This window comes from Psittacula echo (genome assembly GCF_963264785.1).
Source record: "Psittacula echo genome assembly, chromosome: 3".
In the NCBI taxonomy this organism is placed as follows: Eukaryota; Metazoa; Chordata; class Aves; order Psittaciformes; family Psittacidae; genus Psittacula; species Psittacula echo.
Window position 1 is genome coordinate 23,730,951 of NC_137736.1, and position 72,089 is coordinate 23,803,039.

The 72,089-nt window shown below is 40.5% G+C and overlaps 1 protein-coding gene across 1 annotated transcript; it reads right to left on the minus strand.

Moving 5' to 3' along the window:
* Positions 1–21,007: 21,007 nt before the first annotated feature.
* On the minus strand, positions 21,008–39,140 carry LOC308218329 (protein EURL). Its single transcript, XM_080612294.1, has 5 exons — positions 39,085–39,140; positions 38,633–38,762; positions 25,645–26,178; positions 22,242–22,304; positions 21,008–21,393 (listed from the first exon to the last, which is right to left on the minus strand). Exons 2-5 carry the CDS (start codon positions 38,754–38,756, stop codon positions 21,233–21,235), a joined length of 882 nt encoding a protein of 293 aa, XP_080468420.1. The 5' UTR covers positions 38,757–38,762; positions 39,085–39,140; the 3' UTR covers positions 21,008–21,232.
* Between the last annotated feature and the right edge of the window lie 32,949 nt (positions 39,141–72,089).

Here is a 72,089-nt window from a genome sequence, read left to right on the forward strand (position 1 = left end):
GCAAACTCTTGGAGCAGATTCTCCTGGAAGGCATGCTAAGGCACATGAAAAACAAGGAGGTGGTTGGTGACAGCCAGCATGGCTTCACTAAGGGGAAATCCTGCCTGACCAATTTGGTGGCCTTCTATGATGAGGCTACGGAACTGATGGACAGGGACAGAGCAGTTGACGTCATCTACCTGCACTTGTGCAAAGTGTTCGACACTGTCCCACACGACATCCTTGTCTCTAAATTGGAGAGACATCAATTTGATGGGTGGACCACTCGGTGGATAAAGAACTGGTTGGATGGCCTCACGCAAAGAGTTGTGGTCAATGGCTCGATGTCCGGTTGGAGACCGGTAACGAGTGGTGTCCTTCAGGGATCGGTGCTGGGACTGGTCTTGTTCAACATCTTTGTCGGTGACATGGACAGTGGGATTGAGTGCACCATCAGCAAGTTTGCCAATGACACCAAGCTGTGTGGTTCGGTTGATACGCCGGAGGGAAGGGATGCCATCCAGAGGGACCTCAACACGCTTGTGAGGTGGGCTGATGCCAACCTGATGAAGTTTAACCACGACAAGTGCAGGCTCCTACACCTGGGTCGGAGCAATCCCAGGCACGGCTACAGGTTGGGCAGAGAAGAGATTCAGAGCAGCCCTGTGGAGAAGGACTTGGGGGTGTTGGTTGATGAGAAAATGAACATGAGCCGGCTTCAGTGTGCGCTCGCAGCCCAGAAAGCCAACTGTATCCTGGGCTGCATCAAAAGAAGCGTGACCAGCAGGTCGAAGGAGGTGATCCTGCCCCTCTACTCTGCTCTGCTCTCATGAGACCTCACTTGGAGTATTGTGTGCAGTTCTGGTGTCCTTAACATAAAAAGGACATGGAACTGTTGGAACAAGTGCAGAGGAGGGCCACGAGGATGATCAGGGGGCTGGAGCACCTCCCGTATGGAGACAGGCTTAGAAAGTTGGGGCTGTTCAGCCTGGAGAAGAGAAGGCTGCGTGGAGACCTCATAGCAGTCTTCCAGTATCTGAAGGGGGCCTACAAGGATGCTGGGGATTGACTCTTCATTAGGGACTGCAGTGACAGGACAAGGGGTAACGGGTTCAAACTTCAACAGGGGAAGTTTAGCTTGGATCTAAGGAAGAAATTCTTTACTGAGAGGGTGGTGAGGCACTGGAATGGGTTGCCCAGGGAGGTTGTGAATGCTCCATCCTTGGCGGTGTTCAAGGCCAGGTTGGACAGAGCCTTGGGTGACATGGTTTAGTGTGAGGTGTCCCTGCCCATGGCAGGGGGGTTGGAACTAGATGATTTAAGGTCCTTTCCAACCCTAACTATTCTATGATTCTATGTAGTTAAGGGATAGGAAAGTAGTAAATCAGAAACCTCCTAATATTCTTCTTTCAGGTGCTAAAATTTGCTTAAAATGTTAAACATGCTTATTCTTATCACAAGCAAATAATGTGCAATTGGTATTCCTATGCTAGATTTGAGTCTAAATATTCCAACCCAGACTGCCCTTGCTTTGTTAAACACTACAGGCTAACAGTAAGAAGCTGCATAGACCTTATAGTCTAAATAACAAAGACAACCAAATGCTGAGAGATGAAGGGGTAGGCAGATGGTTGTCTTTATTTTACAGAGGGGGAACCAAGCCAGAATTGGTTAAATGAGATACCACAAATTGAAAAGGTGTCCTGCAGCAGAAAGACAATCCAAATGAGGTTTCCTGTATCAAATTTCAGTGCATTCACCAGCATTCTTCCAGCAATGACAGCTGTATGAGTAAAGGAAAACAAAGTATACCTAGGCGTAAGTTGAAATGACTGGCAGAATGGTGAGTCATTAGGTAAAAAGAGGAAACTGGAAGCTGGAGGATAGGATTATAGAAAAGCTAAAAACAAAGCTTTTAATCTATGAACTTTTCCTTCATATGTATTTGAGGTATGACTGCCAAAATAAGATATTTTATTTTAGATTTATTTCCAGTAGGAGACTTTAAAAAATCCGTGGATCTTCTTTTTTTTTTTTAGCTTTACTTCATAGCTGCTGGAAAGATGTCAGTTTCCAGAGATCAAAATGTAGACAGTGAAAAATAAAGTAATCTGCCACTTTGGAATAATTTGCAGCAGCAGGCATTCCCTGTGCAAATCAAATGGTGAGTCAGTGGTTTCAAAAGAGGATTACTTTGGATTAGTTGTCTAGTGAAGCAGGCACTTTGTATAATGCAGCAGACAGCTCCAATCTGAGCCAATTAATTATTTGGATGGTGTTTTGTTGTTGTTCTGTTTGTTTTAAAGACCATTATTTTATCAAATGGATTTTCATACACTGATTAACAGCATTTTGACAGTGTTTGTGTCTAGAAGACAGATTATTACTAAGCAACTGAAAATTAATGGCCAGACTTTGAGAGAGGGAGGAGGCGTGGAGGTGTGGAGAGAAGCGGCCAAAGCTACATTTTGGTTGACAGCAGTTGCACCCAGGTTTAAATGCTGCTTTGAAAGTTCTGTCTTGAGTGTCCATTGCAGCTTACAGCTTGATTTGTGAAACAGGTAGAAGACACTGCTATCTGGCCAGGCTTCAGTCCGTCTGGTTCGCTATTTTATGTCTTTCATATTTTAGTGATGCTTGAAGAAGAGCTTTATTACCATTTTACTGATAGCGTTTTTTGCTAAATTAATCTGCCTTTCAGTTTAGTACAACTGTCATAAGTAACAAGGTGATTAGAAACACCATCTGCCCATATATAAGCAGCACTGTCCTGTTCCTGTAGTTTAATGTTTTACTCCATCATGCCTATAGCTGTGAGTTATTTATTGTGCACAATAAATCAGTGTGCTGTCTCCCTGTTGACCTAGGTGCTGGCCATTTCTTAGAGACAAAACCACTATTGACTGCATTTCCCACCTCACAAAATTGGCTTGCTGGCTCAAGAAGCACCAGCTATTGAGAACCAGTTTCAGGTGGGGGCTAAAAAGGGGTGGGAAGAGAAGTGAAAGACTCACTTGGATGTCAGGCACAAAAAGGAGGGAAATTGTACATATTCTGTGTATGAAGTGGGATCTGTTTCAGTATGCAAGAAAGGCAGTCTTTGAAGAAAAACTCAGATCTTCTGGGCAGTTTAAAATCCATGAGAAAGAAGAGCAGAAGTAGCCAGACGTTATTGTGAGGTTGGGAATAAACGCACGTTGAAGCTCTAGATCCAGGTAGCTTTATATTAAGGCGAGTCCAGATCCAGCAGCATTGGTCACCTCCTCTCTTTAGACAGTAACAGCTCCAGACCATAGTCCTGGCTGTACCCCAAACACACTGGGAAGAGGTGTGAGCAAGCTAAAACTTGAGGATTCACTGATGAAGAGTGAATTTGCACCATTGCATCTGTGTTCAGAGCAAACCTGAACAAGTGCTGAGAAGCTTTGTCCCTGCTCTAGATAAAGGTCAGCTGGTTGCTTCTGATTCAGTCCCAGACTCAGTCTGTCAGAGATTTCCTCCCCTATATAATTAGCTTGGTCTCTCCTTTGGACTCTGCAGCAGGCAAGAAGTAAGTGAGAAGAGAGGATCACAATCACTCTTGAAGCTCCTTTTGACACGGGTGAAAGGGTTGTTTCCGTGGTGCCTACTGTCCTAGGTGAGACACCAGTTTCAGCAATGAACAAAGTAGTATGAAAAGTGACAGGGAGACTTACACCTCTAAACTGCTGGGACGGAATGAGGTCACGTTTGGCAAAGTGCATTACATCAGCCAGAGAAATCTTGCTTTAAAGACTCTTGCTGGCCACACCATTCTACCCTGTATGTTCAAAACCTCCACTGAAAGCCTCTTTATCCACTGGGGCAATGACAAAGATGTTCAGGTACGTTTCTGCAGTAAGTATAAATACATATTGTCTTTTGTGCATATTTGCAAAGCAGCTCTGTGTGTTCTCATTCATCTACTGAAGGCAGCTACTGGAACATACCAGTGATCTGCCATAAAGCAAACACCAGAATCTTTTTATTAAAAGAAATATTTTTTTCAAAGACATAGAAATGCAGCCTTGCAGGAATTGATAGAAGGACCCAAACTCCTTGGTTGCTTTTGGAGTATTGTAAATCCACCTGTATTCAGAATACATTGTTACTGGGCATCATGGACAAAATTTAGAAGAATAACAAAGCAGACTGATGAGAGTTTCCTTCCTGTGACAGATTGAGAAAGAGATGACACCAGATTCTTACACAATATATTATCTTGTCTTAAAATTTCTCCAAGACATGACAAGGTGCTAAAGGCACCTGAACCTTGGCATATGCAATCATTTGTTACAATAATAAAGGTAAATCTTCCTGTCCCTGCAAATCATTCCAGCTTGCCTAGGTATCATTATAACAAAGTACCTAAGCAAATGTTTCATTTGTATGTATGAACAGTTTTACTAAAGTCACAGGTCTGAAGTTCTGCATCTGATTTTCCCAAGCATGTGTTTGTTCATTATAAAGCAAAACTGAACACAATATATACATAGAATCATAGAATCATAGAATAGTTAGGGTTGGAAAGGACCTTAAGATCATCTAGTTCCAACCCCCCTGCCATGGGCAGAGACACCTCACACTAAACCATGTCACCCAAGGCTTTGTCCAACCTGGCCTTGAACACCACCAGGAATGGAGCATTCACAACCTCCCTGGGCAACCCATTCCAGTGCCTCACCACCCTCTCAGTAAAGAATTTCTTCCTTAGATCCAATCTAAACTTCCCCTGTTTAAGTTTGAACCCGTTGCCCCTTGTCCTGTCACTACAGTCCCTAATGAATAGTCCATCCCCAGCATCCTCGTAGGCCCCCTTCAGATACTGGAAGGCTGCTATGAGGTCTCCACACAGCCTTCTCTTTTCCAGGATGAACAGCCCCAACTTTCTCAGACTGTCTTCATACGGGAGGTGCCCCAGTCCCCTGATCATCCTTGTGGCCCTCCTCTGGACTTGTTCCAACAGATCCATGTCCTTTTTATGTTGAGGACATATCTATATGTACATATATGCACATACATAGATCACTGAATAAAAGACACTGATGTATATAACAAGCTACTAGCAGTTAGATGAATTTTTGAGCATTACCCAGCTGCATTTGACTCCAGCCTCTCCTAGCTTCCATAGATGTGTGCACCAAAAAGTACAAATAGGTCAGTGAAATGAGAATGGAATTCTGTGAAATCCTTTGTTCACGAGATATGATGAATGATAAACCTGTAGTGAATACAGACTAATACCTAATGAGGAGGCGGCCATAATATGCGTATTTGCATGGCAACTGGGTTTTTTTTTTCTCAGTGTTCAATTATAACTGGGCTGTAATAGTTGAGAGACAAGTGAGTATTATATGTGTGCAAAGAAACAACACAGTCTGTGGCTTAGCTTTTGACTTAGAGATAAAAGAATTCCTTGGTATCATGTAGTTTTGATCTTGTAGATGATGTCTGGGTTTGCTGGGTTTATTGGTAGAACATATTCCCAAAAAGAAGAGGCGTAATGGTATTATGTGAAAGGATAGGGGAAAAATGAAGTCTTACCATTTATTGCTAGCTTCACTAACACTTTATTAAACATAAATCTTCTGCCAATGTGAGCAGAACTCAGAGAAATCACAGCAAATTATACAAGCACTGGCTATCTCTGTCCCTTTTCTTTCCCAGGGTGTTAACTTACTTGTAGTTATATTTCCATGTCGGAAGTGGCAAATGAATTTAGATTGATAGCTGCTTAGCAGTCAGTGATAGGTATAGAAATTTGATTTGAAAGTAAATACGTTTTCTGCTCCAAGTTTTCTCCTGTGGCTGAAAATGGAACCAGCTTATATTTTGCTATGGAAAGAAGTTGTACCTGTAAGAATAAGTAAATCATTAAAACTCAGGGTAGTTTCTTCTTCCTAAGTTCCTGGATGTCTTCGGGCTTAGTGGTATGTATGAAGCAGTCATAAAAGCCAATACATGGGAATTGTCTGACCTCACAACTTTACATCTGGTCTCCAGTTCACTACTACACTATCTTATCCTAAGTATGTGATGCTCTGTTCAAACAGGACGATGTCCTACGTTTTGTCTCCTGCAGTGCTGTCACTAGACCACCTTGGGGTTAGTTAGATACCGAGGTGACAGCACTTGGCTGTTCAATGTGCTGGAAACGGGAGGAAAAGAAAAATTCAATTACTGAAGTCTACCACTAGAGGGAGCGTTTGTCTTGCTAGCGTTAATAGGCACACCACAAAGCAGGGACACATCCCTCGTCTCGGAATGGCAGTTTTAATAAGTATTAAATTATTCTTTAGCTATCAGAAGAGAGTAAAGAATCGAAATTCACAGCACCGATAGGAACCATAAATTCTCTGTGTGTGTATGTGTGTGTACACATGAATACAAGTCATTTTAATTGCACACTTAGTCCTGTGACAACTATCAGGAAAGCTTAGAAAATGGTAAAACTGATGTCAGCTGGGGGGAAAGCTGTCATGAACTGAATGACTGGTATCTACAAAGGTCCTGGTCTGTTGCCAGTTCGTTTGATTTTAGCTTGGTCTCCTGGTATGTTCAAGAGAGCAAGCGGCATTTTGTGAAGGGTGGAACTGCACTCGGTGTTGAGCTGGCTGAGTGGGGACTTATGATGCACATTTCTTCTTTGCCATGAAATCTCAGGCATAATCTTGCTCTGAGAACATAGCTTTTGGTTTCCACCATTGACATGTGATGCAATAGCAAAATACTTCTGAAATGTATGTGATCACATCCTCCTTCAGATTTGAAATGCCCTTCTTGATCACCGGATTGTTGAAGTAGAAACCAGCTCCCATGAAATGGACACAACTTTACAGAAATGTTTTCATAAAACATCTATATTTTACGTAAATGTTTTCATTTATCTGCTTGGTAGAACTTGCAATATATTTTATCTGATGTCTTACATTGGTTGTGGCAAAGACACCAGCATTGGCTCAGCAAGAACACCAGGTGAGTGGAAACTCTGAAGCTGTTTCTGAGAAGTGTCACGACATGGTTGCAGGCTTCCCAGATTCTTTCCTAGGCATTCAGTGTTGCAAAGAGGGTACTGAGTAAAACAGACTGTAGCTGTGGTAGAGAATCTCCTCCAGCCTCATAGTTACATGAGGTGCAAAAAGGACCCCCTTGCTTTCTAAATTTCTCTGAGAGTCTAGGTGCAGCTGGATCCAGACTTAGTCCCAGACTTGGTCAGTGGTTTATGTCTAAAGGATTATGTATGCACCATCAATCCTTTATATCACCTAGCTAAGATTTTGAAGTTTAACATGCTAGTAATCACTTACTGAGAGTCTGTTGTGGTAAGCGATCTCTCAACATTGAGGTTGTAATTCGAGGTGTAACCTTGAGGGGTGTCCCTACTCAAGGCGAGATCCTGGAGTGCATCCCACTCTCCTGCTGTAGGGGAGAGCTCAATGGGACCTGGGCCGTCAACCGTTTATGGAGTAAGATGATTGACTCATAGTCCATGTTGCATATCGACTACAGGAATTTGGCTTGTGTCAGACTTTGACCAGGACTATGGTTGGAGGTGGTGGTGCAGTTTTTCGGATTAGCCCTTGGCTATTGTTGCTGGTTTCTGTCTCCCCAGAATTGAATCAGATGGGCCATCACACCCCAGAGGCATCCATTACCACCACCATTAATGGTTAACACTTGAACAGAGTTCGGAAATAAAGGTCAGGTTAGGGCTGGGGTCAGGGGGAGTAGCCAGCCACACATCTTCATGTGAGCCTCCTGAGATCTGTGTGGAAATGGATGGAAACCTTCACTGAAGCAATAATGTCCTTCGTTCTCATAAGAAAATGATTGTTATCATTCAGTTCTTTCACTTAACTGGCTCTCACCGGTCCTTCCCACATTAAAACTTCAGGAACTGCTGGGGAATAGGCATGTTCAGGCCTGTAAAGAAACACTTCCCACTTCAAGTAGAATAACTGCAGCTGCCTCTGTACTCTTCCAGAAACCATCTGGTCCTAGGAATGCCTGACCTAGGATTTCTTAGTGTCTTTTAAATACTCCTCATTACAATGTCTCAGTGTATAAAACTTTTTTTTTGGTAGAAACAGATCAAACAGCACGTTAAATAGCTGCCAAGCTGTTGCCTCCAAGTGTTGCCTCTAAGCGAGCCAAACACATGACAAAAGTCATGCAATCTAATCCTATGTACATGTAGACATCCAAGAAGCCCTGAAGAAAATGACCATATTACCAGTCACGTGGATTATTCTGGTAGGTTGCATCAAACTAACTTAATTATAGGTTGTTCTTAATGCTGTGTTCTGGGGTTTTATTTTGTGTGTGTGTGTCACTAAATAAATAACAAAAAACCACTGACAGCCAACAACTTTTGTGAAGTCTTATAAACACTAAGCTATTAATTTTGGCTTGGGATTGTATAAATAAAGTTTCAAACTTCAGAGGATCCTCCTAGATATGGGTGGCTGCACTCAAGTATCCTACTGCAAAAGCAGGCTCTAATTTGTTTTGCTTAGTCAAAACAAGATACCGTGGCAGTAGATGGATTCCAATATAGTTTTGAAAAATTTAGTTCAACAGAAATGAGCTTTCTAAATTTATTCCACCCTAGTTTTCACCCCCCAGCAAGCTCTATGCTCATGAGTGTTGCACTAGCTGCTTGCTGTAATTGCTGTGGGTTCCTTGACACCAACAAGGGCAGACACATTGCTGCACAACCTGATTAACCAGATATGTCATCAGGGCTGATCATATAAAAACCTCACCAGCTCCAAGTGAGGTTTAAGAGTTGTTGGAGTTCAAGATTGTGCTTTAGTTGAAAAGTTGTCTTAAATAATACAAGATTTGACCCTGGAAGATACTGAACACCTTTGATAATATGTGAAATTCTTGTCTTAGCCACATTCATCATTCAGATGATAATTAAATAATTAATGATAATTATAAATAGTTAATGATAATTAAAGAAATCCTTACTAAGATATAAGGGTGTGAAATAAAAAAAAAAAAAATTCATATTTTTATCAATGTTTAATGTATTTATCAGTGATTTGGACAAAAGGATCGAGTGCACCCTCAATAAGTTTGTGGACAGCACCAAGCTGGCTGGGAGTGTTGATCTGCTGGAGGGTAGGAAGGCTCTACTGAGATCTGGACAGGCTGGACTGACTGGCTGTGGTCAGTGGTATGAAGTTCAACAAGGCAAAGTGCCAGGGCCCTGCATTTGAGCCACAACAACGCCATGCAAACGCTACAGTCTTGGGCAAGAGTAGCTGGAAGGTTACACAGTGGAAAAGGACCTGGGGTGTTGGCCAGCGTGGCTGAACATGAGCCAGCTTGTGCCTGAGTGGCCCAGAAGGCTAACAGGCATCTTAGCCTGCATTAGAAACAGTGTGGCAGCAGTACCAGGGCGGTGATCATCCCCCTGCACTTGGCACTGATGAGACTGAACCTCCAATCCTGTGTTCAGTTCTGGGCTCCTAACTACGAGAGAGAGATTGAGGTGCTGGAGTGAGTCCAGAGAAGAGCAATGAAGCTGGCGAAGGGCCTGGAGCACAAGTGTGATGAGGAATGGCTGAGGGAACTTAGTCTGGAGAAAAGGAAGCTCAAGGGGGACCTTATGGCTCTCTACAACTACCTAAAAAGAGGTTGTAGTGAGGTAGGCGTCAGCCTCTTCTCCCATGTGACAAGCAATAGGATGAGAGGAAATGGCCTCGAAATGCACTAGGGGAGGTTTAGATTGAATATCAGGAAATATTTCTCCACAGAAAGGGTGGTCAGGCATTGGAAAAGGCTGCCCTGGAGGTATTTAAAAGATGTGTAGATACGATGCTTAGGGACTAGCTTTAGTGGTGGACTCAGCGGTGCTAGGTTTCTGGTTGGACTCAATGATCTAAAAGGTATTTTCCAACTTAAATTATTCTATGATTTCAAAACTTCAGCAGACTGTCTAGCTAGGTCTGTGGATGAAGTTCAGCACTTTTGCAATTGCCCTACAACCTATTCGTGTACAGGAAGCGTAAGGTGTAAGATTGGATCAGGGAATTGCCTAGGGCATGGACCCTCCCTCTGCCCAGGAGTACATGTTCCCAGCCCAGAGTCAGCCATGAGACCTTGAAGCACGCTCTTTGAAACAGCATCGACTCAAGGGTTTGTCAGACCCCATTGTGAATCAGCTTGGGGAACTTACTTGCTTGAAAAATAAGTCAGTAGAACACAGTGCCACAGGTAACACTGTCTGCCCACCTGCAAAAGTGCAGGAGGAAGAAGATGTGGAGAAGCCTGGGAAGGCACAAAGCCAGCAAAAGCACACCAACCCTGTGATTAAAATGTGCCTTGGTGCAAACAGCGTTGCACCTCTTTGTCTTCCTTCATGTAGGGTGAGCAGGGTGTGAGCTGTCAGCATGTACCTCCTCAGCGTGCCTCATGGCCCGGGCAGACACAGAGCGTCTGCTGACCACATGCACCAACATGCCAAGGTGCCTGCCCCACCTTCCTCCACCCTGCCTAGGCTTGTGTGCATCTCTGTGCGCCACCAGCACTGCAGCAAAGGCTGATGCTGGATTCCTGTCTCTTTAAAGAGCAGCTCCCAGAAGGGGCTGGCAAAAGCCACTCCATGGCAGCAGTGGGGAGATAGGGTGCTCTGGTGCTGAAGGAGAGGAGATGAGGCAGCAGGAACACCTTTGCTTGGCTCAGCTGGCCAGGAAAGTGCTTTGACAGCACAAGGTTGTCTGCTTCAAAAGCTGCTGCACCTGGAGGCTCTCAGTTTGCTGAGAGAACAGGGTATCAGTGGAGGCATCCTTGTTGGCTGAGGGCTTCTGGACGTGGGTGAGAAAGCATCCTCTATTTGATAGTGGGGAAGAAAAGCCTTGAAAACAACAGGGGCTCCAATGCTCAGGATGTCTTTTCAATTACACTGTCATCCCCCAGTGTGCCTGATCTCTCTTGATTGATTTCAGTGCTTCTTTTCCCTGCAAATAGTAACTCCTCCATCCTTTCCAACTTAACTTCGCAGAGTTCATAAGGGGAAAGTAACACACCAGATAAGCTGCTCTGCACTGCTTCCATAAGTGCCAGTGCCAGGTTGAGAGTTTACACTGGATTCTTGAAGCAGGGGAATGAAAAATCACTTTCCTCCTTTTCTATCAGTGTTTTAGACCAAGGCTTCCAGTTTCAGCATGTTTCTTAGCTGAAATCATACCACGAGGCAAAAACTGGCTTCAAAGAGCAGCACTTCAGAATGGAAGTGGCATACAGACCCGTGATGTAAAGCAGCTGACTCCTATTGTAGGGAAAATAACAGGAAGTTTTACAACTAATTTCATGCAGCATTTGTGCTGGAAGGAGAAAGGTTTCTTTGCATTCAAACTACAGAGCAACACAAGCAGATTTACCTCTCAAAGCCAGCAAAAAAGCCATACTGCTATTGGTGACCAGGCACCACTCTTGCTCGCTACTAACACGTCCAGCAAGATTGCTTTAGACTGTGGACAATGAAAAGTAGTTGCCACTGGGTCTCAGGAAATTCTAAATTTATCAGAACAAGGAATGTACTGCAGAAGACAACTTCCATTTGTCTTCCGGGCTTTCCATTTTCTAAATTGGCCTGAAGAATCCTACAGTCAACTTAAGTGACTTTTGGAAGGATTAATCCTCCCAAAAGGCTGAGAAGTAGCAAATAGTAGCATTGGTGCATAGCACACAGCTGTACATGATCTCACATATAAACAGATTAAGCCTTGCAATCAAATTCAGTATTGCCACCTCTTGTAGTTGAAGAAACAAGCACAGGTAGGTAACTGGTAATGGATTCACCTATGGCCATCCCCCAAAACTCCAGGAACACAGCTAGAAAAAGAGTCCGTATTTGAAGACAGGTTCGCAGCCTTGCTCTGACCAGCTTCTGCTCCAATGAGCCAAAAGATGATGAAATGCAGTGTAACTATGACAGGAGGTGACAATCAAAACCCTGAGTGTGTCCTCAGCCTCCTGGTAGACCGATGAAGGTCAGTAGTCATAAAATGAGTGGCTTTTATTACTTTGAAGGCCCTTCAGTATAAAGGATGTACTGCAGGGAGTCAAGTGATGTGCCACAAAGGTAATTGAGGGACTGGAGCATCTGTTCTACAAGAGAGGCTGAGAGAGCTGGGACTGTCCAGTCTTAGAAACAGCAATAAAGCACTCTCAAAAACATAGCATGTGCAGCTAAGCTGGCAACATGAGGTATTCTGGATTGCCGTGCCAGAGTTAAAGTTGGTGCAGCACAGTCTGTTCCTTTGTGGTTAGCCATGATGAGAGCCTTTGCTTAGACCATCACATGATTTTTTTTCTGTGTTTTCCTCCTCCAACTCCTCATTCCCACGATAGACAGGACTCACCCTTATTCAGCATACGACAGCACTGGTCTATGTGCTCACGAACAGAGAAACAACACGGACTGCTTGGGGGCCTGGAGTGCAGCAGCAGGCTCTATTCACCCTCACCAGCTTCCAAATCCTTTTTGGGGTAATTCCCACCCACAGTTCCCCCTCAGCCCTAGCCCAGCACCCATCATGCTAGGCTGCTCAGGGGAAGGGGTTTTGTGGGTGTGTGCCTCTCGGGCCACAGTGTCCCCACAGCATCAGGCTGTGGCCTGGGAAGTGGGATCCATCCGCTGGGTCCTCAGGAGAGCTGGATCCGAGGGCTTACACCTATACTGAGTGGTGTCGGCTGGTCTGCAAGTGCTTCAGGGACAGACATACACGAACTGACAGCCTGGGGGGGTTGTTACCAGAGCAGCAGGAAGCAGCCGCTGGTCCCAGCCCATCTCCAGCACCACCAGCTCTCTGCAGCCTCCTCAGCTTTGTAGGACAACTGCAACCAGCCTCAGCTGGTCTCTGACTCGCTTTCTTTCAACATAAGCCAGGTTAATTTTGACTTTGTTTACCACTATGAATTACGGTGGCTGTTGTTTCTATTATGGCTATGAATGGGATGGGAACAGACGTCCCTCACCCCCGTCGCTGGTGGCCAAAGGCCTGCATGGGCAGGCAGTGCCTTGGCCTCACCAGACCCAGCGCTGAGGTGGCAGGAGGTGGGGCTGACCTACATAGCTGCTGAAACCCCAAAGCACGTGTGGCTTGGGTTGAGGCAGGTCTTGGCCTGACATGGACAGCCACATGCAGAGCTGTGACCTTGCAGGCGGCAGTTGCAGCACAAGAGGTTTCTGAGCGGTGTAGGCTGGTCAGCCCTGGGCACAGAGGCAGGGTGCCTCACAAGGGCAGGAGAAGGAGTCCTTCAGCAAAGGTTTGGCACCAGGGGTGGCTGTGTGTCCTCATGCCAATGCAAAAACACACAGGAGCTTGTCAGAGCTATGACTACCAGTGTCTGGTGGTATGAGAGGACAGCCTTTGAAGCAGACACCTCGTGTTGAGGAGCATGCACCAACAGGGGAATGTTCAGCAGCCAAACCAGCAGCTGAGGCAGCATGTTACAATCAAATGAGTCTGAAAACTGTAATGCTAGGCAATGCTATTTCCTCTGCTGTCCTGGTTTCAGCTGGGATAGAGTTAATTTTTTTCCTAGTAGCTGGTGCAGCGCTGTGTTTCGGCTTTAGACTGAGATCAATACTGATAACACCCCGATGTTTCAGTTGTTGCTCAGTAGCACTTACCCTGATCGAGGACTTTTCAGTCTGTCATGCTCTGCCAGGGAGGAGGGGAAGACAGAAGGAAGCAGAGACAGGACACTTGACCCAGAGGTATTCCATACCACAGCACGTCATGCCCAGTATATAAACTGGGGGGAGTTACCCAGAAGCCCAGATCGCTGCTCAGGTTACGCTGGGTATCGGTCAGTGGGTGGTGAGCAATTTCATTGTGCCTCACTTGTGTTTGTTGTTTTATTTCCTTTCCCATTTAGTTTTATATTCTCTCCCTTGTTATTTCCCTTATCATTATTATTAGCATTAGTATTATTATATTATACTTCAGTTATTAAACTGTTCTTATCTCAACCTGTGTGTTATACATTCCTTCAATTCTCCCCATCCCACCCTGGGAAACGGGTGGATAGGGGTGAGTGCGTGGCTGAATGTTGCTGAGTTGCTGGATGGGTTTAAACCACAACATCTGTTTATATCAGCTGTGTAAAATTAAAGTTTTTTTCAAGAGATAATATGCAGCTACAAACAAGTTTTTATTAGTCTTGCCCCAGTGCCAGCTTAAAAAGGATCTGTGACCAGCACACAGGCTGAAATGTTCACAAAGCCCTATAGAAAACGGCTGAAATGTTCACAAAGCCCTATAGAAAATGGCAGTGTATGCTGAAGAATTGATGCGTTGAAGTCAAAGGTTAACATAAATAATATAAATGATGATTAAGCTGTGTGCTTTTAGCAGGGCGAAAAGCCACATTTCACATTTAGCTATGCAGTGTCTAGGATCTGCCTCTCAGAAAACAACATGAAGAATATCAAAGCTAAATTGGAAAAGGCTTGAGCTGACCTTGAACATGAAGTAACACATCCACATGGTGATTTCCTTAGCAGATCCTGCTCATGTCTTGTGGAAGATGATGCTGAACTGGTCACCTCGCTGTCACTGCTGGAACTGGTTGAAAGCACCTTGGCCAGATAAAACAATAAACATACTTGTGATTGAGATTTGCAGACATATAGGTGTTTCATTTACGCATAAATGCCAGCTACTACTGAGTATGAATTATCTGTTTTAGAAGAATATTTTTGTCATCTGATTTTTCCTGTGTGGAAAACCTTGTCTGCTAAATGATGTGCAGAGTAAGAAAATGAGTACAATACTAGAGCTAGCAAAGAGATCACATTAGCCATGATGCAGCACTGAACACTGCAATGTTGAATCTAGACATTAGGCACTTAATTTTGATCAATTCAGTTAATTAACAGAGTTGTTGTGGTTGAATAGGTCGGAGCAGAAAAAAGGAAATGGATGAAAGCACCTGGCTACTAGTTCAATTTTTCTGGCACTGAAGGACCCCATCACATTACTGGCAGCGATAGCTGGTCTGCTTTTCTTGTTGGATCAATGTCTTTGACTCATATGCCAAAACTCAGCTTCTTTTTTAAGTGTTGTGTTATTTTAACAAGTACAGAAAGAAGTGCAAGCCAGCGACCTTGGCCATTTGTCACACTGAAAGAAAACAAGTGCAATTGTTCATGAGCAACAGAGCAGGTTAGCCTTTGTGGCTGAGCTGAGGCACTTCAGCCAGCTCTGCTGGCTCTGAGCATTAGCAGGTCTCTCTAATCACCTCTCCTTGACAAACCCGAGGACAGCCTGTGGGTGCTATGAGACAGCCCAAGGACAACATCACCATCAGCCCCTCTTTGCTGGCTGGGGAGGCTGGAAGGAGCCAGTCCCATGCCTGTTGCTCACAAACCCAATTCTTAAGTTTCAGATGGAATTATCTGTCTCTAGTAGGGCAGAGTTGTATCTTAATTTGGGAGGAGGCTGGGGTGGAAAAGACCAGACTCCCTCCCACTTCTCCTTGTCTCACTGATCTCAGGGTAAAGTGTTAGTGGAGCCATCTACAAAGGCAGCTGACGGGGGCTCACTGAAGGCCAGCCTACACCTGTTGGGCATGTATGCTGAGTGCCTCCTCTGAGGTCACGATCACCTCTTAGTTACTGCAGTGAGAAATCTTATTATCTTTCATTAAAAACCTAAGCAAAAGAAAGCTAAAAGACCTTGCCTTCTGCTTTGCCTGTCCATATATTGCACCACAGTGCCTTCACAAACAAATCTCCTCTCCTTCTTAAGAGTGGATTATGCAAAAACAAGTTTTGAGAACCAAGCAGTCTGAATCGAACTGTAGTAAGGGAAAGTTTCATAAGTACATAAAGTAGTAAAATTAAGTGCTCTTTGCAGCTGGGAAAGAAATATACTTGATGACTTCAGGCCAATGGAGACGAGTTTGACCTGCCCGCTGGTTAGTGGAATAGGTGAGTGCATCTTTCCCACGACTGGATTTAGCACTTTATAATTTTCTTTTTTTTTTTTTCCAAACAATAGTTAGGATTCTGAAAAAGGATTTTTTTTTAACATGTTTTTGAAGGGGAAGGTTTTTTAAGCAGGGGGAAGAGACAGAAGATAAATCAGCAGCCACAGCAAACAGGGCTGTTACTGTTGGTATGCTCCAATCTGTCTGGAAAGAGGAGTACGGAAGAAATACTGTGCTGTGTCACAGCAACAGCCCATTTGTCCCCGTAGTGTGACTCCAACAGCAGCAAGACGGGAGGCTGTTCAGCTTGTTCACGGAAGCCTGGCTTCCCGCACTCCTCCACTCCCTTTCCTGCTAACACAGCATCTGCCCCCTGGTGCTCAGTGGTGCCAGAGGGCACAGCCCTGCATGTTGCCTTTTGCTCCGCATCGCTGGCAGCAGTTAATTATCAAAAGATTGTTACAAATTGTCTTCTATTTGGGTGATAGAGCTTTTGGACAAAGAATATGGTCTAGATTGTTCTGAACAGCAGCTGCATCAGCATTACGGGTAAGGATGCTACTGCTTATCAATGACTTAGAAGGCCACAGCGTGTTGAGGGGAGATACATTATGTGTTCCAAAATTAATTGCAAATTCACACTGTATTATTCCTTCACCTATATTTGCAGTGAAAGATCATCTATCCTTAAATAAAGTCACCTGTACAAAAGCCTCGTTGAAGATTAACTATACAAAGACTTTAAAGCAAAGGCACTTCAAACAAACCTCTAGTTAGACAGGAGCATTTTTTAAGAAATGCAGCCTGCATAAACGTGTATTCAGGATCACATTTTAAAACGATCTTGAGAAAGAAGTTCCTTGTTGTTTATTTCAATGCACAGGTCTAAACACAACAACATGCAATCTGTGATCTTTTCATTTTGAAGTCTGGCTGCCTTGGATTTTGAATTCTCATTAATGTATCTACTGGAAGCCACAAATCGCTACCTCTCCTCTCCCAAGTCCCCTAATATTGACTTCCCACAGTATTTTTTAGTTTCAGCAGATTAGCAAAAATCATTGAAAAGGTGAAAACCGCAAAATTATTTTTGATAAGTTCATCTTTTTTTAGGCGGATTAAGGAAGTCTCATCATTTAAAGCTGGCATTTGGCTTCACAGAGTTTTTTTTTTGTGCTGTATCAGGAAGAAAAACATTTTAAAGAGGAATTACTGGAACTGTTGTGCTCAGGAACCTGTGCTGAACTAGCATTACTATAAAAAAAAGAGAAGCTAGGCTATCCTTGGTTAATAAACCCAATCTTTAGCCATGTTTCATCACTTTTGGGATGCAATGATTTATGCTTTGTAACATACACTTATATCTGCTTTACATGTACGTGCTATGTACAGCCCTTGAGGGCTGCTGAACTGCACTCACACACCAAATCCAGTGATGCTGTCAACACCAGTGACTGGTTGCCAGCTGCGGGCTCAACACCCCTCATTTCTTCCCAACTTCTTACCTTTTTATGCTTATGCTTTACTCTTGAATTCTTGAGCTACCAACAAATTGCTCTGTCAACAATCATATTTTGACCTGCGATTTCACCCTTCCTCTTTCTCTCAGCGCTGTCTCACCATTTCCAAAACCCAAGGAGGGGTTAAGTAGCTGTGCCTCGGACGTGGGGAAGGCTGGCAGCTGAATGGTGAGGTGCTAAGAGATGAAGGCACAAGCAGGTTACCAAGAGCGCAAGCTGGGTGTTGGGGGGCGGGGGGGGGAAGGGGGGGGAGCGGCAAAGAGGACATTTTCAGGTATTACAGGTACTGAGAAGTTAATTGATTTATTTTTTTGTTGCTGTTTATGCTAACAGAAGAACAATGGCATCTCAGGGTTATCATCGCAACTCAGGAGTGCACACTACAGTGAGCAGAGGAGGATACTAGTGCAGGCAAGGACGTGGCTGCCTTAGAAAGGGCCTATGGAAAAGAATTAACTATGTAACTACACCTTCAACTGGCAAATTAATTTGTTCTCAGTAACTGAGGAAAAAACAGTCCTTTAAATAAACATTCAAGCAGATGGTAGGCAAACAAGTGATTGCAAGACATTTCCTGCAAGTTTCAGGACTTTATGGCAATGGAAACTGTATGGGATACAAACTAAATGGAGGCAAAACCCCAATGACGCTCTGCCTTTCATTTCACTGTGAGATTCCCCGCTGACTTCAGTTATTGTTACACTACCAAAACCCAATAGTAACTTAATGGCATCTTTGTTTTTTCCACCCTACTGCAGAATTTAATCTACCTTGAGCTACAGCCACAGGCGCTCCTACTTCCCTTCATTCCAACACACCATCTGAACATCCTTATGAAATAATTTGTTAAAAATTTGAACTTTTAAAAACTCACACTACATAATAAAAATGTACTTAAAAACTCAAATAGGTTTACTTGCAGATATTATGAATTTAAACCCTTTCTTTCTTTAGACAGAAGCATCATGACTTTAAGATGCTTTAGAGCCCCTGCTATGGTGTGAAAATTTAACATTATGACCCAACTGACTTTAATAGCTTCCACACTATGCCTACAGTCAGTTTCCTTATTTTGTTTCAAGTTATACATCACTAATTTTATATCCACTAAAAAAACAGAAACAAGATTTTATTCATTCTTAAACCAAAAATCCTGTGGAAAAAATTAATAAAGTAAGCAACCTGCTAATCCGAAAACGATATTAACAGACTGCTTTATTACATTTCCACCAAAATTAAATCTCAATATTTAAATATGCATAAATCAATCTAAATCTCCAAATTGCGAAACAAATTTAACTGCCCATGCAACCTGCTGTGCATTTGCCACATGTAGTTAGCATTTACAACATTGACATAAACAGTTGCATTATCTAGAAAGTGTTACACAGCTGAAATATTTCTAATAAAAACTCCCAACCAACAATAACAAAAAAAAACCAAAACGACAAAAAAACCAAAAAACAAAACCACAAAAAAACCCCCACTATCTTGTTCCTAGATTTTTGTTTCATTAAAAAGCAGCAACATGCACCTACCTATTTGCTGGAAGTGCCTGTGGGCCTGGAAACCAGCTCTTGCATTATCATTCAGGGGTGCTAACAGAAATCCCCTGCCCAACATGAGATCCCAAGCTAGGGAAAAGGGAGAGGAATATTTTTGTAATGCAGTAACCAAGCTGCTGCTAAAAAAGGAAGAATCTGCATGAAAATAATAGATTAAGCTCTGAAATAGATCTGACTTTGCTGTATGCTCTTTTATACCCATATGGATCCAATTTTGATCAAGCAAGATTTCTCCTTGTGAATTTAATTACTAATTCAGCCTTAGATGTGGCTGTGTTCTCACTGTTAGCATCTCCAAGCACAGCACTACAATGTAACAAAAGGCCTCAGGATTCAGTTTAGGTGAATGTTTTTACAGGCAAAATGTTCCTTTGTTTAAAAAAACCTGTCACAATTTTGCCCAAATTTTCTGTTTAATTCCCTCAAAAGTGAATAGCAAGTGTTAAGTATAGCTTAGTTCTCCTCACTCCCAGTGCAGTGAAGTGACATTAAGGCCCTCATCAATCTGATCAGGTGTGTGGGGAACTACACACCCAACCTCACTTAGACTGTACGGTGGTCTTTTCATAGATAGGAGTAACAATAGTACTTCTGTCACCTTACACTTGCACTTATCTTAGTACTGTACTAATAAGGTTTACAGACAGACTTGCACATGGAGATTAACTCATCTTCTGACAACTATAATTAGGGATGAGCTAGTGTACACTTACTTAGAGACCTGCTTGCATATGCGGGCAATGATGCTGGTTTTTTCCCCCTCCTGAACCACAAAATACCCAGACACAGACAAGTTCAAGCCCCCGCTCATGCATACTCTCAAGCTGTTCTAAACTTCTTTCAGGGCCCTTCCAGAAATACATTATAGAAAAAACACTAACATTAATCAACCTGTCCTGTGTAGTCCACATACTGCTACAGGGAGGGCAATCAATAAACATAGGCTGAACTTCAGCTTAAGTCTCAGTTCAATTTTAAAGTCAAATCTAAACCTCCCTCCATGCTAGTCATTCCTTCAGGTCAGCTATATAAACTACTCCCTGTTAAAACTGAACATGATAAAAACAGAAAGCACAAAGACATTAACTTTTGGCAGAGGGAACTTTCTCCTCCCATCCCTGACTCTTTCAGTGCAACTCAGGAACTTTTAGTTACACAAATGCAGATCTACAGTCTCTGGCAAACATTAACAAAGATTTATCAGCAAAGAAAAAGCAGAGGCTGCTCTATTTTGCAATGTAACAACACTGTTTGCATTTTAAAATTAAAAACACTAACACAATCTGAACCAACATTATAAAAAAAGCAAAACAAGGTAATGTAGTATTAAAAATTTATTTAGTTTCATCAAAGTAATCTTTCAGCATTGAAAATTTCACACATATAAAACAACTTCAACTTCTATGAATTAAAACCAAAGTATGGACTTTTTTCTTTTTTTCATTTTAAAGGAAGTGCTGTGCTTTTCTTTTTAAATGTCTCTCATGAACCAAATTCTCCAGTTATAAAGCTGATAAAAATAAGTGATGCACCACCACTTCTTTTTCTTTAACATGAAATTAGTCTCTTTGGGAAGCAAGTATTTTTAAAATTGTATCATGAAGGATACAGACCTGAAAAAGGATAAACAATCATACACAAGGCATAAACATTACACAGAGTAATTCAGACATTTTATAAAGAGATCTGGAAAAGTACCTAAAATAGTGATATTTATTTAGTATAAAATTTCAATAATAAAATATTGCTTATAATAAATAAGAAAACATGAGTTTCATTAACACTGTTCTCCCATTAAAGCTCTCCTGGATGTAACATGATCAGACCTGATCAAATCTCCAATTTTTGTTTTTCCTCTCTATGAAGGAGGCAGCTTTACAGGCTCAGGCCATTCTTTGTTAGGAACAATTTCATTATCAATGGAACACAGAATTCATTTCAAGGCTCATGCATAGTTATGGGCAAGAAAAAAAAATCCCAAAGTGTGAATAAACCTTATTACAATAGATTTCAATACCTAAAATATTTGCCTTGTTAAAACCGAAGTGTAATAAGACTCCTCATGGACTATGAATGCAAAGAGAAAGCTGCCCAAGTTTCCTGAAAAGCTTTCAAATATCTGTGCAGCTGTACTTAATGGTTATCAAAGCTGTTAGGTAAAGTTAGCTCTATAGGGAGATACAAGCGTACCCCCTTTCAAATAGGGACATTTGATTTCATCCCTGCTCGCCCCATCTGTAGACATGGCAGCTTGGAGTAGTTCTTCAGCAGTTGCTCAATAGCAATATGACGGACGTTGAGCTCTGAGGCCAGAGAGTCCTTTTCTTGGACTTGCTGTGTCAGCTCTTCAAATACATCTGCAAGAACACATTAGGTTAACACACTTGATCCCTCTACTTCCATAGACTTAAGGTGCAGTGCTGAACATTACTGTAAAAGAGGCACAGACATTTAGCTGAAAATTAAGTGGATTCTGATTGTATCAGAAATAGTGTGGCCAGCAGGATAATCACCACCCTGTACTCAGCACTGGTGAGGCCACACCCCAAATACTGTGCTCAGTTTTGGGCCCCTCACCACAAAAAAAGACACCAAGGTGCTGGAGCGGGTTCAGAGAAGGGCAATGAAGCTGCTGAAGGGTGAGTACATCTTACGAGGAATTGCTGAGGGAACTGGAGAAACAGAGAACAAGGGGAGACCTTATTCCTCTCTACAACTACCTGAAAGGAGGTTGTAGTGAGCGGGGTGTCAGTCTTCTCCCAAGTAACAAGTGACAGGACAAGAGGAAATGGCCTCCAGTTGCATCAGGGGAGGTTTAGATTGGCTATTAAGAAAAATTTCTTTACTAAAAGGATTTTCAAGCATTGGGAACAGGCTGCCCAAGGGAAGCGGCTGAGTCACCATCCCTAGAGGTAACGGAGAGTGGATGTGGCACTTAAAGACATGTTTTAATAGTGGACTTGTCAATGTTAGGTTAATATTTGGACTTGATGCTCTCAAAGGCCCTTTCCAACCTAAATGATTCTCTGATTCCTGTCAAAACCTTTACCTAGAATTTTCTTGTTTTACATAGAAATGTGATATATAAAGACTTCTCTTCAAAACTTAAATTGTGATGGCTTTCCTTTCAGTTATTTTTTAAAACAGATTTTCCATATTAGAAAGCAACACAAACCCAAACCAAAAAGCACTGACAAATTCTCACCCTGGATTTGCTTCAGCAGTTTTTCATTAAGTTGTTTTAACTCTCCAGGAGTCATCGCAGTCACTGTAACAATGAAATTTGTTATTACTAATACTAAAGTAACATAAGCATCCTTATGCAAACTTCCATTTTCTCAAATTGTCATCATTTGCATGCTAATAATCAACAGATGTGTGGCAGCAAGTCAGAGGCAACATTATTTATCAGTCATTTGTGGATAATTTGCCAATTCTTTTTTTTATGTTGTCACAGATAAGAATTTACTCCATAGGAAAGCTCCCTTTTCAATGTCAAAAAGCTGGAAACTCAAACCCTCAGAACTCCAGAATTAGTTGCTTTTAAATTGCTCAACAGTTTTAAATACTTTACCTTCCTCTGACTGCAAAATGCAGTTTCCACAGTGTAACCCCTGCCAAGTACCCCCGTTTAATTGTGGGCAAGTGGACAATTCTGAGGTAATTCCTGCTACATTTGCAAGCCTACAGGAAACAGCTTCCAGACAGAATTTTCAGCACACAAGCTGTTTCGGTTATCAAGCTTTGTGCTTTCTGCATATAAAAATAACATATACAGTTTCTACTGAGTACCCCACTGAAACCATGAATAAAAATCTTAGTTTGAGACAAAGACCAGCATATAAAACCAGGTTGACTTCTCACTTTGTGTTGTGTTCCTAGTGAGAACTAGAAGATCCTCTGTGTCATTGAAATGCCCTTCTGTACCTCAGGTTGTGTACATTGATCAGCCTCATAGAAAATATGTATTAAACCTCATAGGACAGAATTGTGAAAGTGTTCTATGCTGACCTCAATCAACAGCAGCAAGTGGGGAAGCGCTGGCTTTCTTCCCAGAAATCTCTCAACCCAGCAGTGGTGGATACAGGTTGGTGCCATGCCTGATGCTGAAATGCCCTTGGCAGCATGGTGAAAAGTAGCAGTCCTGATCACCACTGGGGGATAAAGGGCACTGGAACAAAAGCACAAAGCTCTCACTGCATACTTGAGAAAAACCTACGCTGAGATGATGCGGCTTTTGTTCAGAGATTTCTCAGTACAATAAGTTTCTATATTGTACATTTAAAGCATAAGCTCTGAAAAGAATGGTTTTTACCTACCCACGAGACTCTATGATTATCCTAAGCCTTCCTTTTCAAACTGTCTCAGCTCCTGCAGTTGTCGGATACTAACTTTCTGTCAGTAATGCCAAACCAAACAAGTTAGCAACAGCTGAGATAGCCTACCTGTTACTCAAGACATACGGTCACTCAATAGCAGAACAGATCCACCTTTCTCCTCCAACAGTCAGGTACAGTGGTGCTCCTTCCTATCTTTGGCTAGCAAACTGAAGATTGCTTTCTCATATCTTTCAACCCTTCATGCTTCATAAAAGCCCTGACTGGATTTCATACAGTAATTCACAGCTTTATAAAAAGGTCAAGATTCCCTCACACTTTTTTAGACCCAGTGGTAGGATGTTACTTTCCATCTTTTCATTATTTTCATCATCATTTCATCAACTGTAGCAGATAGGCGGGTTCATGCATTTCATGTATGTGTGTGTTTATCAGGACAGGACTGTTTCATGTGACACAATTCTGATACAAAAGGGAAAGGGAGAAGGAACAGAACACCTAATTTAAATGATAAAACATTATCCAATCCATAACTGAGGTAAATTATAAAGGAATGCTGATCAAGCTATTTACAGTTACACTAAGAATATTTTTTCTTAGTGTAAGAAAAACATTTACAGTGGAGGTAACTGAAATAAAAGGTACTGAATTCTAGCAGGAAGTCTGACAAAAGATTTCTCTAAAATACAAACTTTTATATAACTACAGTTTCCAAATAAATGCCCTTTAAAGTTAAATACTGCAAAAAGATTAAAAAAATACTTATAATACAAAGCAAAAATGCCTCAAAAGTGCATTATGCAGTCATAACTGAAGGAAAAAAAAAAAATCTGTTATCCTGCTTAAAATGGCTTTATGTTCTCCTGCCCAAAACTCAGATTGGAAAGAGAAATTCCAAGTCACTAACTTCAGTTAGATAACCCCACAAAACAGGTCAAGCTTTCGTAATTCCTCTGTTTAGTGCTGTCCTGATTTATGTAATCCCAATTTATGACTCCAGAGGACAGGTGGCCAAACAGCACAGCATATCTGTTTTGATTTATGGCTTGAAGACTACTTATTCACTACAATGCAATATGAAACATCATACAGCAGTTAAATAAAATCCTTTTATAAAGAATGAGAAATGACTGAACTTTGCAAGGACAGGTTTCTTAACAAATGGGAGCCTAAAGAAACTGACTCCAACTTTTTACAGTATCTCTTCTCACTCTGTCATCTGACATTCTGAATTCCATTATTATCACTGTTTTACACCACCTAATTTTCCACTGAGTATTCTACCAGCTTGTCTTCTTTCTCGGGTCTTTCGAAATTCAGAAACCTTCTCCATTTATTTTCCTCATCTACAAAAATAAAAGTAAATGTATTCCAGTTTGGGACCAGGCTGTTCTAATAGCAGGATGGTAACTGCAGAGATTTCTAGGAACTCAGTCCAAACACATTTCATGTAGGCTGGCTCCAGAGATTACTACAATACCCTAGGTATTTCTAAAGACTTATTCTAGCAATCATCTTCTTAAACAATAGGAAAACTTACTCTTCCACTGCTTTCAATATCACCACAGTCACCAGAAGATGTGTCAGGTCTACTGCTACAGCCTTTAAGAGGACATGGTGCATAAGGGCCTTCCCACTTTCTCATTCTCAGAGAATGTAAAAGAACAATGTAGCAAGATGCACAAGGTAACTCTGCTTCTATTAAGAATGTTTAGTTTATGTTGTTCCACAAGTTTGCCCTGCTACCTTACCTCTAATCTCCCCTGTCACTTAGGGCAGCTCTCTGCAAAGTGTAACTCAAGGCACCACGCATGTTCACTAAGACACTTATTTTCGGGAGCTTAGTAATCACAAATGAGGCTGTGCAACTGCCAGGATTGACTCATTGGAATGATTGTAATCAACTGTAACTTTTTTGTGTAAATTAGGTGTCTTGTACCACATTGGGGTATAACTGACAGGAAAATTACTAGCCCAAATAACAATGAAACCCAACAAATTAAAGAATTAAAAAAAAACCCCAGCCAAATCCAAAAGCCCACCACTCCCTTCTAAGAAGAGACCTCAACAAAAAAAGCCCCCACACCAACCAAACCATCTGTGCTATTTGCTTAGCCACATAGCCTTTTCTCTTTCGACAGATTTTACAGTAACTCCAAATTGTTAAAAGCTGTATTACAGGATGTGAATGCCCTATGGGGACATTAAATAGACAAGAGGTATTTCGAAGAACGCTCTTGCAAGCTAGGCTGTATGTAAATATATACTTACGTTCTTCCCTGCTGTATTGAGGATGCCTTCTACGAACACTGGTAAGAGAATCACCTTCAGCTTTTTCAGCTTTCTGAACTTGGCTGTGATTAGACCACAAAACACTGCTGCAACAGAAGGTAGCATCTCTTCCTTGTAACACACCAAGTCCGAAATCAGTGGATTCTCTTTCTTCCAAAAGAGTTTGTGAGCAGCTCGAGATGCCTCCAAAATTCCCATCTATCCATTTTGCAGAGTACCTGGGTACTGGGGAGTCGAACTGTGGGAGTAATTTTCTATCAGTCTGATGTCTGAAGTTAAAAAGCTGGTGTTGGCGTGTTTTTGAGCTTTCAGAATCAGAGTCTAAATCCTTGTTTTGTGCATACTGTATAATCCAGTTAATTTTTTTGCTCAAGATATTTTTTACTTCTGCATATGGACTTTTAGTGAGCTTTGATCGTGGACAATCCTGATTTGCTATTAAGTGGAATTTTTCAAAGCAGTCTCTGTGCCCCCTTAAAGATCTTGTATGTAGAAGATCTGACTTTGGTACTCCTGTAAAGACACAACAGAAAAAAGTTCAGTTACTGTATATTCGATTGTTCAAAATCTTTACTCACCAGCAACCAAGAAAACAAAAACCTTAAGTCACGCTTTCCTATTAACAGTCTAATTGCTGAAGCAAACAAGGATATGTGATACTCTAAAATTTGAGAAATCCCAGCCAGTCTTGGGTTCTTAGCATAGAAAGTATTTTGCACACAATAATCTTTAGCTCAGGACTTGCAGATTACCTGCATGTGCCTCCTGGATAATTGCACAGATGAAGCAAACTGCTAACTCTGTACATAACTGCATTACCCCTATACACAAGTGCATAAGCTGTAAAAGTAATTCCAGCTATATATCAGAATGTTCTATAGAACAATTCTGAAGGCATTTCAAGACCAGTCATTCATGCTCCCATCTTCTATGGATAATGTTACCAGCCATCTGCCAACAAACACTGCAGTGAGCAGGCCTGTGTCATCCAAGTGGTCAATCATAATTCAGACTTCAGACTTAGTTTGTTGTTTTGTATTGCTACAAGCCTGCAGCCTACCTGGAGAACCAAGTTCTATTGCTGTCAACACCTGCCCACATTAAACTGTCCTGAAATTAGTTTCATCTTTGCTGGTTTTCATTGGTATAAAATTGATCTTCTCCATAGTGGCTATTATAAGGCTGATTTGGATTCACGCTGAAAGCACTGCTGATAATACAGGGGTATTTTAGCTATTGCTGAGCAGTGCTTACACAGAGCCAAGGCCTCTTCCTCTTCTCATCCCAGTCCACCAGCATGCAGGCTGGGGTTGCACAAGGAGCTGTGAGGGGACACAGCCAGGACAGCTGATCCCAATTGACCAAAGGGATATCCCATATGGCATCATACTCAGCACATAAAAGCAGGGAGAAGAAGAAGGAAGTGGAGATGTTCAGACTAATGCATTTGTCTTCCCAAGTCACCATTACACTTGATAAAGCCCTGCTGTCCTGGAGATGGCTGAACACCTGCCTGCCCTTGGGAAGTGGTGAGTGAATTTGCTTTGCTTGCATGGCTTTTGCTTTACCTATTAAACTGTCTTTATCTCAACTCATGAGTTTTCTCATTTTTACTCTTCTGATTCTTTCCCCCATCACAATATGGGGGGAGCGAGTGAGCAGCTGCGCAGGGCTTAGTTGTTGGCTGAGGTTAAACCATGACATCATACAAGATGGATGTTTATTCTCCTCTTTGCTTGTCCTCCTTCAAAGACTATTCAAATAGCTACAGCATGTAACTTACTCAAACCTTAAAGTAATTGATAGTGATTGACATATTAAAAAGGAACACAATCTGTGAAGATCTACAGTTGGTGCGTGAACACAGATGGTATGAGAAATAACTAGTTTGGAAAGTTAGTACCGCAGTACAAAATTACTTTCTGCAACTTCAGTGGCTATTTATTTTAATTCAGATTCACCTATGCAGTAGATTCAGTACAGAAGTCCAGAATATTGAACAGTTCAACACTTATCCCAATGCCCAGTATACTACTTGGGAAATTGCCAATATAATGAAAAACAATTCTGTCAAAGAAGTTCTTCACTGCAAATAACAAACAGTATACTTGTGAATCACTGGTTAAAAGTGCTCAATGCTTACTAAAGCCAGAACATTTAAATCAACATGTAACAACATAATTTGATCTTTGAAACTAGGCAACATGAACCAAGCTGCAGCCATTGTACTTTTTAGCACAGAAGGAAGTATATAAAGTTATTAAAATAATAAAAAAACCCCTCCAAACAAGAAATGCAGCACATAACAAAATCTGATAATAGAGACCTTAATGAGCAGAAAACTACGTTGCAACAATTCTCACTTATACCTGATTTACCCTTTTAAATTCCTGCAGCAAACTTTAAGCACTCTACCCAAAAAAAGCTTAAAAAAAAATAATTCTACAAAATCCTAAGGTATTGTCAAAACTAAGCTACAAAGGTAAAATTCTTAGCATAAAACTAGTGAAAACAAATCCAAACACTTCATTTTGGTTCTCTCACTTGCTGGTAACTGTTGGGGAGTAACTGTTCAAAGTTGTGGAGTTCAAACATTGAGAGTAGCCATTATAAATTTTTGATTTTCCAGTCTTTGGGCAGGGTTGAAATTCACAAGCATTATTATTCCAGTTGTGTTCGTAACAGCGTACACAATTTACAGGGCAAAATGAGAAAAAGAGTGGAAAATGAAAGAGGACAGCAGTGGAACTTGTTTTGTTCTTAGCAGCAGGGGAGAAACGTAAGGTCATGACACTCCTTCTGTCCATGAACCAAGTATTGGAACAAACAAAAACCACATCCTAACCAGAGCCACCTTTGAAGAAGCCAAGTTCTGGAGCAAAGACAGATGTTGTCTTCATGGTATAGAGTCAACATTCTTTGTCTACACATAAAAGTATCTTTCAACCCCTTTCAGCAAAAAGACATTCACTAGTTTTCCTAAAGCTCTATGTGATCTGCCTACTTGCAAGGCTATTTTTCCTTCTCTATCTTTAGAGATATAAAGAAAATTTCAAACATTTCTAGTGAAAACAAAGAAAGACAAGTCATTTGTTTTCATGACTTATCAGCACAATTTAAATATACCAAGTCTGCTAAACTCAATAGAACAAGCATGATGGAAACCCTTAAATTTTTAAGCCATCAAGGAAGAGCAAACACTGTCAATTGACAACCCTCAATCAATCTTTTGTACTAAGGTGACAATTAGTCCTTTCCTATATAGAGAACATGAATAACATCAGTCACTAACCTTCTGGAAGAGCTGAGCATTCACAACAGCTGCTGTGCAAGCACAAACCAGTAATGACGTAGCAGTATTACAGCAAGTAAGAGTATGTTTCTTTTAACACAAATGCTTCTGTTATGGGCAATACCATTAGCTTTATAACACAGAAAACATGCCATTTCTTTTTTGTAAAACTTCTGCTCCACTCAGATTAGTTCATATTTTTCCCTTCATCACAGTTGGAGGGAAAAAAAAAAAAAAAAAAAGAATCTACCAGCTGGTAAACTGGCATGGATCAAACAGATGATGTAAGACGATGACTCGGTTTTAGAAGACATTTTATTCAACACTATACACAAAGAAATGAATAAAGCAAGGTAAGGCTTCTGTACATTAAAAGAAGTAATATCATAATTTTGGTAAACAGCTATGGTCAGTTCTGGGGATTTTCACAGGGTTTCAGTTCTGTCTCAAAGTTCCTGTTTGCTAATATTCACCTCAACCTTTTTTTTTTTTTTGCTGATTCTTCAAGTCAGCAAAACACAACCATCAACATTTTTCTTCTGCATTTGTACGTACATGCACACTTGTCCTTTGCTAAGAACAGGATTGCAGACTAAGCCCAAGTATGTCCTATCCTTCACATTTATTTCTTTCAGAGGAAGGAAAAAAATCTCAAAAGCAAAAAGCCCACAACCATTAGGAGCAGGAATGTTTTATTTGTAGTGAGGAAAAAAAAAAAAAATCCACCAAAGTTCAGTAACATCTAGAAGACCATACCTAACTAACTTAAGAGAGCAGATGCCAGGGATCATGCCTCAAGTGAACAAGATTCACAGGATGATGCCAAACATCAAGACAAATCACAAAACAATGTAGGTAAGTGTTTACCATCCATTAAATTTGCTTCTGATTCTGGTAATCCACGTGCTGTAAATGAAATATGAATGGTATCACTTTATTCAGCAGTATCTTTGTATACTGAGCTGTTTTAAAGAACAGAGTTGCTTTTTTAAGAGCTTAGTATTTAGACAAAAATAAAATAAAAATTGAATATTTAAATTTGTAAGCTATACAAGGCAGAAACTCTTCTAAATATAATGGTACAGTTCTTACCATAATGAGTCCTAATCCACTCTTGCAAAATAATACTGTAAATGAATGAATAGCAATCAGGCACTTTATAAAGCAGTACATATTTTTGTAACTTCTAGTTATTCTTAAGTGCAAAGTAGCAGAGAGCAGGAGAATATATACCATATAAACAGGCATGTAAATCACATCTCAAAAAAGTACATCTGATTTTAAACTGTTTGTACTTGAAAGTAAGTAAGTTTTGATCATACTAAAGTTGTGGGGTCTATTTTGAAGGGAAGAAGTCTACAAAGACTTTATTTCTGCCTTTGCCACTGATTCACCTTTTGAAGATTATAATAATAATAAATTTAATTCAAAAGTATGCTCTTGAATACCAAGACTACTTCATATCCCTTCATAAATGCTTTCATAAACAAACAAAAAAAAGTGATTATTAGCTTACTTGTTTATTTTCCATAGTGGATTTTTTCCCCATTTGTTTGTTGTTCTTTTTTAAAAACCTTCTGATTTGATCTTTCAGCTCCATCAGCTGGAAATAACATTAAAGCCTGTGTTCCCTTCTTAGCAATTTACAATGCAATGCTGGAAACGAATTGTTTTTGCAATGGTGAATAAACTTAGCTTAAGCAGCTGAAGAGGAAAAAGTCCCCAGAATTCAAGATGGAATGAACTAAAATTAACGAGAATACTTCTAAACACATGAATAGTCAATTATAAGTTTGTACCACAACATCAGTTAATTAAAGCCTCTTTATAAAATTTACAAGTACTTATGGGCAAGATACATATGTATACACCTGACCATAGAGAAAGGAAAAGCTGCCTTCTTAGTATAATGCTGGCATACAGAGTTTCCTTCAATGTGTAAAATAATGGGGTTATTACAGACAGTCAAAGAGCGAAAGCACTTCATAACACAAATTTGTATAGTACTGGCAGCATGGGTGAAATCATCAGTTTAAGTCACAACACTCAGAAAAGGTACACCTCTAGTTTTAGCTAGTTGTGGAGACTGCCTTCATAGCCAGTAAGGGAACACTTCTCAGGCACCATTTACCTCATCTTGAATAGTTAACTCTTGAAGGATTTGTGACAGGCACCTATGCTTTTTCCTTTAATCATATAAGTAAGCATGAACCCTTGTGAAGGATGCTAGTCTATGGCTGCCTACTTTAAGAGCCCTGGCTTTCACGACACAGTCTGAAATGTTCCAGCTGCTTCTCTCAGCTGTCCAACCTGCACACATACAGCATAGTTCAGTATAAACAGGGATGTTTAGCCAGCTCTTGAAACAGCTTCTGAACATCTGCTAGTGCCTACAAGGAGCTAGAAAGATCAAATAAGCTCACATTTAGCTTACCTGGTGTACAGGGCTAAGAGCTGCAGCAGACAGGGAAATGCTTCACAAGAGATTAAGTGTTCATGTCTATCTATTTTAAACCAGTGCTGCATATTAGTCTGCTTATTAAGAGTGCTGAAAGAGAGGGGTTCTTATAAGAGAAAAGCAGATCCCAAGACATGTTCAAAACACGTTAAATAAAAATGGCCCATGATGACCTAAGACAGCAAGTCATCCACACGTCTAAATGACAAGGGGTAGGGAAAAGAGATATTCTTTTGTCCTACAATTCTGCCAGCACTGAAAAATGGGATCATACCAGACTTACGTCTCCAGTGCATCTGCCTGACACGACATAAAACCAACTGATATTTTTAAGTGTATGCATGCAATTTCATTTGAGAGTTAAATCTTACGATTCATTAGACTGGCTAGAAGGAAAATACCAGTGCCATTCATTAGCTTCCAAACCAGACACCTGATAAAAACAGATCTTGTTAGTAAATTAAAGTTCTTGCCTCACTTTCATATGATAAAGTCAGTGCATTCCATGCACCAAGTATGTATACAAATCATCTCCCACTCCATTTCTATTAGCTCATTTGTATTTTAGCACACACCAAAGACACACTATATAAGACAGAACAGAGATCAAATTAACCCTTTAACATTTTCAAAATTCACGTTCCCTATAAACTACTATTTAAGAAGAGGGTTTACTACTGTATTAGACAAAGCAATACATTCTGATGAAAACATTACTACAAGAACTACTATGTTAAAGATGTCTCACACTCCTTAAGAAAAATCAATTAACCTGACCTAGAAAAGAGCAGGAGCCACGGGACAGGATTTCTGTATTCTGGATTATGCCATAAGCAACATAACTGCTCAATTTACTTTTCTGCATGTACAAACCTCCAAATTTACACAGAAGGAATAAAAAAAGTACTTTTAGAACTAGCCACATAGCTCTACTATTGCTCAGTGGCACTTAGGAGATTAAGAACAGGATATCCAGCTGTGTTTGGACTTAAATTTGTAGTCAAGAGGTTTACTGGAAACAGCATCTAGTTCCACAAGTCCATTCAAGTCTGCAGAAATGAGTCACTCCTCTGGACTGCAAACACTACCTTGAAACAAGTTCTCATCTGTCTAGCCTAAAGGGCAATGATGAAATATTTTAGCTTTTGTTCCCAGAATAATATATTTTATTGGTTATTATTTCATTAACACTGAGGAGAAAAAAAAAATGTGTATATTTTGGAACAGAATGAAATTTAAACAGCAGTTTCCAAACCTTTCAGCTACACCTTATAACCCATTTTATTTCAGTGAGATATTCTTCTGTCGAGTGTAAGAAAAAAAGTGAAATTTGAGTGTTTACAGCTTAAAAAAATAAAAAGAAAAAAGGGAGGGTGGTGGTGATTAGTTGTTAGGTGAACATGAAGAACAGCAAATGAGGATATTAAACAAGATTTTACAGACCTTAACATGAAAAAAACCATGTAACAAGGCTGATTTGTTCATAGGATTTTTGTCTCAAGCTTGAGACTGGGATACCCCAACCTGATGTTGAAATTGACTCAAATGCTATGAGTCTGTCAGCACTTTAAGACCATGAAAATGTAAGTATCTTAACATAAATCACAGGAATAAATGTCCAGTACTTACAACATCTCTTCTCTTGTATTACAAGACCTGTAGTTCAACTCTAAACATAAATGGAAGCAAGTCAGTTTGTTTCTCAGCTTGCATTCTCCACGATGGTATTGCAGTTAGCACCAGATAAGCAAAAGAATTAATAAAATCCAATCAGATTTCTCCCCTTCTATTATGTTTTTTTTTTTTTTCTTCATTACAAACCCTTGAATCTCAGGAAACTCAGATTTTTAAATAATTCTGCATCAAGACATACTAGCATAAAACCAGGTGAAGACATATAAACTGTCGATGACATAACAAAGCTAAACCGTAATTACTACATACTTTCATCTTTGAAACCTTCAGAGATAAGTCCCATGTCTGAACAAACACATTTAAGTTCCTCAAGCTGGGATTTTCACAGGCATTGCCCAGAGGATCACAAAGCGTGCATTAACAAAGGACATCTGCATTGCATAATGCATTCCCATGTCAAGAGATCTAAACAACTCTAAGCAGCACCACAGGCAGCACAACTGAAGCAGGGTCTAGAAGGTTACATCCTCCTACTACCAGAATTAGAGTACAACCTAGGTATCTCTGTATAGCACCGCATTCTTACATGGAAACTCTACAACGGCAGTTTCAAAGTAGCTTGTAGAGACACTATATTCAGGCAGAGGGTTTTGTTTTGTTGCTATATAGACATACAGACACCTTTCATACATACACACGCTTATATGCTCATGTATTTTCCCTGTACCCTCCAGCTGTAACTGCAGATCTGTTGTTAGTATTATGTATTTGCTACCAGAGTTCAGTTAATTATTTTCACATATATAATGAAATTAAAAAGGAGAGACTTGTCTCAAACTAACATACCACATGTGATTTCCCGACTTATGCAATCTAGTTACATGTGAATTTAAAGCGTTTCCTGTTTCAATCCAGATTACTACTGTGACACCTACTCAGAAAAACAAAACAGCACACAATAATCTTGTATGTTCACTTTGCCTGCACAAGGCAAACAAAAACCAACAACAAACTCCAGCAGACCCACACCCACCAGGATATTCTAAACTCCACCTAGAACTTTAAAATCACTGTACAGAATCAGCTCAAATTGCTCAAAACATTAGTTTAGTATTTCATATGTAAATACTTTGCATATTTTAAACTTTAAGAGTCACTGTTGCAGAGTTTGAGGATTCTGGGTCGAGAGAAACGCAACACAATAAAGAATCACAACTAATTTATTAATACAGTGAAAATATAGAGGTAACAAAATACAGTAAAAGATATTTCTGATGTTTGGTTATCTTACCAACCCCAAAGATCATGTAACAATGATCAGGAAACGAGCTCCGAGAAACATCACTGCAGCGCGAAGTGGCAGGCTCAACCTTAGCAGGCATCCTCATAGAGGCAACATTGACCTGGGTGGTATGAGGTTCTGCCTCGCCCGCATCCCATGAGGCTTGGGCTTTTATACTAGCAAAAATGCACACTCCTTCTGATGCAGGTGGCCACCCTACAGAGGAAGAAGTGGCCAGCTATACCTAGAAAGGTCTCCCAGGGTCAGGATTTTTCTGGGGATGAGACAAAGTGGGACCTTCCACGGAGGAGCCACAGCGGGACTTTCCAGGGAGGTGCCACCATGCACAAACAATAGTTTTCTATTTTTGTGTGCTTCTCCACGGACCATTATCTAGCATCACTGACACAGTCACATTAGGATTCTGCTTTGCTAAAATCACCTGATAATGATCCTTCAGACACAAAAGCTAGTTTTCACAATAAAAGTACTTATATGGCACTTAATTCACTCAACTTCACAGAGCATGAATCCTCAAACTAAGTGAGCTGAAAGAGCAAGTGCAACAGGGACAAAAATACTGTCAAGACACCACCCCCCTCTTGCCCTGTTCAGACTGAAGATTAGCACTACTGAATTCTCCTAACAACATTACTCTTTTACCTGTTCAACAAAGGTTGATGACACGTAATAGGAGAAAGTTTAAACCTGCATCTTTCCCTTCTGTTTATTCTGTATGTCCATTTTCTCTTTTCTTCTTCATTACTACTCTTTCAGTCAACTTCAGAGAAACAGACCCTATAATCTATATCCATCACTCCTGAATAGATTCACCACTCAAACTAGTGCTTTCAGTGACTAAAATTCTCCTATTGCAAAAATATGGTGTCCTGATTTCTGATTAAAAAAAAACCCCACCAAACAAAAAAAATAAAAGGAGTTATGATGCAGTAACTAACTTCCTCATTCAGAAACTCAGCAGTTATTTAATTAAGGCAGACCATAGATTAAGCTTTCTGTACAGCAGTCTTCTTTGTAAAGGATTAAGAATAACTTCATTTTTTTTTTCCTCAATTATTTATCATTATCAAGCTAATGTTCAAACATAATAACAGTTACAAAAAAACACCCCAAGGTCAGGAAGGTAAAGATAGACATATCACAACAGAGATCCAGGAAAAAGTCTGTTAAGTCATTAGAGATGGGGATGGTATCCGATTCACTCTTTTCCAATTACTCATCTTGGCCAACCAAGATGATCAACAGCATTACCATCTACACACAAGCAAACTTGTACAGCTGTTGAACTCAGAGGTATCAGAGTTCACAAAAAGATTCACCGACACTGAGCTGTAATGTTAAGTACAGCTAAGTAAATTTCTTTCTGTAGTGTTTTGTTTATGCACATTTGAGAAAGGCTGTTTCAGAGGGGGTTCAGGTGGTTAAGCCTTGGGCTAAATCGGCTTCAAGTGTGTGGATTTATCACAGATAGCTTTAAGCAATAAGAAGGGAAACCGATTCTATCTCATGAGATTTGTTAAAGCATTCGAATATGACACCCTTTTAAAAAAGGAAACTGGGACACCTTCTTCCAGAATTTCATACATTCACTCACAGAATCATAAAGGTCCTTTCCTACAAATCTAACACTGCCACCATCACCTGCAAATGTATCTGCAACGCTCTCTTCCATCCTGACCCACCTCCTAGTGAGGACTGGATGGTCTGGAAAGATGGAAGCAGCACTACACATTCTCCTTAAGTCAGACAGCCCTTAACACATGGAAGTTAACAGGGTGCTGCAAACAGTGGGAGTGCTTAAGCATCCTGCAAGATGCTGAGGTGTGGCTAATAGCCTGCCTGCTATTTCCTACTTCACTGAGGAGTTACACATGCATATAAACCAACACTAAGAATGAGCAAGCCTTAAGCACTATTCTAGCAGTTGCATGATTATCTTTTTAGGGTAGTGTATTTTGCTTCCTGAATTACTTAAATTTATGTATGTATTTAAACTTCTTGGATTTTTAAACACAATATTAGACAAAAAGGAAAACTATTAATGAGGAACACTTCTTTGTAATCGTGAGTTAGCACATCTACAGAGTTGATGCAACTTACAGCTGACTGTTCAATGTGTAGCTGTAACACATTTGAACTTCATTAAAATATAAGCAAGACGTCAATATGAACATACCCAGTCTAACATTCTGAGTTAGTGAATTATCCATTTCATTCCCTACCAAGGGCTGCCAAAAGATTGTTATATCATATATATATAAATCACAGCTTTTGTCACAGGAAAATACATGAATGCAGTAGATATGTCAAAAGTAGGAAGAGTGTGACTGCAGATACAGTAAAGGGCTGGCTCATGCAGTGGTTCAGCTGAAAAGTCTTATAATGATTCTTTATAAAGTCACTTATGCAGCCTCTGTCACATTCAAGTTGCCTCTCCCTATAAGCAGCAACAGTACCACTTTTCAAAGTGGTACACAGAAGACAGGATCAGAAACTGAGGCGTTTTGATGCTGTAATAATTAAAGGTATTAATGCTTTTACTATGCAAAATAAAAATTAAGACTGTAACAATTCATGTAATTTCAGGTGAGCTTTCATCATTATTCTGTATAAGCAGCCTTCTTCTAAAATTAACCAAAAATTTAGAAGATTATGCAAAGTAGTCTGCTGCAGAGATTTAAGTCTTTACTATTATCAAGGCTACTTCAGAATTCTAGAAAAAACCCCAACTGTTCCAGCTAAAATGAATGCTTATTTTGTAAAGCAGTAACTTTGACAAATCCACAGCTTATCTCAAAAAACAGAGGACAGAAAACATCCAGCATTTTTTTTAATGCATTGTTTTATCTGTTTCAACACTTTCAAAACAAAACTAGATTCTGAATGTAACCAAAGTACTTAATTGTCATTATGTCAATATGGGCTTTTTTCCTCATTTTAAAGCCTAGAAACATCTTCACTCCACATGGAGAACAGTAAGCCTATTTTAAAGCAGTAAGAAAACTCAAGAGGTTAGACAGTTGCTCCGAGTTTTATCAGAAAGCATGTCTCTTCTAAACAAAAACATACAGCATGCAAATTGCTACTGAAGTATGAAAGCATTGTTCAGATTAAAACATATTGCTTCTAGTAGCAACAAAGACCTTAAAGTCAGGTACATAACAGAAACTGTATGGAATACATATCCTTACAGCCCCCTATATTTGAGTCAGTTTTATGCTTCTAGCGTTCGGAATAAGCAACAAAAAACTGACTGAGTACAGTGCTTATCTCTCTTGGTACTTTTCACCCAGATAGAATTAAGACTTTCTGTGTACCCTCATATATATCAGAGACAGAAAGAATCTTACCATCTGTCATGAAAAAATGGGATTATTCATAGAACTGTGTTAAGATCTTCATATTCAATTGCCCTCTACCAATACAGATAACTCCAGGCAGTCACATGCACGTACAATTGCCAAATACTACTTTATATAAATGGAACAAACTACTTTGTTTTGCCAAACTCAAGCAACAATATTCATACTTTTTAAAATTTTGTTATTTGATTTTTAAAAGAGCAATAAGTAATCCCCTGTTCATTCATGACCAACATTTGATTCATATATGAAGAACAGCAACAAGATGAGCAAGATCTTCAGCAGAAGAAGGTCTGAAATTCTAAAAATACCATACTGGAGGCCAAAATGGTAGCACAAGATTAGTTTGTTAAAGGACGGACAAAATTCTTATAATTTGCAAACTTTTAAGAAGCTTTGACAATGAACCCAGCTTTATCAGACGAAATGGATTGTCACCTTATGAAAGCAAAACGAAAGAATCCTCTCATTATTTGAAGTAAAACATTAATCTTAAAAACCAAAACAAAACCCAACCTATTATGCTTTAAAATTTGCAACTGAAGTAAGTTTTACACAAAGTCCCCTCTAACTACTGAGCAAAAACCCTGAATAAAGGCAGAACATTAACTCCTTCCAATCTGAATTAACATCAGAGGTCTAATACCAGAAGAGGAAATTAATGCCAGGACATTTCAGAAGCTACTTGAAGAGGGGTATATCTTTACATCTAGAGCAGCTAGGGCACCCACCTTTACTGGAAATGAGCTATTTAGGAACTTAAACTAGTTTGGCCAGCAAGAAAACTTTATAAATATACACCTTTCCAAACCTAAGCCTTTATGAGAGCCTTCAGAGAAAAGGTCGGTTTGCGTCCAGCTCTAAGCCAAACAGTGTAAGTATGAAGTTCGCACAGGACGACTCCTGTAAAGCGTTACCTTCGATGTTCAGCTCGAAACAAACGTGGCAAAAGGAGAGCGTTTCCTTCTCGGTCCCCAGCTTGCAGACGCTGCAGACGTTGTCATCGTCTAAGTCGATGCTCACAAACTGCTCTTCGTTCATAGTGTCCTGTGGGGGAACGGGACACGACAAGGGACGGGACCGTTATTTCAACCACCACCCGGGCGAAGAATCGGTCGCCCCACGCCTGACGGCGCCTCACGCCGCCCGGCCCACCCAAAGCGGGCGGAACGAGGGAGGCAGCGTCCCGGGAAAGTTTCTTCCTCAGAGAGAGGGGGCGGCGAGGCCGTACAGCGGGACGGCAGGGACCGAGCCATCCCTCCGTTTCACCGCCCGCGCACCCTTTTCCTTTCCCTCTCCGGAGGCTGAGCTGGGCTGCCCTGTCCCCTCCCGTCTCGCTCCCTCCCAGCCCCTTCCTCAAGTTCCTCACCGCGCTTACCGCCGCGCGGTCCAGTCCGGCCTGGTCCGACTCCGTGCTACCACCTACCCCAGCGCTCCCCACGACTATTGTTTAACCGCCAGCGCCGTCACCACCAGAGCTCGGCGCCAGGCACCGCCCGCCGCTTCCGGCCGAGACCACGGCTCCTGCGAGACGGGGAGTATGGGGATGTAGCGGCTCCTGGAACCGCACTCTCTCTCACCTCAGCGGCTGGCATCGCCTCAGAGCAGCGTAGTGAAGAACGGCGAGGCGGAAGGAACGAGCGGCTGCGCCTCCTCACACCTCCGCGATACCACAGAAACCGGGAGCTCCCCTGCTCCCCAGCAGCAGTTGGGTTCTCCCAGGGAGAGAGGGGGCCGGGGCGGTGAAGGGAAGTCCGTCTAGAGCGGCTGTAGCTTGGGCCCAGCACCTCAGGGGAGAGTGCTGCCAGCTCGTCCCGCCTGTCGCCGCGGCTGGGCTGGTACTGTTAAACGTGGGGCTGGTCGTGTGTGGCTCGGGGCTTGGTTGTGCAGTTACCCAGCGCACACTTACACATCAAGTTGGGTAGGAGTGTCTGATCGGCTGGAGGGTAGGGAGCCTCTGCAGAGAGATCTGGGAAGGCTGGCTGGATGGTCCAAACCGATGTATGAGGTATGAGGTTCAAAAAGGCAAAGTGCTGAGTCCTGTTTTGGGCCACGACCGGCAACGCTACAGGCCTGAGGACGAGTGGCTGGAAATCTGCTCAGTGGAAAAGGACCTGGGGGTGGTGATTGACAGCCGCTGAACATGAGCCAGCTTGTACCCAGGCAGCCAAGAAGGCCAACTGCATTCCTGGCTTGTATCAGAAATAGTGTGGCAGCAGGGTCAGGGCAGTGATTGTCCCTCTGTACTCAGCACTGGTGAAACCTCACCTCCAATACTGTGTTCAGTTGTGGGACCCTCAACCACAAGAGAGATATCGAGGTGCTGGAGCAGATCCAGAGAAGGGCAGTGAAGCTGGGGAAGGGTCTGGAGCACATGTCTTATGAGGAACAACTGAGGGAACTGGGGTTGTTTAGCCTGAAGAGAAGGAGACTGACGAGAGACCTTGTCATTATCCCTACTTGGAAGGAGGTTGTAGTGAGGTCTCTTCTCCCAAGTAACAAGTGATAGAACAAGAGGTAGCTGCCTCAAGCTGCGCCAGGGGAGGTTGAGATTGGATATTATAAAAGATTTTTTCGCTGAAAGGGTTGTCAAGCACTGGAACAGGCTGCCCAGGGAAGTGGTGGAATCAGCATTCCTGGAAATGTTCAAAAAACGTGTGGATGAGGCCCTTAATGATACAGTTTAGTGGTGGACTTGGCAGTCCCCAGTTGGATTTAATCTTAAAGGTCTTTTCCAACCTAGTTGATTCTATGTTCTATGGTTCTATGATCATTAGCTGGTAATGTATCATAAGAGCAGGCTGGGGACATGTTGGTTGGGCTTTGTTAGCAGTGAAACAAAAGTATGCATAGGAATGGAGGCTGGGGCGAGTTTGCTGAGGAGCAGGGAGGAAACAAAGTCATGTTCTGGTGCCTTGAGTGTGTGCAGAACATGTGCTGGATGGTGACTTCGTCCTTTCATGTCTCAGGCTGGGGTTACGCTAACCTGAGCTTTCTAGGAAATAAAAATTTCTCCTCAGGGGTTGTTATTTTTCACTTCATGAGCCTATAGAGGAGGGAAAGGAAAAAGTTGCTGTTGAAGAGGGTTAAAAACTGAAGTCCCAGGTATACATATTTGGTGTGGTGGAAAATATCAAGTACAGTCTGTAAGTGCGGTCTGAATGGAAAGCAGAACCACGCCAGGCAGGTCTGTGCTTGCACTAGGTCATGAAGCCACAGCTGGTAGGTCAGATCGTCCTGAAAATTTCCACAGCTGATGGAAATTGCGCACAAGACATTCCTGCGTGTCAAAGTAGGATTATTTATGAAAGAACTAAGTAATCTTCCAGAATCTTCTTCATTAAAAAGACATATTTCTCTAGTTTTTATTTTTCTTTCACTATATTGGGGCATTTTCTTCAATGTTGTCAAAAAGAAAGAAAAAAGATACTGTGCAAGAGCGCCAGCCCTCACAGCTCTTAAGTAGCGAGCCACCTTTAGATCTGCTTCTGTTAGAGGATGATGGAACATATTTAATCTCACAGCTTCCTGAAATCTTCCTCAAATTGTTTCTCCCACGGCTGAGACCGGATTTGGGAGAGGGGTTTCATTTCCTTGTCCCCTCACCATCTGCTTTTTTTAGGTACATGAAGAGTGGCAAAGAAGCAGCCCCTAACTTCATTGCAAAAGCAGTAGTAAGGCACAAAAAAGGACATCAGCTCTGGAGTAGAGGATTTAGAAACAGAAGGGAAAGACAGGACAGATGATGGTAGAGAATTATGAAGGTGATACACATTGGAGTGTTCTCTGATGTAGATTTAAAGGCTATTGAGTCTCAACAGCCCATCACTACAGTGCAGCAGCTGTGAAATCCAATGGCAAAAGGGTCATGAAGCTTGTTAGTAAACGACATGTGTGAGACAGTATGGTTTTCACTGTCCAAGCTGCTTTTCTTGTAAAAAAAAATTGCTCTAAAATATAGAGGTCATTGCAATAGAAATAGTAAAAGAGAACGAATGTGTCAGCAATGAAGTTATGAAAAAAACCTAGCAAATGCCAAGATGAAGATTGTCCATGCAATTTTATCTTTGTCCATGGTGTGGTTTATATACATGCACATACCCGGCCACCCTAGCCTCTGTTACTCTGTGCGCTTTTATTTTGTCTTGTTTGTATACATACATATTTCCTCCCAAGACCCGTAGTTCAGCACTGCACCTTATTCTAGCTAACAGACTAGTTACACTGGAAAATGATTTTAGTAGCAAACAAATCTGTCTTTCTATGTTTCTTTTTACTTACTGAGTTTGCATTTTCGTTGTAGGGAGGCTTTGGCAGTAATCACGTTTTAACAATTCCCACTGCTTCACCTTCCCCCCGCTGCTTAGTTGAGTTCCCACACTATTTTCTCACTGTGTTTCAGTGTTTGTGAGATAACACAAGGGACTGGATTTAAAGGAAGGAAAATTAATTCTATCTCAATTTGATTCACTCTTCTGCTTCACAGTGCAGCCCTAGAAGCACTGGTGGGAAGGCAGCTGAAGGGAAAATGCATAGATGAAAATGAGTACTCTGGCCCCCCTATCATGAAATCATGGCTTGAGCTTTATTAGAATTTTCACTCCCAACAGCTAAAAATTAGAAATTAAATCTTGTGTCAGTGTTTTACAGATGTACTTTGTTCCAATTTCCTGAGTGAAGATTTACGAGTTCTAAATCTAAAAGACATTTTTACTGGAAAAGATAGTGTTAAACCAGAGCCCAGCCAGAGGCATGGTTGCTTGGGCATTATCAAATACGCTGCAGCAAATCCCCAGTGGAGATAATAAATAGCATTGGCACTGCTGAAATGAAAGTATCTGTGTAGGTTTCCATGTGTGTATTGAAAGAGACTCAGGAAAGGAGAAAAGTTTATAAAGAATTTGAACTTGAAACTCAGAGTCTAGCTGAGGTAGGTCTGCACCCCCCACCCCCCTCCAAACATCTAAAATGTAACATTTCGAAATCAGCCTGACTTCTCTTCCTTCTCTGCTCTCTTCATTCTGCTCTCCCCTGGGCTTTCTCTTCTGTAGGTCAGGCGACTGGGGCTTTTCCAGGCACTCTGGCAGATCATCATGTTCTCCAGGCAGTTCTGTATCTGTAGCCAATAAACACATACATTTTCTCCAACTTTTTTTTTTTTCCCTGTGGTTTTTTCCTAGTTTGTTGTTGCTGTCTTTGTTTACAGGTCTCTTGTTTCTGTGCTCTCTAACTTTTCCTAGTTTATTTAATCTTTCACCCCTGGAAGACTCAACAAATATAAACAGGAATACTTTGCAATACTCCTCTATTTTTGTGACCTGTTACCTCTTCTTATTCTACCAGTCCTCTTTCGACTCAGTGTGCAACCTTTACTATAACGCAGTATTTTAAGCCTTTGTTAACTAGACTTAGTCCCCTTAGTGTGTGGTATAAAATCTAATTGAAGACAGGTAGTTCCTCTTTCCTACTCCCTGCCATTTCCTTTGTGTTGAATCTGCTGATTTTATGGCTGCTGCAAGGTAAAATGAGTCACTGAGGTGATCCAAAAAAATCCCCAATCCCCCCAAACCTAAAAAAACCTCTCAAAACTTTTCTTGATTGGCTCTTTGAGATGACTATATGTTCAGCAATATTATTGCTACATTACGTGTAAGGGGTTTTAAGGTGGGAATGTGACTGAACTTCCAGCAGGCTGAAATTGCATCAAACTCAATATAACATCACCAGTTTTATCTCTTGCTCCTAGTTCTTCTGCTAATTTATCCAGGCCTTCTGCTGTATCTTCCCTCCAGGCAACAATCCATGATCCTTTTCTTGGCAACTGAAGTATTCCCTGCTTCTACTGATTTTTTTCCCCCTGTTATTTTAATTTTTGTTGAGTTTTATGCTGAAAAGTAACCAACATCAGTCAGATTCCTGCCCAGTTCACTGCAGGGTTGCCCAGACATTCATTGTGATAGAGCAGAGGTTATATCAAGATGGCAGGAGAGTAAAGAGCAGTAGTAGAGTCTATTTGGTTTTCTTCTTCTTTCTCTTATACCTTCTTGCACTCACTGACTTGCATGCCTTCATTAATCTCTGGAAATTTACTTTTGTTCTTTAGTCATGACAGAAGGAGATGTAGGGCTGTTCAGTAAATTCAGCACTGAACTTGAAAAGATGCTGCTGAAGAAACTTTTAAAAGCTAACCATGATACCAGTGGTCTAATTCACAGATGTCGTCTCAGTAAACCAGGTAGAAAAGGAGAGGTTGCTCGTTTGTTAAGTTTTTTGGCTTCATGATTGGCTCTTGAAATTAAATATCCAGCTAGTGTGACAAATTATTCTTTGGAAATTCATGTCCTATATTTTCTGTGGTTAGAAAACCAAATCTGAGTGTGTGTACATCTATGACGCCACAAAATGGAGGAAGCTGAGCCAACCTAAAATTATGCCTGAGTCATAGCGTGCGAGGGTGGAGCAACAACGATTTGTGCCATGTAAATAAAAGCTTATAGCAGGTTGCTGGCTGTGGTGGATCAAAGACATGATAAATCAGTATGTGGGTATTAAAACAAATTGTGAGTGGGAGACAGAGGAGTGGGGTGAGTTCTCTGCCTTCACATTCTGGGAAAAGACTTCCTAGTAACTAATTTATTCTGAATTTCTATTCAGAACACCACACAAAATTTCTTAATCCTAACAAGATCTCATCAAAGAGTCATAGAATGGTTTGGATTGAAAGGGACCTTAAAGCTCGTCCAGTTCCAGACCCCCTGCCATGGGCAGGGACAGCTTCCACTACACCAGGTTGCTCAAAGCCCATCTAGTCTGGCCTTGAACACTGCCAGGAATGGGAAATGATGATTAATTATAATGATGAAATAGCACTTAATTTCTAAGTGATGTTTATGCATTCCTTTTTCATCCATAGATTTAAATATCCCTTACAATTCCTCTTGCTTCTTTAATGAGCTATTTAAAGCTCTTTACACTTCTTTAAAGGTTTACTGATGTGTTGTCTACTGCCACAGCCTTGCTTCTGTCAGCCTCATTTTCCTCCTTGATCGTCACAACAATCTACAAAGTTGTGGATATCAACAATTCACTGAAAGTGCTGACCGAACCTGAGCATGCCTTCCTCCTGCCCAAATCTTAGCCCTTCTGTTCCACCCTTGACCTCTCAGTATTGTCTGACAATACAAGTCATTACATTGTTTCTAAAATCAAGACTTCATATTGACTTTTGTTTTTGTCCGATGAGCCTTCTAAATCTTGGCTGTTTCTCTTAATTAAGTGCCTGATTCTTGTTAATCATCTTTTATTCAGGATCTGTAATACATCCCCCCGAAGTCCTCACTGCTGTGTGCCCTGTCTCTAGTTCCCTTATCCAGAACTTGGCATTGACTTACATATATAATCAATCATCTGGTGATTCATGACTTGCCATCTCTATTGCTGGCCTGTCTTTCCACACCCAGTTAAAATCAGTACCTTTTTGCCACCTCCTTGAGGTGGCAAGTATAAGCCACCACAGCTTACACTTAGCACAGTACATTCAGACTATGTTTTTTCTCTCACAAACCTTTCTCCCTCATTTTACAATGAAGGCCACACTGCCCTTTCAGGCATTTACGTCTTTAACTTGAATACCACTTCCAGCTCTCTGGATCCATAAGAGAAGACTGTGTCTATAATATCTTGTTTCTTTCTACATGTCAGTTAGAAGATTTATCTTTGTTGGCTGTCTCAGCGTCTTGTCACTTCACACCTCAGCTATTGCCACCTTCACTCTCTGACTCCTGCGACTTAGTGTTCTCCAAAAGCTTGTTCAGAATTGCACTGTGAGGATTATCTTCCTTGCTGACATAATGTCTATGTCTCTCTTCTGGCTTTCAGTTTTATCAGCATGAAAGGCAAGCTCATTGTCCACTTCAAAGTTTCTGATCAATTGACTCTGAACTGAATCAGCTTTATTGTTGCTTTGAGCATCAGCCCACATGTACTCTGTCAGTAATACTAGTCTTTACTGTCTCAGTAGTGTATTTCTCACGCTATCACCTTTGGCCTTTTAACAAAACACCTCCTCCTTTGCTGGAAGTTCCTCTCAAATTTTAAAGGAATTTGTTCATGCAGTTATCTCACCCGGGACTTATTTCTGCATTGTTGCTAGAGATTTTGCAGAGGCCTGAGCATGTAAAATGCAGTCATTGTGTCTATACCCTTCATTCTCTTCACCAGTGCTGTTTATCCAGTTGTTCTACTCCTTGTATTTTTGCAACCTATAAACTCTAGTCTTCCTTTTATTACAAACCCTTACTCAATTGTTATGAAAACCTTATAGCTCTCAAAACTGTGGTCTGTTGAAAACCATCTTAAGTAGTCTGCAGTCTCACAATGCTTGAATAAAAGTTTCATTAACATTTTGGCTAATCAGTATATAATATTATGTAGGAAATTTTGGGAAGGCCAGAGTGCTACAGGCTCCCCAGATGTGAGCACAGAAAGCCCGATTTTTTATAAGGAGAATTTTTGTTATAATAGGACAACAGCAACACAGTGTTATGAAACCTACATGTATACCTACGGCATTATGAAACTTCTGTGGCCTTTAGTGGCTTTTCACATGTTGAAATATCAACTTGAAAAGTATAAACCAAGATAGTAACCTATCTGAGAAAGCAGAAAGGTGTATATCACTATCTATAATACAGAGTAAGGTACGGCTTCTGAAGTTTGTTTCAGTATTTTAGCAAATGCTCTATACTTGCCTAGAAAACTGATAGCATTAATTGTACTGTTAGAATATAGAGTATGCTGTCCTCATACTAGTCTGCTGTAGCAACAAACACAAGGAGAACAGCATCTTCATGGTATTGTCCTCCTGGTTTTGCTTTTTTTTTTAATTCTGAAACTGCTCTTTAACAGCAAATCAGAAGCAGCTGATCCATTATGTGGTTCCTTCCACCGATTATTTCTTAAAGTACAGTAGACCAAAAAAAAAAAAAAAAGAAAAAGACCCCCAGACATATCAACTACCTATGTAAAATTGTACAACTTTAAAACATTTAGTGAAACTTAGGAAAAATGAGAACCACTTTCTGTTTTGAATGTCATCATTTGAATTACTTCTCTTCTTTATTCTGATGATAATAATTTTCCAAGTGGTAGGATGCATCTCTGACAGTAGTGCTTGCCTCAAGAAACATACACCTGATTGAAGTGCCTGAATTGTTCAGTGTGATGCTAATTCCAATTACTCCTGCGCAGAATTGTCCTCTTTGGAAACTCATTTATGCAGTGATATTGTTTGCTGTAACTCCTGCCTATTGTTGCTGTCACCATTTATGTGTTTATACACACACACATTTGAAAGTTAGTGCTTCAATGCCAATGTTCTTACAGAAGGAAGCAGTGCTTTGCAGCAATATGAATTTGCACTAGAGCAGATGGTGAACCTACCATGATACTCGCTTCACTGAGGTTCTCGGTTATAAAGGCTTTTTGTCTATATATACGTAGAGAGACTTTCACTGTAGCATGGCTGTTAAGATGCCTTTGTCCAGGTTATTGGCTTAGTACTGCCTTCCAACTCTGGTGGGTACATTTTAGTGCATTTGCACTAACTGTAGACTCAGTAGCTACTTACATGAGCAGGAGAAAGAGTTAGTGCCATACCACAGTGTTAGAGAAGACCTCAGCCTGGGTGCCTAAACATAAGAGAAGATGAAAAGTGAGGGAGGAAAACCCCATCAAGAATTTGTGCAGTAAATGTGGGCTGTCAATTTTAGAATCATGTGGGCATGACATACTCTGCAACATTTCTAATCACACACACACTCAGAGACCAGCTGAAGTAGTTAGCACCTCAGGAGGTAGTCTGGTGAAACCTCTGCCCAGAACAGGGTCAGTGAGAACAGGTTCCTCAAGGCTGTGTCCAGCTGGGTTCTGAATATCACCAGGGTTAGACACTCCACAGCATCTCTGGACATCCTGTGCTGGTGTTCAACCGCCCTCACAGTAAGCAGGTTTTCATTATATTTCAGTGGAATTTCCTGTGTTTCACTTAGTACCGTTGCCTCTTGTCACTGGATACCACTGTGAAAAGACTGGCTTCCTCTTCTTTATTCCTCCCATTAGGTATTTGTATACATGGATAAGATCCCTCTGAGCCTTCTCTGCTCTGAACAGTGCCAGCTCTCTCAGAGTCTCCCTGTAGGATGGATGCCTTCAATCATTGTGGCACTCCACTGAACTGTCTCCAGTGATTCTGAGCCCAGTTCTGAACCACTCCAGGTGTGTCTCACCAGGGCTGAACAGAGGGGAATGATAGCGTCCCTTGACCTGCTGCTGGCAGCACTGTCTAATCCATCTCAGGAGACTGTTGGCCTTCTTTACCTCAAGGGCACGTTGCTGGATTATGTTCCACTTCTTGCCCACCAGAAACCTCAGCTCCTTTTCTACAAAGCTGCTTTCCAGCCAGTTGACTGCCAGCTTGCACTGATGCATGGGGTTATTCCTCCTGAGGTGTAGACTCTGTACTTCTCTCTGTTGAATTTCATGAGGTTCCTCTCACCCATTTCTCCACTCTGCTGAGGACCACCTGAAGGGCAGCACAACCCTCTTGTGTCTCAGCCACACCTCCTGGTTTTGTGCCAACTGTAAAGTGACAGAAGATGCACTCTGTCCCATTACCCAGGTATAGTCCATATTTAATCAGTTTCTCTATGAGAATACTGTCAGAGGCAATATTGAAAGCCTTGTTAAAGTCAAAATAAAGAAGAGCATGGCTTTTCCCTCATCCACTGAACTTGTTATTTTATTGAAGAAGGCTCTCATGTTGGTAAGGTATGACCAGCCTGTAGTTGTCTTCATGCTCCTTTTGTCCCTTCTTGAGGATGGGGTAATGTTTGCTTTCTTCCAGTCCTCAGAAACCTCTTCTGTTTGCCACAGCCTTTCAAACATTATTGAGAGTGGCCTCATGGTGACATTGGCCAGCTCCATTAGCAGTCCTGGGTGGATCCCATCAGGTTACAGGGCCTTGGGTATATCCAGGTTGTTTATAAGCTCCCTAACCTGATTCTCTTCTGCTGAGGGTTAAGTTTTCCTTGCTCCAGACTTTTCCACCTGGAATTGGTGGGATGGACCTGGGATTCCTGCAGTCTGGTAGTCAAAGGCATTGCATGCTGTGGCCTTTTCCATGTCCTTTTTCATCAGAATCCCTGCCAGTGGGCCCATATTTTCCCTGGTCTTTTTGCTGCTGTTGTACCTATAGAAGTTCTTCTTGTTGCCCTTCACATCACTCATCAGATTGTTGGGTTTCCTAACCCCATCCCTGAATGTTTTAGATTTATGACTATCTTACTGATTCAACTTATCAGCCTCTGGAAAATGCTAGCAGTGCCCCATGCAGCTGCTGAATATATGTGTTGTCTCTATTAAACTTAATGAGAAGCAAACGCTGTGTTTAGTTGCGACTTTTTACTTGATTAAAATTAAAATGACACATCACTCCATCTACAGGCTGAGCCTTAATCTCCAGTGTCAGTTAGTATTAGGTTCACTATTGACAGTGGCCTAGTTTCCATTGATGGAATTCATTAAAAGTTTTAGTCCACAAGTCAGGAAGAAGTAGTGGCTGACAGTTCTGAACTGAAATGAGAGGAAAAAAAAAAATCAAACCCAACCTGTTTTGTTAATCCATCCATGTACATGAAAACAGCACAGCAGGATTAGGGAACTAATCCCATTTCAAATCAGATGCCTGCTGGTTCTATTTAATGAGCATTATGTCAGTTTCTTTTTTAACCCTAAAATGTCTTAATATTTAAAACAGCATTCTGATATATTCTTTTTTTCCGTTGTACTTTTGATCTCTTCAGGTAAGGTACTTGCTTCTATAACTGGACCAAAGACAGACTGCTAACTACCATTTTTACTGCCAAACTGCATGCCAAACTTCATTCATATGGAAATATCCAGAAAAAGGAATTAGCACAGAGTTCTCTGAGCATTGGTATTAATGAAATTTCCTACAGGTTTGTACCTTGTGAATAAACTCTGGTGTGTCGGAAGGAAGAAAGTCATGTGGCAGATAGATTGTCTTAGGGCTGAGATATTCAAAACATCGCTCTTCACACATCTCTAGCACTCAGTAAATGTTTTGTACTCTCACACTGCACTCATTTCCTGTGTAGGGACACTGTTAAAATCTCTCTGGCCTATACGCCCACTTTCATTAAATTTGCAAAAAACTGTTGAGACTTTTGTCTCTCTGCCAAATATGGCTGAAATTGAAGGAAGAGCTAAAAACTACTAACAGAGGTTAAGGAAGATGACTTAGACAGATGCATTCTTTGAACAGACCACCGTATCTATTCACAAACACATGGTAAGGCACTCTGATTTGGTGGTCCCCAGAAGGTAATGGGGAAATCATGTGTGCTCTGGAAACTTTCCCTGAAAAACTCTGGCTCTCTTGGTAATAGGTGATTATTGGTTTTTTTTAGTCACATAACAATTGTGCAATATAATAGAAATAAAATTTTGTATATTACAGATACGACATGGCAAATTCATGCTTTTCTAATTGCGAAATGTAAACAAAAGATGACTGTGAAATTAGAATGAAAATAAAAACAGAAAGTGAAAGAAGAAAAGTAGATCTAGAGTAAAGTAAAAGTTGTGTTATTTAGTAAATTAGTTTTGGGGTTTTTTTTTTTAATTTCAGTAAAACACTGATGAGAAAATTACTCACTGGGTCAGGAATCTGATCTAATTTATCTAAGTTCAGTGACCACACATTGAGCATCTGCAGTTGAGAACCTCTGCATGGTTCATGCATAGGTTTAAGGACAGAGGAAAACTTTGGGTAATTAACTTGTCATTATATTGTCTTAATAATATAAGAATATCTTAATTTACATAAAATAATTAGATATGATTATACAATCTCATTATAAATAAGGTAAATTCGCCCATGCTGTACTGGCTGCAAGTTTATCTGCTACTTGGTCTTCAGACTGTTGCTTCTAATCTATCATGTGCCCGTGGGAAGCCTAAGATTACATCTGTCTTGCACCTCGGATTTTTCTGATATTGTGACTTCAACTATTGCTCAGTTGTTTTACTCACTCTTATAAGCTATAGCACTATTTTCATGCTATCGCTGGTGGTTACCATACCATACTTCCAATGTTATATTAAATACTAAGGGCTACTAAAGCCACTAGAACTCATAGATTACCAGATGGCGTAAGTCTCACTTTGTTTAGAAGAGAAAATTTGAAAAACAAAGCTAATTTCATATGTCTGCTTAACCACTTAACAAGCTTAATATGCTTGTATACCAAGTGATTTTGGAAGATAATGCATTAAAGCACAGACTAGAATATGGAGAACATCATTGGCGAAATATCAGCTATAGGTCATTCCCATTGTTTGTGACAGTTCAGTTCTCTGTAGCATCTTCAGTGCCAAGAAAGATGTTTGCAGTAGTCCAGTCTGACATGCATAGCCCAGGCTGGGAAATGAAATCTAGAGGTTCTTAGGCATATGTATTGTGTTGTTGCTGCAGCTGTGGGCTTTAGAAAGGCATGTATTTTTACTAAGATGTCCATTTCCCCATTATTATAGAGAAATATCACTTAGTAAACAGGCCAATGATTAATGATTATCACTGTTAACAACATGCAATTTATTTCTGACCTAAAATACCTATTTTTAGCTTCTGGATATTGTTGGGTGGATTCAGTGTATCAGAAATTATGATAAGTTCACTTATTTGTGCATGGAACCCAAGCAAACGACTTAAACTAAAAAACCCCCATGACTTTAAGAGTGTTCAAATCTTGCTTGTCTAATCATCATAACATACTTTCTGTCTTATGAACATTAACAAAAACCTGATAAATAGTATGCAATCTACAAAAATGAGTATTAACAATACTGGAGAGGTGTTTTTCATTACCCTGTGCCAAAGACCCTGTCAGCACAATAAGTGAGTGCCCAATATACCATTTTAATTTGGCAATGTTTACATCCCTTGATATCAATACTTGCACAGAGTCCAGGATAATGAAAAATTATGTTTACATGATCTAATTCTATTGATTATTGGTATTAGCTTGATATTAGTCTGATAGCTATATATTGATATGGGGGAAATAGAAATATATTTATGTAAAGAGAATTATTTAATGTAGTTTATTTTGTAATGTGTAAAGCAAGTAATATTAATATATATGTAAAATTGTTATATTTATGTATCAGCAGTCATCAAAGATCAGTTTTCTAAAACAGAACTGTATCACCATAGATGTATCAAATGAAAAAACTTATTATGGAGAATAGGAGCATTTGTTGTTAAACAAAGTCACATATAAAGATATATTTCAGTAAAAAAAAGCTATACTCTATGGACTACAGCAACCAAAAAGGTAGACACACCACTGCGATAGCACAGTAGTGCTGACCTACTTGAGCAAGCTGTACAGTAACTAGCATGCAGCTCTGGCTCTTTTTCAGTAAAACGGTATGTGACCTCCCAGATCAACATCTAATTTGAAACATAAAATGACCAGATGTATCTTTTGGCAGCATAGTTATTAACTTGTTAACTTTATCTGCAACCCTCAAGGCTACCTCTTACATCACAGTGATGAAGCATCAAGTAATTGAAAGTCAATTTTGTGCCAGCCAAGGACACTGGCTGCAAAAAACAAACACAAATGTGTCTGGAGAGAAGACATTTTCATTATTTCTTTCTCTAGCTCCCTTACGCTACCTGCCCACTTGCTCTTGCGCTGATGATTTTTTGTTTTTTTGAAGGGAAAGGTAACAAAAGTTTGATGAAATCTTGAGGAGTGTGAGAAAAATCTGAATGAAACTTCTCTTACTTTTCAGTGCAGGCTTACTTAGATGCTGTTTATATTCAGAAGACATACAGGATTCAGACCTCTGGCCAGATGCTCTGGCAGGTTTTAATATTTCTGGGTAGAGCTTAAAAAATCTAGTTCACTCATTCATTGTCCTTCCTGATATATTTATCTAGGGCATATTTTTGTATAAGCTATAAAAAAACCCAGCAGAAAAAGATTGTTGACCTGCAGATTTTCTGGATCTTTAGCATTTAGCAATATATTTCATAAGGAGAATCAAATTATTACTGGGTGTAGAAGAAGCCAAGGTACTGTGTTTTTCTTCTAAATTGCTGTAAGTTTTGCCCATAGTGGGATCCTGAATGCAGCTGTTCCTGACTGCTCACACTGGGAAAAACACCCAAAAGACATTAATGCCTAAATCTGGGGTGAACCACCTGACTGAATAGAGGTAGGAGGAACCAAAATTATTAGAACATAGTTGGAAGGACTAGTAAGATACAGCTAGAAGAAAGTGAAAATCACAGTCCACTATTGGGAAGAGACTTCTGTTGTGAATATCTGAAATTTGGTGCTGCCAGATACCCGTTCAGCCCACTCACATAAACCCTCATGAATTCAGTGGAAAGATTCCTATTCATTTCAGTGGGTTTTGGCCCAAAGGGCAGCAGTTTATTCAGCTGTTATCCTCAGTTTTTCACGTGTTCTCTCACTTGGATATATGGAAACTTCCTCTTTCTTGCTGCAGATCACCTGGGTTCTCAATTGGTGTGTTAATACAGAAAGTTTGGCCAAAGGCAGAAAATGAAAATGTTTTATTGTACAGAATGGAAGGAATAGTGATATTCAAGGCTGCTTTATAACTGTAGCAGTCACAATCCTGGATTCATGTGTCATGTCAACTTTGGAATGCTCCAGATCTTCCATATCTCAGTAGTGTGACTCTGGCTCATCTTTGCAATTCAGAGTATGAGTGAGGCTTGTGGGTATTTTAACTTTAGGCATTTTCTATCTAGTAACTATGCTTTATCTCTTTGTTTTCTTTAGGCTTGTTACAGAACTTGTCGTTTCATGATCAAGCTCAGCAAGTGTAGAGTTAACATAAAGGGGAGCCTGCCTGACTTGCATGCTGATGTTAATGAAACTGTGAGTTGTGTCATATTAGCCTCATTTGCTTCCCATATGCTTACTCTCATTTTCCCCTCAGAAGCTGGAATTCCACTTTTCATCTTCATTTGTATGCCCAAAATGCAGCCAGCTTAATTACCAATTATTACCGTACTCATTTAAAAGCTAAATCAACTGGAAACAACAGTAAAAAGTGTCTCCCTTGAGGAGAACTAAAGACTTTGTGTTAATTTTCTTCACATATTTTGATTAGTATAAAGCACTGTGTAACTTACAAGTTAATGTCCCCAACTGATGTTAATTTTAAATCAAGATGACACGTGGATACTCGTGGGATGACGGTCAGAGCAACCTGCCTTCTCTTCCTCCTTCAACTCTGACCTGCCGCACAGAATTGTTTCTCCCTGGGAAACGATAATGAAGCACTATAGCACCCAGCTCTGCCAGCAGCTTTTTATTTATGTCCACCTTTTCTTGCTTTATTTTTTAACTGCCTGGCCTGTGCTATTTCCCTGAGTTTCTAAGTCCCTTGTGATTTTCTTCTAAATGCAGTTTCTTCCATCTAAGGAAATGAGAACTCTGTAAAATTCCAGGTAGGTTTCATGGGACCCTGTCAAACAATGGAAGGCGTAATAGCTGTTGGGCCTGATATACTAGTGATTGCCACAAAAAACATCCTTCCAGTCAATACTGTAAAACTGTCAGACACTCTTTAGCTCCTGAGTGAATTTACCATTCCTAGTGACAATCTCCATTACTGCAATAAAGGCCAGAGTAACTATAAGAAAAGAAAACTAGATTTGGAGACCTGCCATTTTTATTTATGTAACATTTACGTGGTGTAATTTATCAACTATTTGGAACATGCCACCCTCTCTTTATGGGAGAAACAAGACTTGCTTTCCAGCTGTTTTTTTTGCTAAACAAAAAGTTGAAGGTTTTGAATTTATTTTTTTTTTCCTAAAAATAACCGAAGTCAACTAACAGAAAATACAACAGATACTTGTAAATGAGTTAAATAATTGCACAGTGATGAACTTGATGCATTTATATTGCCTGTAGCTCAAGTGTGAGCAGAACCTAAGACTGAATGTGGTGGTTGTGTGCCCCACACATGCATGGCAGCCAATAGTCTCCCTACAGTGCCACCCTTACCCATTTCTCATCTTCTTTTGAGAATGAAAGGCTGCAACTCTGCTTCCATCCTGGGAAGCAGAAAGCATTCACAGCAGAAAGCATTTGCAGCTCCCTTGTCTCATATGGTTCATAAAGATTTAGCCTCTGACTTAGTGAAGAAGTCCTGTTTACACTTCCCCTTTCATACACCTAGAAATTGCTAAATGCAACCTTCTAATAAGATTAAATTACTCTGTATTAAACAGTCTCTAGTGTGTCCATCTTTGATTATTGGACCTGTAAGTGTTTTATGGACCACCTGTCTGGTTGTGATGGATAATATTCTGATCTTAGTAAAATAATCAATAGTTTTGCTATTATTCCAGGCAGAACTAGGATTTTGCCCATATGTCTCTTTTCCTATTAATTATGCTGTTCTTTCTGTAAAAGTATGAAGGTAAGCTTTTATTCTCTTCAGCTTGTAATAGGAAGGCATGAAGGGATATAATTGCTCCTTTTTAAGTACAGTGAACAGATAAATGAGATGGAAAAGGCTCAAACACTGAAGAACAATGGTTATATAAAAACAAATGTATATAAACTGGCACAGTAAATTTTGTCTTGAAACCAAGTAGAATGTTTCTAGTAATCAGAAAAAATATCACTTAAAGCAGTGTGATGAGAAACCTAGATGGGAGTTTCACAAGTTTATGGATGAGGTGGTATAAATATCTGAGAGATCAGGGTGTTGGATTCAGTGACTGAAGTTTTCCATTCTTCTCTTATTTCTGAAGTCCTTTGTCCTTAACATAGTCATGTCATTCATATGCACACACACAAAAGGAGATGAAGTTGCGGTGCAGGCAATGTATGTTTCACTTTCATCAGTTTTAATTTTTCACATTTCAGCCTCCCTTTCCTCACACCACCCAACATTTTTATTTAACTCCCAGTTCCTGGGATGTGTATGATATTGTTGCTTCATTAAGCTAAAGGACAGGCTCACAAATCCTAGTGAAGAGCATGAGTGCACTGGACCAGTTGAAAAACCGTTAGGCAAGAAAATTTTCAACTTTGGAGGTACATAGACTGGGGTTTTTCTAAGATCTACGTAGTGGGTTTAAATACTGGTTTTGAGGGAATTTCTGCTCTGGCAACTACCAAGGAACCTCATTCTTGTGAGAAGCTGGTGCTTTTGGAAGCAGTGTGGAGAAATTCACCTCTTACATTGCACTGAGATGGTGGCATGGTTCACTAGCCATTTTCTGGTCTTCTATTTTCAGCATAGAGGAGGAAGCACTGTGAGCTGCGTCATGAATTTAAGCACACAGTGTTTCAGTATGCTTCAAAATAACACATTTCAGGGGTTTTGCAGCAACGCTGGCGTTACTCTCACCTCTACCTCACTCTGCAACATAGGCATGGATCATCTTAATGACTAGTGACTTCTATGAGCTTCCTACTTCATGGTGCTCAGCACCTTGTACGAGGATTGAATTCTGAAAGCGGAGTGGCAGGTGTGTCCCTGAGTTTAGCTGCTCTATTTATAGTGTTTTCCTGTAACTGTAATCCTGCAATTATCATTCATGCTGTCTTCCTGCAGTTCTGCATGGCACCAGGCTGGTGACATAATAAACATCCTTTTATGAGCATGGCCTTCTTGGAAAAATAAAAATTAATTGCCTAAACAACATCACATGTAATTAATCAAAACTTAGGAGGCAGGAACTTTAATGCTTACAACATCAGGAAATTCTGAGCTGACTTTTAATATAGCAATACATTTCATTTATTACTTTTTACTTCTAAGTCATAAATTTACATCAAATTGCCAGTGAAAATTATGTACAAATTCAGTAACACAGATTTTCTGAATAAAAATAAGAGCACAGGAGAAGTAGTTATTGCATTTCAAAATCGGCCATTAACTTACAGTTAACTGTCAGCCGCTGGTAGGGTAAGTTACAAGAGCAGATGAACCAACATGATCATTTATTGTTTTCTGAAGCTGATGAAGCACAGACTGTGCTAAATGATGTAGAGACAAGGAACTGGATCAGGAGACAAGAAACCCCAAATCATATTTTAATTCATGTTTTGCGCACAAGAAGCCTTATCAATGATTTGTCTTGTGATACATATTTACAGATGAAAGGCTTGTTGACCCGCTGTCAACAGGCTTAGCCATGCACCCTGCTTTAGTTCTGCATCAGACACAAGTGATTGAGGGAAAGCCAGCAGAAAAGAGTTAGCTGAGCTCAAAATAGGAAATCTGCACGGACCATATCCTTGCTCTTTGAGGAACCTTTACAACACCACAGCAGTGTGAAAAAGCCATTAATGAAACTGAAAATTGGATTTATTTTTTCAAATCATATTTGCTGCTTAATGAGAATGATATTTTATTGATTTGGACTAAGGTGACATTTTGAAGACTTTCTTCACAGCAGAGGTGCAGAATCATAATCTGTTGTTTTTAGATAAAAGCTTAGATTTTGGAGCAGACTTTATCCAAGGGAATAAAGACAGCAGCTAATTTTACTGCAGCTAAATTAGAGAAAATGCAAGGCTTTGCCTTTTAAAACAGAGGATCACTCCATTTTTCCCCTGTAGTGATGACATAACATTTACATTTCCATGGATAATGAACTAGATCTTGCCAGCAGACCAGCCAGCCCCACAGGGGACTCATTCCCAAAGCTTAAGCGTTATTTTTCTTTCCATCTGCTCCACATGGAGCTTGAGGTAAGCTATTCTTAACGTGTTATGAGGAACACCATTTCTGGAAAGCAAACACACTCTTCATTTTCTTCTTTAAACAAGAAGGATCTTATTACTACCAGTCATGGCTTCTTTGCTGCAATTACCATTACTGCTTTTAATTGGTAATTCACTAGTTTTGGAGATGAGGTTTTAGAGCCCATAAAACCACAGGGAGCCAACTCTCAGTCTAAATGGACCTTCTGAGGATATGGGAAGCCTCCACAATGTTGCTCACATCTCACAGAAGACATGAAATGCAGTGTCTTAATTTTAAATGTGTTTCACAGTCAACTGTTCTTCCCATAATTATGTTTATTTCCTATTAGTCCTTAAGTACATTCCAGGTAGGAAATGAAATTAATGCCAAAGAAATATGCAGCTTCTTTCTGCCAGGAATCTCTCCCAGATCCTTCCTTTGCCCTATTCTACCTAAAGTGTTTACACAGCTGTTATAGTCTTTATGAGGATTAGCATAAAAATCCATATTAAGGGCCATAGAACTGTCTTCCAATTATGGAAATGGGATCAGTAGGAAATTAATAGTATGCAGTTGCAATGCCCTCCTGATTCAAAGGTGTCTTCAAGGGTTGAGCCTCTGGGGGCCTTTTTGCCTGTGTCATCTCTTCTTTTTTAGTGTATACCTGGCAGTACCAAAGGTGCTGTACTGTGACCTGTGTCAAAGCGAAGATCCTGTTTCCTGATGTGAAGCAGCAACCAGCCAGTGAGGGCAGTGGGTCAGCAGGAGAAAGGCTAAAAGCAGCTCAGGTAATGACAGCTTGAGTTGCCAGCCAGTTATGCCTTAGATGTCTCTGTGTGAACAAGAGCCAGTCTCACTGCCTCAGTCTGATAGAAGGTGAGTTTATGGGTTCCAGTGCACTGGAAGAGGAAGGTTGGTTGCTGTTTCCACTGACTCCCTGCACCCAAGACATGCTTACAGCATAATCATCAAATATGCAAGCTCTTATGTACTAGAGTATTTCCCTGTGTTTCAAAACACCTCTAGGTGTACCTAAGCCTCCACAGCCTTCTCTGGGCTGCTGTAGCCTGACAGTCCTAAAGCAAACCAGAGACACCTCTCAGCTTTTCCTGCTGTCTCTTCCCTGGGCGTCCTGCATCACTATATACAGTGGACCTTTTGCCAGACTTGGACATAACCCATGTGGTCTGAGCTATACATGAACATGTGAAGAAATCAGATCTAGAAGGTTAGCCTGAGTGGTGTGAGTGAGGGTGGTCCAGTAAGACCTGCAGTTCCCAGGGGAAGTCTTTGGTGCTGAGTGGCTCCTCTGGGAAACCAGAGAGCAGCACCTGCAGGTGACACCAAAGGTTCCTTCACTGGGCATCTGCAAACCCTAAATGTAAGGAGAAGTAAGGAGAAAGGCTGCAGTGACTTTTCTTCCTGCTCCACATCTCATTACCATGCCCCTGAGACCTCTGTTAGACGCTGCTTTCCCTTTTGTACTCAGGCTAGCTTCCTACCTGTGCCAGCCTCTTTTTCCACTGAAAATCACAGGCAAATAAAAAAATATTTTTGACTATGGTAAAGAAAACAGGCAATTCACAAAGGAAATTAACTACTTCCCTTTCTCCATGTTATCTTAGTTTTCTAAAGAATGATTTGAACTGCAGCCCAGTAACCTGGTAAAAACACTGTTGCTAGTAACTGGCCATAGGATTTTGTACTGATTTTGCAAGACCTCAGGACAAAGTGTGACTCTTGCATTTTTAATTGTATTACATTATCATCATCATCATCATCAAGTAACTTCTGAACCCACTGAGACCAAAATGGAGAAGTCTTGAAGTCTCAAATTTATCATGCCCCTAGTAGCTTTGTGAAAACCAGTGCTCAAACAGAAGAGACCTTAATTCTACCACTAAGGAAAATGCAAGAGAACAGTGTTGTTACCTGTTTGCTTTGGGAGGAGTCAGTGCACTGCTGCAGCACACATTATTCCCTGCCCAGCAGACTGGCACAGGGAAATGGAAAGAAATGGGGGAGGCGCTGGGATTGTTTAAAGAAAAAGAGCATATTTCTGTAAGAAACCTAGTTTAATGGTATCAATATTAATATTAATATTTAATTTAATATTTAATTTTCTTAAGTTTAATAATATTGCGTACAGAAGCGCTATTCTCCTGACACTTTGGACATTACATTTTGTTACATTAAGTCATCTAACTTAAGGAATAAAATCGTGTAATTTCAATGGAATTTCAGTTCAAGCCTTAGGTTTGCAGGAAGCTTAAAGATACTTTTATTTACAAAATCTACTACATGGATTTAATTTTATGTAACCCCTGCTGTTTTGTTTTTGTGGTGGTTTTTTGGTTTTTTTTTTCAAACCAAGCACCATTGAATGTAACAGAGTCACTGACTTTTATTCTTTGATTTCATGGCATAATCTTTTTTCTTTTTTTTTTTTTAAGATTTATATTTTATGAGGACTAATGGTGGTGGAAAAGGGGCATTTCATTAGTAAATCTGAAACTATATTTCAGCAAGGATGCTATAGAAGAGAATATCCTTTCAAGTGCAGCTTAATGTCCCAGTTACTTTAATTTTTGTAATTACTTTTTCTCTTTTGAAATTGAAGTAGATTAATTGCAATTTCCTCTCACTGTAACAGTGGGAAGAGAAAAGAAAATCATATTGAGGATAAATTCTCTTCACACAGCTGCAGCATGATCCCATAGCCCAAAAGTCTGAGGGCAGGATTTTTCTCTGGCATTGGAAATAGCATTAGAATTGTTTGTAATATTATGCCAGTGCAGAAATGAAAGCCACTTATCAGATCATTTAGGTCTTAGAGCTGATGAGAAGCCTTCTGCAGGACCATAGAAGTAGTCCATAATCTCCTACAAGGACAGGATAATGAATCCTGCCTATCCAATGAGTTCGACAGCAGCAGGCCTAGGCCCAGGATCCGTTGGCAGGGAGAAATACTAAATTGATTTCTGTACTTATGTCAAACAGCCTTATTAGATTCCAGTGGGGATAATTTTTCATTCAAGCAAAGATCTTGGCATAAGCATTCAATGAATGAAAACACAATGATGTATACATGGACTTTATTAATTTGTTTATTTCAAATCACCAGAAGATGAATCTGTTTTCACTTGTTCTGATGCAAGGATGCCACCATTACAAAAGTGATGCAAACAAAAGCAGAGCTTGATCCAAACTATCTATAAAATTATTTTGTGGTGTATAGTACATTTATAGCATTACGGTTCTTGGGTTGAACACTGCTCCCTTGCTGTTGGCATAACTAGATAGATTACTTCTGCACTGTGAGTTACCTCCTACTATACTGCAGCTGATGGTAATTAGTCTGGAGATCAACACGAGACCTCTGTAAAAAGGAGTAACTATTTTACTCCTAACAGCAAAAGCCAAGTGCTTTTTCTCCAATATCAGATCTCATAAGAGGAGATATGTTAATGGCATCCAGGAATGGTGAAAAGCTGTGACAAAACTAGGTGTTAAGGGAGCACCTCTTTGTGCCCAATTTACTTAAAAAAAAGATAAATCTTTTTGATTCTTTGTATTATTATTATTGTTGTTATTGTTGCTGTTATTATTACTACTATGACTACTTCAAGCAACTTAAAAGCTAGAAACATAAAAGTGCATCTTAATGTACAAGACATAGTAGTGCAACATGTAACCTTGAGGGCACCTGGTCTCTCCCAGAGAAATTGCAGTCCTGAGCTGGATGCCTAGGATTCCTCTGTGATGCATGAGAAGAATTACATACCCGAAATTATACCGATGCATACAGAGCAGGAAGCAGCCACAGGAAACACTGAAAAACAAGTGGGTTGCTCATCTTGGCCTTAAACTCTTTATTCTGTGTTTCGCAGGTCTGATTCTTCAAGTTCTCTTCAAGCCTCTATGAAGAAGAGACTACTATATAAAGTCCATGTAAGATGTACAGTAACTTTCTTTTATTTAGTAGCTCAATATTTAAAATTGTCAACAAGATAACAGAAAACCTAGAATAATTTTCTTCTTCTGCCTAAGAGATTGTAAATCTGTGTCTCACATCTTGTGGTCTTAACCATCAGAACAATTCAGAAGGGATGACCCTTACTGCCTGTCCTTGGAAAGACATCAATTTGTAGGAAATTGTAATAGATGTATTTGTCCTAATAGAAGGGGACAGTTTGGTATCAGAACGCTTCCCTGCATGGAAAAAAAAGACCTGGATTTCTGTCAATATCCTATGTGATATCTATTTAATATACACTATATAAACTGCAATTGAAATTCCCATTCTACTCAGTGCTTGTTAGGGCACACCTGGAATAGTGTGTTCAGGTTTTGGTCCCTGCCATACAAAAACTATGTGGACAGGCTGGAGGGCATCCAGAAAAGGGCCACAAAGGTGATCAAAGGACTGGGAATCCTGCAGTATGAGAAAAGGCTGGGAAAGCTGGGTTTGTTCAGCCTCGAGAAAAGAAAGCTTAGGGGAGACATCATCACCATGTTCCAGTATTTAAAGAGTGGCTATAAAGAAGAGGGATTTTCAAGAAGTCACATGGAAAAGCAGAAGGGTTAAGGAAACAAGTTACTCTTGGGGAGATTCTGATTGGACACAGAGGAAGATTTTTCCCAGTGAAAGCAATCAGCCATTGGTGGATTCCCTTATGTAGGACACTTTAAAGATTTGTCTGGACAGGGTGCTAGGACACCTAGTCCAGTTCATGCTTTGCTAAGAAAGACTGGAGCAGATGAACCTTGAGGTCCCTTCCAAGCTGGTATTCTGTGATTGTAAGATTCAATAAAACTGTGCATGAAACTGACAAGGTAGGCATGCTGTGAGATCATCACTTTACATTTGGCTGTGCAGTTGAGGGAAGGAGTGAAAACGCGGGTCACTGACTCACATTTAGGCTGGGATGCTTATTTGGCCATATTGTCAAACCTCAGGCACTGCGGGCATGGGTATGGTTTAGGTGCCTTTGGAACTAGGTGTCCTGGTGCTCCAAAAGGCTATTGAGCACAGAATGTAACCTTTTTTATACGTAATATTTCACTTAGGTGCCAACAAACCTACTTACATCATCTCTTGAACCACAGTTGATGTTCCAATTTCTTCAGCATCTTCAACTGAAGTGTCAAATCCTGGCTTGCTGAATTACAAATTCCCTTGGTATTAATGGGGCTAAGAATTTACCTCTAATGCAGAAAGAATAAGGACTAGAGACTAAGACAGAATGACCATCAATTCATGGGACAAGAGCATCAGTGAAGACAGACGAGGCCATTCCTTTTCATCTTTCAGATCAGCTAAATTATGAAATGTATCCCTCTGTAAGTTAGCTCCTTGAATATATCCATGGGCTTCATAATTTCTGCTTAAACCATACCAGATATTCTTCTGACTTCTAGTCATATTATCAAAGTCCAGACAAAAATAGCAAATAAAATATTCAAAATAAAACAATATTGAGAAATGCAGCAAACTTGATCAAGACAATTACTTAACGGCTTAATTTGTACATGGACAGAATGAGTAGGTCAGAATGCTTTACACTGTACAGTAAATGTGAGAAGGCTGAACAAAGGCATACTGTGTTAATAAAGGATGGCATATAGGATATACAAAGGATACAGATATTTCCCTTCCCCTAAGATAAAACATGATAGTTTAAAATTAGCAAGCTGATTACACACACATACACTTGTCGTGTGGAACTGTTTGCGAAAAGACATAATAATGTTCAGGCTCTTACACAAGTAATTTAAAAACAAGAGAACAGACCAAAAGGTTTGTATTTTAAAAGCAATGAAAAAATCCACAGGTTGCATTAAAGGAGATGAAAAAAACAAACACACCTCAAACTCCTGTGTGTGGGACATACAGACTCATACACACATAGTCATGCACAAGTAATCACTAAATGCCTGACGGTCAGAAGAAGCCCTTGCTAAAGAGGTTACTGATAACTGTCCACCACAGAAATTCCTCTGAGGTTTCTGGTGCCAGGTAGTGCCAAAGACAGGGTGTTGGACCAGAAGGACCCTATGTTTGATGTGTTATGGCAGCTCCTGCATACTTGGAGCTAAGCACTGGCATGGTGACGTGAAAGGCACATGGGGACTTTAGTTGTCTGTTTTCACAAAAGTACCAGCTTTTAGATATGTCAAAGCATGCACTCAAGACTGGACAGTGTTTGATATCCTTGAGAGCTCATTAAAAGGGCTCAGTACTTTTCGAGTTAAGCCTTTTGTATTTTCCACTGACAATGCAGCTTCAAATGCTGCTGTCTAAGGTGAGAAATATCAATTCAAGCATAGCAAATATGTGCTCTCCTCTTGCTTGGCAGTGATTTTGGGATCCATAAATCATTACAAGTGAGAAAAAAACCAGCTTAACATGTCTATTGCTGCTTTGCTTCTAGTACATGGGCAAACTTCTTAAAGATCATGTTACCTATTTGAGTTGGTCAAGGATATTAGGACAAATCTATTACTATAAGGTGACTGAACCCAGGGGTGAATAACGTAGATGTTTAGATGTGAAATGCCCAACAATGATTGCTAGAGTGAAATTTCTGTTTTAATATCTACAAAATTAATTATGGGCAATGTTCATGATCCTAAGAAAAAAACTCTGTCATTTCAGTGCCTTTATGTCAATTTAGTACAAATAGCAAGGGGAGCTGAGATGGTGACGCTGCATATCACAGCTTTTTTTTTCTGACAGCTTCTCAAAGTCAAATCCTATCACTGGATTATTTAACAAAATCAATTCCAAATGCTGGAAGGACAAGAAAGTGTTTTGCCATAAAAGGGATGTGTGCAATGAGGCAGAGTGAGGGATTGGCATATTATTTCAGTGAAAATAAAGCCTACAACCACCATATTGTCCTGTAGGATGGCTTCAGGCACCACATGTTAAGCAATTTGCAGTGAGAAACTAACTAAAGATGTCATTTTGTTTCAGAACCCTTCTACCAGGTCTGCACTGTCAGCCCAAGCTAAAGGCCAAATCAGTTTTCTGCTGTGACCAGAGAAATCCCTGAATAGATGGAAATGTTTTTCATGTATTGGAGTGCCAGTGATGAGGAGGTGGTTCAAGGTGTAGCTGAAATATTAAGGGACTAGACTCATATGAACATACTTGGACATCCAATATTTTGAAATACATGCTGAGGTCTCTGCTGTGCTGACCACACTTCAGAACAGGGCTGGTAAGGGCTTTTTAAAGCCCATATACCCATGGTATATGACAGAAAGACCTGTAAGAAACAAGTAAGTCCCTCCTGTTTAAGCAGATGAATCATTATGGCTTCTGACTTTTCTGAAGCTCAGCAACCAAACAGAAGCTCATATTTTTGCAGCAGTATAGCTCTCTTTTGTGGAGTGGTCTTACTTCCATTGCAATTCACATATTTGTTTGGATAACATGGAAGGATATATAATCCATAGACCTTTCTAACTTGATTAGATAGATGATTTGATAGCACGCTGAAATATTCATAATGTGGATATGGTTCTAAAAAGCCATCAGTATTCCTTTAAGTATAAATTGCTTTGCCACAATTTACTGACAAAAATGGGGGGCACCAACTGTAAGAAGTTGAGCTAGGCTGAGCTATGGCATGATGTTTAATTTCTGACTGAACAGAATCAGTAAAGCGAATATTCTTTCATTAAAAATACCACATAAACCCAAAGTAATTAGATGCAAATAAAAATTGTAGTCTAAGCCATTTGAACAATCTCCTTCCAGTGTAATTTTCCTTGAAAAGCATATATGTATAATTGAGGATATTTTATAATCCAGAGTGGATTAAACTTTTTGTCTCAGCATATCATAATGTCTCAAATTCTTCTTTTATGTTAGAACAATGGTATGAATAGGAATTATTAATGCACATTTATTAAAATAAACCTAAACATTGGTGGCCACAGGATCTCACAGCCTTTGCAAAGTACGGTTAACTGGGTATTACTGACAATCATCATCTATAATGGCAATCTTTAGGAATCTCATATTAATTGTAATTTTCAGTGGGGAGGGCACTTTTCACTGGTTGAAGCTTTCTTTAAAGAACATTTAATTTTTCTACCACTTTTAAATTGTCTCTCCAGAAAATATTAACTGCTGGATTGGAACAGACTGAGCTAATGTATTTTGGACTGGTAGACAGTTTTCAATGATCCATTTTATGTGACCTGATAAAATGCCTCATGAAAGAGAGGCCTGGGTTCTGGTGCTTTTAGGATTTAGGTGTGGTATGGTCTTAACTATGTTGGTTGCATTGCTTTTCTTGTTGAAACAGTATGGAATTCAAACTCAGAATATCTATTCCATATGGAAGACTATGACTCCATGCACTCAAACTGGGATGTGCTCAAAAGGAGAAACTGTCAGACCAAGACGGAATAAAACATTTCAACATTATAAAATTCAGTTTTCTCAAGAAGTTATTTTCAGGAAAAAAGACTGATGCTTTGACTCCTCATGCTGATTTGAAAATCTGAAAAAGAAGATTTTTAAATGAAATTTGCCTCACAATGTAAATTGGAAATTTGAACAGCTCATTGCAATATCACAGTTTCCCCCCTGTACTCAGCACTGGTGAGGCTGCTCCTAGAATACTGTGTTCCATTCTGGGCCCCTCACTGTAAGAAAGACATTGAGTTACTGGAACGAGTCCAGACAAGGGCAACAAAGCTGGAGAATATGTCTTATGAGGAATGGCTGAGGGAACTGGGGTTTTTAGTCTGGAGAAGAGAGTGCTCAGGGGGCACTTTACCACTCTTCTGAAAGGAGGTTGTAGTGAGGTGGGGATCGGTCTCTTATCCCAAGTAACAAATGACAGAGGTGATGAGAGGTGGTGGCCTCAAGCTGCCTCAGAGGAGCTTTAGACTGGATATTAGGAAAAATTTCTTCACAGAGAGGGTGCTCAGGCATTGGAACAGGCTGCCCAGGGAAGTGATGGAATCACCATCCCTGGAAGTGTTCAAAAACTGTGTAGATGAGGCCCTCAGTGACATGGTTTAGTGGTGGACTTGGCAGTCCTGGGTATGGTTGGACTTAAGGCCTTTTCCAAGCTAGTTGATTCTATGATTCTAAGTCTAAATATGTATCAGATGAGATTTTAAACTTCTTGCTGCCATCCTGTGGATGAAATGGACAATTACTTCAGTAACAACGTGGAAAAAACCTGCAAACAAACAAAAAGAAACCTAAACTGGAGAAATAACTGCCTTAGTAGAAGGTAAATTCCAGATAAATTAATAAGATTGTTTGTCTTGGGACACAAAGGCATATTCTACTCCTCAAGAAAACTGTTGAAATTGGGCAAATCAGATTTAATCTCTGCCACACTTCTTGTGTAACGTAGACAACAGTTGGCTGTGAAGGGAAAATTAATGAAGTGCATTAAAATCCTTAAAAGAAAGACAGATGTGCAAATCATTTTTATATAGCACATCCATGCTAGACCAAGCTTGTGATCAACCAGCCGTTTCCAGGACGACAGAAAACATGGGACTTAATCTAAACAGCCCCTCAAAACTGCTATCATACAGAGTTGGGCTACCATACAGGATGCTGAATAATTTTCAGTTCTCCTTTCCATCCTGTCACCATAGTGGAGGATGGATGTGTTGATTAGAAAGCCGTTTTGAACCTTAGATCTGGGGAATTCCTGGATTTAGAGCTCCTGTCAAATTCCTTTGTCATGAGAAGATGAAGAGAAATGACACAAGAAGTTATGCCTTAAATTAACAACAAAGGGAAACAGAGGCAAAACCAAACCCGAAAGTCTTTACCACAGGCAGCTAACCTATCTGTGAAAAACAATACCTGCGTTCTCTTTTTATCTCTTAACCACTTAATATCCCTTTCCTGTGACAACCTCAGTTCTACTTGTGACCCCACTAGGTCCCAAGTTCTGCCAGCAAACCTGCTCCAGCATGGGCTCCTCTCTTCACAGATCCACAGGTCCTGCTAGGGGTCTGCTCCAGTGCAGACTTCCCACAGGGTCACAGCATCCTTCAGGCATCCACCAGCCCTGGCATGTTAATTAAATACAGCCAATTGAGCATAATGAATTCATTGTTTAGCATCTAATATGATCAATACTTCTTCAACTGAATCATTGGTGCTATCAATAGCAAGAATTTCATTCTTCATTTGATGAATTTTGAGCCTTTTAAGCCCACACTGGTTGTGTTCATTCAGTACTGAATCATAATAAGATTGTGGCTTTACTAATAAAATAACAATGTTGAAAGGCAAAATAAAATATTACTTTAAAGACACAATAATGACTCCTGAATCCTGCAATATTAAAGTGATTTTGATGACTCTGTTAGTCCTCATCTGTGCTTTGCAAGATGTGTTCTGCCCTTTGCTGATTGTATGTTTAAGAAGGCTAGTTACTTCACTGCAGTAAGAGAACACACTTTATTTAAGTAGTACTTTGGCACTATAGCAACTCACTTCTGCAAATTTAAGTTAATTTAACACATTCAGTTTACTCAGCCAACAGAATAATTTGAGAAATACCTTAAAATTATATATTAATGACCAATAAGTAAGCTTGGTACACACTGGTTGCTTATCCAGATGCCTTTGGCATAGAAACAGCTCAAGAACAAGATTTTCTTGCTCTGTTACTAGTGAAACTGTATGTCAGCCAGGGCAGGAAAAGCTTTCCATACTATTTCAGATCTCGTATTTCTCCAGAAACAGGAAACACAAACATAGAAGACCAAAAGAAATAGAAAGTAAACTTTTTTGAGATTCTAGAAATGTTGTGACATGATTCTTACCTAAGCGGAAGTCATTCAAATGTTAGAGGTATAAAGGTGTGGAGGTTCCCAGAGTTAAAATCAGATTAAGTATTTTGGGATGAGATGTCTACACTACAATCAGTTTCTGGTGTCTTTATAGATCAGGTGCCCGTGGAAGACCTGGGCATTTTTGTTCTTTTGAATAAAATTTGCAGAAAGAGGCAACATCAGACTGGACTGATGGGTTGAGGCCAGTTGTATTTGTTTCAACAAGAATAAGTGCCAAGACCCTGCACTTGAGCCACAACCACACTGTTTAATGCTACAGGCTTGGGGAAGAGTGTCTGGAAAGCTGCTCAGTGGAAAAGGACCTGGGGGTACTGACTGGTGGCTGCTGAACATGAGCCAGGTTGTGCCCAGGCAGCCAAGAAGGCCAACAGCATCCTGGCCTGTATCAGCAATAGTGTGTCCAGCAGGGCCAGGGCAGTGATCATCCCCCTATACTCAGCACTGGTGTGGCCATACCTTGAATCCTGTGCTCAGTTCTGGGTCCCTCACTACAAGAGATATAGTGAGGTGCTGGAGAGGGTGTAGAGAAGGGCAACAAAACTGGTGAAGGGTCTGGAGAACAAGCCTTATTCAGAGCAGCTGAGGAAACTGGGGTTGTTTAATCTGGAGAAAAGAAGAATGAGGTGGAGACCTCATCATTCTCCACAACTGCCTGAAAGGAGGTTGCAGTGAAGTGGCTGTCAGTCTCTTCTCTGAAGTAACAAGCAATAGGATGAGAGGAAATGGCCTCGAGTTGCACCAGGGGAAGTTTAGATTAGGAGTTTGGAAAAATTTCTCCATGAAAAGGGTTTTCAAGCCCAGGGAAGTGGTAGAGTCACCATTCCTGGAGGCATTGAAAAGTCATGTAGAGGGGGCACTTAGGGACATGGATTAGTGGTGGGCTTGGCCCTGCCGTATTAATAGTTGGACTTGATGATCTTAGGCATCTTTTCCAACTTAAATGATTCTAGGATTCCATGATTCTATCATTAAAATATGCTGTTCAGGTAATCAGAGGTGTGAAAGCAAACCACATAGCTCTGGGTTTGTTATCAATGAGATCAAGAGACCTTGAATGTTTCTGAGATAGGAAAACATTAAAACATTGTTTGGTGTGGGTTTTGTTTTTTCTTTGCTTGTTCGCTTTGTGTAGGGTTTGTTTTTGTTTTTGTTTTTGTTTGTTTGTTTTGTTTTGTTGTTTGAATTTTGTTCCTTTTTGGGGAAGCTGTTTTTTCAGAGGCCACAACGCCGAGGCCGAGAACCCGTCCCGGTGTCCCTCACGCCGCTCGCTCCCTACCGGACGGGAGTGGCCGCCGTTGCCGGCGAGGCGGGCGCTCGCCCGCCGGGGGGCAGCAGGGCTGCACGGATAGCTGCAGCACCACCAGCCGCCGACCAAGGCGGAAAAACGCTCCTTTAGGCTCCCGGTGTATGGGAAAGTGTGAGCCAGGCCCCGCTTTATAAAGTCTGCTGGGTGCACATAACTTCTGTGCGCAGAGCGGCAGTGCGGTGTGCGGGTGCGGTAGTCCTGGCTACCGAGAGACTCAAAGGAGGCAGTCTGTTTATGTTGATTTGCATTCATAAATTTTTTGGATATGGGGTTTCTCAGGCATAAAGCCGACACCTTTCTGCAAAATCTGCTGTCTAGCTGGTTTTCAAAGGACACCTTTGGGGGAAACTATCCCCAAGTGTCACTTATATGGTTACAATTAAAAAGAAGAGCAAATTGAAAACATGTAAAACCTTGTGCTTCAGCAATTAAACTAATATTGAATCAGCAGGAACCGTGATGATAGACACACATGTGTATAAAGTCACAAGTACTGACCTACTTTGTGATTCTTGGTTTTCTCCAAAATGCCTGACATTGATAACAGTCAGGAATTGAATTCTGAATCAGACCGATGTGCCATCTGGTCCGCTGGGGCAAACTCAGCACTCCTGATCCCAGGCCCATTTTATAAACTGATTCATGATGTTGCTGTAGCTTACAGAAGAAGTGAATCAGCCCATAGGAGTCAGTGTGAGACAGCCTGGGGTTTCTAGACAGTGTTATACCTGTGCCAGTTAAAGGAAGGACTTCCCTAGAGCATGGGTCATATTCTGGTGTGCTGAGATTGCTCCTGCCTGGACAGGAATGGGTTTCTTTCCTCTGTTAGCATTCACTCTCTCCACTTTGAACTACCAGGTCATTCTTGCTAGAGCTTTATTCACTTCCAACAGTAAAATGCTGGGCTTTGGGACAAAAATTGTATTTGAAAAATGACACACAGCTCCCCTCAACTCCTTCTTTTTTTTTTTTTTTTTTTTTTCCCTTAAGTGCACATACGTTGGACAATATTTCATGTTATTGCCACATTTAATATGTTTACCAGGAAAAAAAATCCTGAGCTTTTCCAGCAAGTACATTTCACATGCTTTCGTTTATCAAATAGTGCTCCTGGCTGCTCCCCCCTCAGACTCTGATGCTGGAAATCATCTACGGATCTGACTGTAGCCCTTCAAGTGAACTTCTTCAGTACATTAACACATCTAGCTAAACAAAGTTGAAATGCTTAACTTGCACAAGATTATCAAATAGGAATTAAGTACCTAAAATGCCTTTGAGGATCTAGCTTGTAAGGTGTATCTGTGCAGAATTTAAGAGCCTTGCACAGATCAGCAAACTGGTAATGATCAAGCTAATCTTGAAACAGGAAACTAGTTAGTTCATTAGACTTATTACTTGCTCTAATGGATGCAATTAATTAGCTTGCAAGCCAGACTGATCCATCTGGTTGTCTTTGTGCAGGGCACACCCTGTGGAAGTACCATTGCAAGTAGATGTCATCTCAGATCTCATCTCTGCTCTCCATTGTGTTACGTAGATGGATCCTTGATTCCAGGCTTTAAGGATCCTGCTTTAGCCTCAATGATTTACAGTTCTACTCCACTTATAAGAAAGACTTCAGCCATTACAGCATTGTTCTCTTTCTTTCTTTATGAAACAGCCTTTCTAGGTAGGTAATTGGAAATCATCTAATGGAATCAATCAGTCAGATGAGAGAGACATGGCAGAAAGGGAGAAGACCTGCTTCCTCATCCTATGTCCCTGCCCTCCTGCAGGCTTTGTGATCCTTACTTTTGTCAGACATCTTCCTTCAGTGTGGAAAGGATGAGTTATAGGAAAGACAGAGCCAGTGTTGTCTCAGAAGCGCACATTGAAGGAAGAGGCGATGGTCACAAGCTGCAACAGGAGAAATTCTAAAGGATGTAAGGGGTGCACCAGGCAGGAGGAGGTAACAGGCTGTCTACAACAAATACGGGAGGACAAGTGATGCCTGGTTTGGTCTAAATTTATAGTGTAATGGGTAGGCAATACCTGACCTCACAGTGAGGCCTCATGTTATACTAAACTTACACAAATACTTTAAATTTGAATCATAAGAGTGAGTTTATGATGTATCAGAGTTTCACATCATGTTATGGAGGTGTTTTTAATCCAGAATAAATAATTTTTAAGTGGGAGATATTATGTTGTTGCACTACAGCCTGAGCATAGCCTTTCTCCTGGCTGCTGCTTTATTGACTGCACTCCCACGTAGGGCAGTTTATCATGGCCAAAGAATCTACAGAAGCCTTGATTAGAGAACTGATAGCACATTGTGGCAGACACCTTTGAGAACTGTTTTCCTAAATTAAGTAGGAATGGCTAAAGTTTTG

Coding starts and splice junctions, on each gene's coding strand:
- LOC308218329 (XM_080612294.1), bottom strand. CDS start 38,756: ATGAACGAAGAGCAGTTTGTGAGCATCGACTTAGACGATGACAACGTC. Junction 26,179..38,632: donor TTTCGAGCTGAACATCGAAG/GTAACGCTTTAC, acceptor GTGTCTTTACAG/GAGTACCAAAGTCAGATCTT. Junction 22,305..25,644: donor TCAATACAGCAGGGAAGAAC/GTAAGTATATAT, acceptor TCATTGTTACAG/TGACTGCGATGACTCCTGGA.